Source organism: Lissotriton helveticus, chromosome 2_1 (genome assembly GCF_964261635.1).
Source record: "Lissotriton helveticus chromosome 2_1, aLisHel1.1, whole genome shotgun sequence".
Classification (NCBI taxonomy): Eukaryota; Metazoa; Chordata; class Amphibia; order Caudata; family Salamandridae; genus Lissotriton; species Lissotriton helveticus.
Window position 1 is genome coordinate 890366240 of NC_136059.1, and position 72089 is coordinate 890438328.

Genomic DNA, 72089 nt, shown 5'->3' on the forward strand with positions numbered 1-72089 from the left:
GCCAGATGAGTGACTCAAAAACAAGTTAGCAAGGAACTTGTTAACTATAGCAGCCACTTTCAACAGTCGGTCTTGGAAGCAGCGGAACCAATGAGGCTCATGCGGCTGCATTCTGCCAAAGACTTCAGGAAGATTTAAAGGATGCATTGGCTCTAATATTTAATCAACCCACTATCTCCTCAGCTTTAATAAACCTTACACGCGAAATACATGTACAACAAAAGTATCAAAAATTGGGAAGGCAAGGTCATACCTGTTGATAATGGATTACTAACACCTCACAAACCTACAGAAACACTGACCAACCAAGATGAACTGATCCAGATTGGTTGATCTCAAAACTCTAATAGTACAGCAAGGACTATGCTTTTATTGTGAAACAATCTGTCTCTTTCTTAAGGTTTGCTCAAAGCTGTCGGTAAACAGATTGGCTTCTCCCTGAGAAATTCCCAAGGGTTATTCAATGTAATAACAATATTGTTCATTACTGACAAATCTCATTACTTTTTATAAGTACTCTTGACCAGTCTAGGAGGCTTAATCACGATATTTGCCTTAGTAGACTTTTAGGACCTCCAGGTGGTTCATGGATTATACATTTTAGACAGAAGTATAGATTTCTATCACCAAGAAGACATCCCCAGAGGAAAAGCTACTAATGGCATTTTAAACTGGTCACATTTTAGAGCTGTAAATTGATCACATGAATTTTCCATTAAATTGGGAACAATGTGTCTGGGGCAACGTAATCTTCACATTGAATGGGAAGCTCTTACATTTTTTTTTTTTATTATATACCCATTGAAATCCATTTACAATACATATAGTAATTCTTACATACGGGATAAAGCAGTGCATTAGCCCTATAAAATACACACAACAGCACTTATACATAGTAATATTAGAATAAAGGGAGGAATATCATAAATATTATAAGTACTATAAATACAGTAAGTGCGTAATAAAACAATCAGATAGAAAACCGAATGGTAGCATTTCCTAATTACATACATTGAGTTGATATATACATGGTTTAGGATACTTCCCAAAGGCCGCCACTTCATATCCTACGAGAGCATCCCACGTTCTTTCTCCACCTTACAATAGGTGACCAAATTGCCCGCCCAAGTTTTCTAGTCTCCCTACTCCTGCACGCATATGATGCTGTCTATTGATTATATATCCCCAATAGGCGTGCTAGCCATATTTGAAAGGTGGGGCTATCAGCATCCTTCCATCTTGCTGCGATTATTATCCTAAAAACAGCTGTTCCAATAAATACAAAATATTTCTCTGTGGTATCCAGGTCAATACAGCTATCATACCCTAGAAGCATCAGGGTGGTGGATACGTTAATCCTGCAACCTAATAGTAGTAGTAGTAGTAGTATAAGCTTTATTCGAGATGACTTCTCATAAAAGCACAACATATAATCAAATACAATACGGATAAAACAACTAATTCATTCATCAATATGCATATACATATTCTAAAAACAGTTTGTGCAAGCTAATACGATACTAAATAATAAGAATTACACACAAATATAAAACCAAATTGCATTAAAATTACATTAATAATTACATTAATAAACCCTACCTATCGACCTCCGCCTGATTGACCAAGCCCACCCCAAATATTTAGCCACTCCAAGAACAATCGGCTCGTCTGTGGATGTACATAGGATTCTCATAGCCACTACGCTGCGTCGTGTCCCAAGATTTTTGCAAACTGGGGTTAGCCATACCCTCCTTGGTAACGAATAAGCATCACAGACAAATAAAAAATGGCCTAGACTTTCAGTAGCAGCTTTACACACTGGGCAACACATAGAGGTCAGACTCTGCCATCCTGCAGTTAGTATTTTTAAGGGAAGGGATCCAGACCTTAATTGAAAGAATAACTTCCTGTCCATTGGGGCAGTAATACTGTCCCAATAGTTTTCTACGGTAGGACAGATTTTGACTTCCAAAAAGCGACCAGCCATAGAATCAGATCTCGTGCCCCTCAGAAGGCTACTATCTACCCAATCCCAGTATTGAGACTTGAGGGTTTCTTTACTTGGGAAGACTTCCCCCTGGGGATTAGTCCAAAGATTAAAAAGGCCCAGTTTAATTAACATGGCCCTTAGATTTTTTAGCCAGTTGATCTTATGAAATTTGTCTTCCTTGATTATTGCCAGGAATCCATCTGCGTAATGCTTAATCTCTGGAGTTGTCCAAAGACGTCTCCAGTAAAGAATGGGGCGCAATCGCGCTCTATCACTAATTGATCGTCTGCCTAGGTCAAGGAGCAGTGGAATTAGGGGGGTGCTCTGAGGTACACCCGTAATTCCTCTAAGAAACCTGTTCTCTGATGTCTGTAGGGTGGATAGCTTTTCCCAGGCCCACAACTCTGCACCATATAAGGCCGCACCTAAAACCTTTGCATCATACACTATAAGGACAGGCTTAATGGGTTTAGTTTTAGATTTTCTGTGTTCCCCCCGCAGTGCCCCTGAGATTTGCTGATGTTTTAGTGCCGTTTTTTCCAGATGATGTGACCAGCCCAAGCCATCTGCTATTTGGACCCCTAGGTATGTGAATTCCCTAACTACCTCTAGCTTAGTGTTATTCAGAAATACCCTAGGGTGGGCTTTATGGCGCGGGGAAAAGACCATTAACTTCGTCTTGCCCACATTTACTTCAAGGCCGTGTTCTTTACAAAAATCATCAAATATATTTAGGGCACGCTGTAAACCTGAAGGAGTCTTTGACATAATTAGTGTATCGTCAGCGAACATCAGGATTGGGACCCTGACGCCCGCTAACGAAGGTGCATCTACACTAACATCTAACATCCTCCCCACGATCCCATTAATGAATAGTGAGAAAAGTAGAGGTGCCATTGCACAACCTTGGCGGACCCCCCTTTCTACTGGGAAGTCCGATGATGACTCGCCATTCCCACCCCACTGGACCCTGGCAAAATTACATTCATGCAATCGCATGATTAGGGTAAGGAGTTCAGCTGGTATGGCTAATTTATGTAATACCATCCATAGCTTACACCTTGGGACCAAATCAAAGGCTGCCCGCAAGTCGACAAATGCAACATACAGGCAGCCTTTGCCAAGCAATACCGTCCTCCACCTGCAAAATGGTGAAGCGAAAAAAAAACTTGGTCAATTGTGCTGGTGGCCCGCCTGAATCCTGCTTGGTAGGGGGAAAGAGCATTATTATCGTCCACCCAGTCCATAAGCTGGTTTACAACCATTTTCCCCATAACTTTTTGTATGGTTGCAATCAAGCTTATTGGCCTGTAATTAGCTGGGAGAGATCGATCTCCTTTTTTGTAGATGGGTATGATAATGGCACCTTGCCACAGCTCAGGGACCACCCCCTCCCTTGGCAATTGCGTTACCCAATAGCAAGACATACCGCTCCCACCTTTTCATGTCATGTTTAAAGACATCCGAAGGTATCCCGTCTAACCCTGATGCCCTCCCCCCTTGAACAGAGCAAATAGCTGATTCGACTTCCTTGAGAGAAAACAGATTATCGGTAGCAAAAACTGGCGATAACACCTCCCCTATCCTGTCCTTCTTTACTTCTGCATATTGTGGTCTAAAATACTCAACCCAGGCTTCTTCAGCTACATTATTATCTGGCCTATCAGGGGTACCGCCTCTACCCCACTTTATAATCTTCCAAAAAAGCCTGGAGTCCTTGCTACTGGAAGCCTCCCTTAACTCTGCCCAGTGCTCTTCGTCCCATTGTCTCTTTGCCTGGAGGATACTTATATTGTAGAATTTTCTGGCTGCACTAATCGCAGCCCTGTCTCTTTCTCTAATAGCATGGCCCAGTGCCAATCGAGCTGACCTACACTGGCGATTAAACCACCTGGCCGCTTTAGGAGGTTTATTACCTTTAATACTTCGTGGTTGCATAAAGTATGGTCTTAGGAGACAGAAAAACTTGTTGTGAATATCTGTAATTTCCCTGGAACCAGGGATTATAGGTTTTGCCGCTTCCATAGAAATAAGAGCCTTATCAACCTCAGCATTAATAGTAATCATGGATTCTTCATTTGCTAAAACAATTGGCCATTTCAACCTTCGCATATCATTGGCCATTACTGGAAATTGGTCATTTCTTATATGCATGTTTTGAGGCCCAACACTCCACCATGTGTGGGTCACACAAAGGGGATTGTGATCACTTTCCAGTCTACCCTTAATGACCATATCAAGAACCCCCTGCCAGAGTGAAAGACTACATATAACATAATCTATTCTGCTCCTACTATGACCGTTATCAAAAGTGCAAACACCCTCTTTGTCCCCCGGTGTCCTCCCGTTTAGGGCTCTTAGCCCGTGCTCCAAACACATGGCATTTAGTAGTAGTATGTCCTTCGTCCACCGCTTGACAGGATCAATACTCAAAAATGGTATTCCCCAAAGCGTATCCTCATCCTGACCTAGGGGATCATTTGTACTGTCAAGTGGTTCGAAGGTCCTATTTAAGTCCCCAGCTACTACTACTCTATTACCTAGGGACTTAGTTTCCAAGAAGGCGAACAAGGCCTCTAGAGTGGGAGAACTCCCCGAATTGGTTCCTCTTGCATAGATGTTATACAGATCAATCACATCCCACTTTTCTGAGGACCGTCTTAACATTTGAATGTCACTGAGGCCCAAATCCAACACTTCAATAGAAATGTCCAACTCCTGCTTTATCCATACTGTAAGCCCTCCCATTGGCCGACCCCTAACTCCTCTGGAGGCTGGGATTGAAAAGTTTAAATACCCACAGAGGAAAACAGGGTCACATGCCCATGTTTCTTGGAAGCAACACACGTCGAACCCATTAATAAAGTCTAACCAAGTTTGTGATTCTAACTTACTACCCAGCCCAGCAATATTCCAAGATAGGAACTTCCCAGGACTAAACCCATCCTCACATAATGCATTTGTTATAGAACATGGTTGAGGATTCATTGAGCTTTCATCATTCCCGACAAGTCTCTCACTATTCCTCGTACTACCACCATCCATATCATTATCAACATTTGCAGTTGGTGTGGGTAACTCCCCCTTTCCATCGTTAACACTTGCTTCCCCACATCCTTCCACCACATTCACGATATCATCGCCAATGTTCATGTCATCTAACGTCGCTCCAGCATTTGGATCAAGTTCATTACAATCCCCATGTTGATTCATGCTATTTCCTCCCCCACTAGTATTCATATGATTAAGGGTTTGTCAACATCCCCAGCCTAGATCTTGCCATCCAACCGGAACATTATAGTTCGGGCCAATAGGATGGTTTTGACACTGTAGCAGTGGAACAGGTGGGGAAATCCTTGGCCATGGGGGGTTAGAAGGACAATTTTGCTCATTAAGCAGACCAGTCAGAACACTAATCGGACGTGGGTAGAAGAAAGTAAGATCAACAATGTTGATTCCTCCATTGTTTATGCCCCATCCCAATCTTGTTATCCATCCTGCCACCCTTGAATCCTGAAAGTTAACCACAATGCAGTCCCCCCCCCAAACTTTTGGGAGTACAGCCTATCCAGTCTATTCTCCTCACCCCCAATATTAATCCATCAACTTCCCCTGGTAGAGGCCGGTTCACCCTTAACCAGTGCATGACCTTGTTTTTAAGCATCTGGAAGGTTTCTCTCTGTCCCATTAAAAGTGGTGGGACATTTGTAAGGACAACTACATAGGGAAAGGGGTAAGGTTCATTGGGGGTTTCTTTTGAGGTGGCTTTATCAAGGCTGGTAAGGACGGTTTGAAAGCTATAGGAGCAGGGCGAGGTGCAGGTTTACTTACTAGGGGCTGGTTACTAGTTGATGGGGCGGTTGGTGGAACAGTACCTGTACCAGAACACGCATTACCCCCTGCTCCCTCAGTAAGCAAAGGTTTTAAACTAGGCGGCATTGATTGCGCCGCAAACTGAGATAAAGTTACAATATTAGAACAATTTTTGGCAGTGCCCGGTGGAGCTAAGTCAAGAGGCTTGGGTGGTCTCTTCCCAACCGCACTGCCTGACTTAGGTGGCACTGGAGAAATAATTTGTAGCCTTCCTCCCTTATCCTGCGGTATACATTGGGTGTTGTTCTGGGGCTTACTACTTTCAACCAGCCTTGCTTGAGTTTTTATGAGTGCCTTGGTTGAGAAAAAATTATCTAGTGTTACCTGCTCAAAATGGTCTAGGCGATCGGATAGCTTACTAATTCGTTCCTCTATTGGGAGCAAAATTGACCGTAGCAGCCTTTCTAGATCAGGAAACAGGTTGCAAAGAAGTGGCAGTGTACCGGCCGTTGCCAAGCCAGTGTCTAGTGTCTAGGGTCTAGACTATCTAGTAACACAACATCCCCCTCTTGTGTACTTTCCCTACTATGGCTTACTTCAGTGACAGCCTTACTGGGGCACGTACTTTTTCTTACTTTCCTAACTTTGTGTGGGCGTTTAGCTAGATAACATTTTCTAGGTGCAGTACTCCTTTTTCTTTTTGAACCTGATTTGGGTTGGGGCAGAGAAACCGGGGCACATGATTCTGATGTACATATTATAGGGTCAATATGACTCACACAAGAAGATGTTGATTCTGCTACAATACACTGGTTCTCCTCGTTAGTGATAACATCATGACATATTTCAGCTACAAGAGGCAGATTTAAAGATGATAAGGGCGTTACCAATACAGGATAGATTTGTACTGAGCGCTTGTCTACAGGATTTTTGAGAAGCTCAATAGATAATCTACGCTCAGCACGCCTCTCTGCAAGCGTTATCTCTTTGTCGATGTCCTGGGTGGGCCGGTTAAAGTATTTGTCTAGAGGTCCAATGACTGCAGGCCCGGGCTCGTCCGGTGGGGTCATCGGAGTAATACTACTTGGAGATACAGGCATACTTTGTGATCACCAACCCTTTTACAAAACTTATAGTTTAGCACTTATCTGACACAACACTTTTCTCGATACAATATATTCCGTTAGGGACAGTGTCAGAGGGCTGGCCCAGCCCGGCCTCCCTCGGCCCCGAACGGCCACAGACGGTCCCGCCCTTGTCCCGGGCTTCTCCCGGCGCGCTCCCGCGGAGCGGTACCACTGGTCACCTTTGAACAAAGTACAACAGGTTGATAGGCGGATAGGCGGGTGGGCGGGGCCAGCGGGGAGAGCAGCCCAGGTGTATCGAATCAGGCACACAGGGACTCCTGGACGCTGAAGTCCCTGCCAGAAAGCTCGCAGCCCCGCCGGCGCTACCACGTACCCCGGGTTATTCCTGTGAGCAATTCCACATGGCCAGCAGCTTCAAGCGTAAGGAGCGCTGCGGGACCCGGGAAGCGGGTCCGGCGAGACGCTACGGAGGGCCTCGGTGCAAAGAGGCACTAAAGGACAACAGAGTTCCAGAAAGCCAGGTAGGAAGTGCAGCAAACACAAAAAAGGTCCCAGTAGGCAGGAGTCAGAGCCCACTTTTTACTCCGTTGCCGGGGGGGCGGGGCCAGCAGGGAGAGCAGCCCAGGTGTATCGAATCGGGCACGCAGGGACTCCTGGATGCTGGAGTCCCTGCCAGAAAGCTCACAGCCCCGCCGGCGCTACCACGTACCCCGGGTTATTCCTGTGAGCAATTCCACATGGCCAGCAGCTTCAAGCGTAAGGAGCGCTGCGGGACCCGCGAAGCGGGTCCGGCGAGACGCTACGGAGGGCCTAGGTGCAAAGAGGCACTAAAGGACAACAGATTTCCAGAAAGCCAGGTAGGAAGTGCAGCAAACACAAAAAAGGTCCCAGTAGGCAGGAGTCAGAGCCCACTTTTTACTCCGTTGGTGGGGGGGCGGGGCCAGCGGGGAGAGCAGCCCAGGTGTATCGAATCGGGCACGCAGGGACTCCTGGACTCTGGAGTCCCTGCCAGAAAGCTCGCAGCCCCGCCGGCGCTACCACGTACCCCGGGTTATTCCTGTGAGCAATTCCACACGGCCAGCAGCTTCAAGCGTAAGGAGCGCTGCGGGACCCGCGAAGCGGGTCCGGCGAGACGCTACGGAGGGCCTCGGTGCAAAGAGGAACTAAAGGACAACAGAGTGCCAGAAAGCCAGGTAGGAAGTGCAGCAAACACAAAAAAGGTCCCAGTAGGCAGGAGTCAGAGCCCACTTTTTACTACGTTGGTGGGGGGGCGGGGCCAGCGGGGAGAGCAGCCCAGGTGTATCAAATCGGGCACGCAGGGACTCCTGGACGCTGGAGTCCCTGCCAGAAAGCTCGCAGCCCCGCCGGCGCTACCACGTACCCCGGGTTATTCCTGTGAGCAATTCCACACGGCCAGCAGCTTCAAGCGTAAGGAGCGCTGCAGGACCCGCGAAGCGGGTCCGGCGAGACGCTACGGAGGGCCTCGGTGCAAAGAGGCACTAAAGGACAACAGAGTTCCAGAAAGCCAGGTAGGAAGTGCAGCAAACACAAAAAAGGTCCCAACCTAATAGTCCCTCCCAAAAGCTCACCACCTCATTCTTGAGAGAGAGCAGCCTGGCACAATCATAAAACATATGCATTATCTTTGCAGACCCCTCCCAACACCTTGGGCAGCTATCATCTTCTCTCTTGCCCCAGTTAAAAAGCTTGGCAGGGTTAAAATACAGGTTAAACAGAGTTTTATAATGTTGTTTCTTAAGATTGGTTGATCGGAAAATTTTGGTCGCTAGTGAGAATGCCATATCTACATCAACATCAGGATTATTCAGCTTCTCAGCCCAGTTGGTTTCAATTCTCTCTAGATCGTCTGGGACGCTTTTTAGCAGCGTACTATAAATATTTGTAATCATACATACTTTAAGATATTGCCTGAAGGAGATCCCATAATCCTGTTGCAAGGCAGAGAAAGGGCGCAGCTGGCCTGACAAGCATAGGTCACCTATTAATACTAGCTCTAGCTGTTCCCAGTGCCTTCCCATATTATCATAGAAATGGTGCGGAAAGAAATGCGATCGCCACAGAGGGGTATAGTGGCTAAATCTTGGGATCACCATAGCCTTACGCACCCTAGTCCATATATCCCAGGCACTATGCAACACCTTAAATCATACCATCTTGTAGTAACTTGGCTCCACCTTTCGTAATACCAGTCCCATATTGTCCCTCCCTAAGTTAAGTTCATATATCGTTGGAATCGTGACTTTTCTTTCCTCCTCTGTCTCTTTGCTTGTAGCCAAGCAGAATAAAATAGAAATCTGGTGTAAAAGGCTCACCCAGTGATAAAATGTACTATTAGGAAACACAAGCCTGCCCTGTGCCTGTGGGAGTGTCTGACTTTCCCATATTGCCAAATAAAATTTGAGAACATGGATTCTGGTGCTTTTAAAATTACTGCATCTATTGCGAGCGGAATAGAGCGAAACATATATAGAATTTTTGGCAGCATTTTCATTTTTAGAATGTTTCCTCGCCCGATAACAGATAGGTGCAGCCCGTTTATCCTTTTAAGATCTGTGGATATTGTTTTTATCAGAGGGTTAAAATTAGTCTTTACTATTGTGTCTATTTTCCAACTAATACAGACTCCCAAATATGTTGCATTTTCTACATGCCAAGGTTCATTCAAAGTTATATTGTCTGTACATATTACCAGTGTTTTACCTTCGTTTAGAGAATAGCCTGATGCTTGCCCATACTCTTTAGCAATAGCCGCGGCTTCCTTGATTGCATTTATCAGATTGGTAGTTAAAATGGCAATGTCATCGGCATAAGCCAAAATCTTGGTCTCAAATCCTCTAAAACAATCGATTTGATCTCCTGGCTTCTTAAAATTGTCTCTATCATAGGGTTTATGTACAGAGCAAAAAGAATAGGGGAACAAGGACCCCCTGTCTGGTTCCCCTTGATATTAGTATACTATCCAATTCTTTTCCCATCAGTTGTAGCCGGGCTCTAGGGTCTGAATACATTGCATTAATGGCCCTGATGATTCATGGGCCAAAGCCCTTTAGCGCTAATAGTCCCCACAGGAACCTCCAGACTATCCGGTCAAATGCTTTTTCGGTATCGAGGAGGATCATGGCCATCAACCCCCCATTGCAGCCTGGATATCAAAAAGTGTTTTTACCTGCCTGATGTGATCGGTTTTCCTTTTCCCAGGGATAAAGCCATGCTGCCAGGGCGAGACCAGATGGCCAATGACCCTCCCTAGCCAAATAGCCAGTATTTTAGAATATAGTTTTGTGTCCGTATTGACCAATGATATAGGCCTATATGAGGGTGGGTTATCCATCACTTTGCCTTTTTTAGGAAAGATGATAATGTCCGTCTTCTTCCAAGATTCTGGTATATGCCCACTATGTTGCACTCCCAAAAACAGATCCAGTAGTATGGGGGCTATTGCAGTTTGTAATAATTTGTGAACTTCTAGGAGAATACTATCGGGGCCAGCAGCTTTCCCTGATGGTAACTCATGTAATGCTGTTAAAACCTCCTCGACTGAGAAATCCCTGTGTAGCTCGTCCTTAGCCTGACTATCAAGTAGAGGCCCTAATTCTGCTTCTGTTATTTTTATTGAGATTTCCTGTGCTACCCCAACATCTTCCTTAATTAAGAGCTGATAGTATTCCTGAAATACTCCCAAAATATCATTGATCTCTACATGTCTGACCGTCCTTTTTATAGCGGATATTATATTCCTGACTTTTTTTCCTAGTGCTTAGAGTGAGTAGTTTCCCGAAAAAATCCCTGGTCTCGTGTAGTTCATTTTGTTGTGTCTGATACACTTCGGCCGATTTCTCCAACTATTTATTTTGGCCTTGAAGGAGATAATCCGAAGCTAGGCTTCTGCTGCTTCCTGTCCCTGAATTATTAAAGTCATATGCTCTTTTTTTGTTTAAATCTGTTTTTATTGTTTTTTGCATTCTTATGAAAGGCAACAGATGCTTGGAAAGCTGTTTTTACAGTAAAAATAGGTTGAGTTATGATACATGTGTAACCATCAATCATCAGTATGACATGCATTTCTTTTTACGTTTGTGTTAGGTGTACAGTTGATAACGTACAATTCCTTCTGTAGGAGACCAAGTATAGCTCCTGGTCTTCCACCAATGGTACACATTGTGTAGAAATACAATGGAGTATTGGTGGGACAGTTATGATGTTCTGCAAAAGTCCTTCCAGTACATTCACCTTGGGCTTCCGAACAGATGTTGTAGCAAAGAACGAAAACAACAACATTGACCAGTCTATATATACTTATCCGCTCCCTCGATCCCCCACACGCATCTACCTAGCAATTTCTAATCGGCCTAACATTTGTCCTCTCCTGTCTGTGGTGTCCACTAATGCGCAGGTATTTAGTTGACTCATATGTGTTCATGGAATATCACGGCCTCCCCTCTGGTGGTATGCGTGGCTCCCGCTACTGGCTCCCGCTCCTCACGATCTGGTCCCCCCTCAGACCCTCCTCCCTCAGCTTGCTGCAGTGCGTGGAGGAATACATCCCATTTGGTTGCTATGGGTTCTTTACGTAGCCCCAGTGTTTCTTTGCGCTGAATGGCAATTCCCCCCACTGTGGCCCATGCTAGCCCCAAGCGACGCCACGCATGTGCATGTAGTGGGTCCTTCGCTTTCCACCATTTAGTTAAAAATCGCTTAGCGACCACTATCCCCAGGTCCAGAAACCTAGATATTACCTTTGTTTGTGACAGGGGTCCTCCTGAAGTGATTCAGTAGGTATACTGTCCACTCAAATGGCAGGTCACGGCCTGTGCATGTATGTAGCAGTCTGCCTATTGTGCCAATATGTATGTATTCTACGGCAGCTCCATAGCATGTGTATCAGTTCAGCCCCTGGTTCAGCACATCGCGGAAACGTCGCATCTGTGCGGTGAAATTAACGATTGATAGTTGCAGGCGTGAGGTATGCCCTGCAAACAAAGTATAGCTGTATTTGCCTGAATCTCATATTTCTAGGTATGCGCACCGGACTCTTTAGTATCTGTGTCCATTCTTTATCCGCTAGTTGTCGCCCCAAGTCTAGCTCCCATTTACGGCGGAGTGGGTCTAAGCTGAGTGGCACCTGGGTTCAGAGAGATACTGCGAACCAGCGTATAAGGTGCCGTCCACGCCCCATGACATGTAAGTACTGTATGGTGAGGTGTGGGCTTGGCTCAGTTGTCATATCCCCCAATCTGGCAGTTAGTGTAGCTATCAGTGAGCGAAGTGTGAGGAATTGTCCCGGTGGGAACCCATCGCCCTCCACTAAAGACATATACGGTATGAGTGCCCCACCACGGTACAGGTCTCCTAATGTCTGCAAATCTACCTCTCGCCATTCCCTGAGTGAATGGGATGTAAGTACTGCGGGCCCGCAGGGAGATCCCTCTATTAAAGTCATATGCTCTTTTTCTGCTTTGGCCAGTTCAGCTAGCAGCTGCTCATTCTGCTATAAAGCGGATTGTTTCACCATTTAGGGCAGCCTTCAAGGTGTCCCAGGCTAAATTCCGGCCAGCACTATCCCTATTGATATCAAAGAATTCCTGAGCCCAATTCTTGATATGCTCAATATAGGCATTATTAAGGAGAAGCTTCTTGTCAAACATCCATTTACTACGCGCCTTACTGGGGATGTCAACCTCAATATCTAATGTCAGCGGGTTATGATCCAAAATTACTTTTGGAAGCTTTGTGATCCCCACTTTAAAAGCCAGATTAGTTGAGGTGAGAAAATAGTCAAGTCTAATGTATTTCTTGTGAGGACAAGAGTAATAAGTATACCCCGGATTGTTGGGGCTTTTAATACTCCAGATGTGGACCAGACCATGACTGCTAATAAGGGATGTCAATCCTCTGTATGCTCTGGACTTTCGCCCCTGGTACCGCTGATTACTGTGAAACTCAAGTGATATATTAAGGTCATCACAGATAACCAGAGAACAAGGCCAGGTTGACAGTTCTACCTCGAGGTCTTCAAAAATCTTGACCCATATATTGCACAGATTGTTAAGCCTATATCTAGTTTGACCACTGCCCACCTCCCTAATGTGTCTGACAATTTATGCTTAGCCTTCCCTGTAGTGTAGTTCCTTTAGTACCCTTCATGAAGGACCTTCGCTGTTTTTGGATAACATATACTGTGGGTCTGGTGTCTGGTCTGTACACCCCTGCCGAGTTGTAAGCCTATTTTTGCATAGCTAGCTCACAGTGCCACTAGAATCTCCTTTTATCAGAGAGATTAGTTGTTGGCAACCTCAAAACACAACAAACCCTGATTCCTCAAACTCGTGGAATCAATACACTACTTTTCACCCAGTCACTTATGAGTGCTCATTTTCTCTCAGAGACATACACGGAAGAAAAATTCGGGCGTGTTTACAATAAGAATTTATTGTACCGTTTTTATTCTTGTGTAAAATATATGCGCTGCTACAACTGTTACACAGTAGCAGAGATATAAGATCAGCAGTAGAGTGAATAAAAAGGAATAGTACAGTTCTACCATTTACAATAGTCATGAACAGATACATGAATATACAATGCATTTATAAAAGATAGTACGTACTCCTACGATGCCTGTCTAGATGTACCTAAGTGTACCTTCATGTGAGTAGGTGTGAAAAAGCCTAAGCCTAAGAGCCAAGAATCCCACTAGGATTTAGTCAAACACCATCACCTGAAATAGTGAGAGTGTGGGACTTCGTCCTGGACTCAAGTTGGACACCCCGCAAGGGATGGTCTGACAACTGTCAGCTGGAGCGGTTGCATGTTGAAGCCACAGCGTCTTTGGTCAATGTGTCGGCCTTGAAGTCTCGGTTCCCTCCTCCTTACTGATAGCAAGAGGTGCTGTATTTATACAGTCCATGTACATGTGTTAGCTATTGTTTAGTATGAGGATGACATTGGGGATTCAACCTTGTGCGTGGATAGGAAAGGTGAAGTATACACCCGGGTATCGTTCTCATAAATTATTCATATGCGTTAAGGATGACATCTTAGCAATATCGATTGGGAAGAACCATCCCTCAGCATGGAAGTAGGTGAAAGGTTTAGTCCATAAAAGGCGTCAGTCCTTATAAGGTGTTCAGTCCCAATAAGGCAGTATGTCCTTATTAGGAGTTATGACCTTATAAGGCTCGTTCTTGTGAAATGAAGGGGAGATGATGTAGGGAAGGTGTACGATGTTCCCTAAACCTATATTAGGGTACCAAATCGATATGAAATATAACACCCCCATAGCTGCCTTTGCAAAAATTGCAACCCCCTGAATATTGGAGCTCTGGGAAGTGCAGGCCAGCATATTATATCCCCCCATGTCAATCAGAGTCCTTTTCCCCTAGGGGATGTGCGTATTCGATCTAACAAACTCGGCTAACCTTTGCCCCTTGCTTCTGTCGTTAAAGCCACCCACATTTATTGTGCATATGTTTATCCTACCCATTTAAGCCGGATTTAAACCAGCCTGGTATGCCTTCACTTGCCTTAATCCACTCATAACATAACAATTTAGCAATAGCCTGTGTTTAATCCTTGGGTATATATATTTTAGAATCTTGCACTCCCACCACCATCCCCCCACATTTGCCCTTACTTCCCCTCCCCGCACTCCTCCCCTACTCCTCTCTCAAACCTCCCACCACCACCCTTTGAGAAGATCTCAGACCGAGGTCTGCGAGTGAGATGAGCACAGCACACATGACCAGGAGCTATAAATTAGAAACAGCCTTACATATGCTACCCTGTCATAGTTCCTACCAGTGCTATGTAATAATGTATTTGTATATATATATATTAATATTTATTTATATTTTCACTTTTATTTTCCGTGTGATTATAGTCTTATCTTATTTTGCTCCTAAATAGTGGCATATTAATCAGGTCCGTCAAAGCAGAATTAAACGTCTGTTTTTTTTCTCGGTTTTTAGGCCTTCCAGATATTTTTTTTCGTTAATTTCAGAGGAAAAAAATGGATTGCCCCCTCAATCACTTGTACTGTGCTGGATTAATTAGGTAGCCTTGTGCGTTCTTGTCTGATAAGGGCTTGATCAACTGTCTTTGCTGACAACGTTTTTCCACTGTAGCGTGACAAAAATCCCGGCGTACAAAGAAAGATACCCAACCACTGGTTCTCTTTGACTCGGGCCGGGCTGGCCTTTTCCTGACGAAGCAAAAACATCCTGAAATAAACAAGATTGGCCTGAGGCTATGCATCTTCTTTTGCTGTGTATCTTAGCTTAAAGGGGGTTTGGTGGGCCCGCTGTATTTCATGTAGCCAATTCCAGTTGGACAATTCGGGGAAGGCAGCCCTTAATAGCTCCACTATGTAGGTTTGAGTATCTGTTCCCTCCACTCCTTCAGGGACTCCAAGCACACGCAGGTTGTTTCACCTCTGCCGATTCTCATTGTCCTCCAGCTTCCACTGCATATACTATAGCGGGGACTCATGTGCTTCGGTTTGTGCTTGCGTTGATGTAAGGTCTATCTCTGCTGTAGGTATTCTAGTCTCCAGGTCTGTCATTCGCTCCCGATAGGATTACATGTTTTGGTCAATTTCCTGACCATCCCCTGCACTTTGCGCAGGGCAGACTGGGCTTTCTGACTATCCTGGTGTGTCTCCGCTCTGTGCATTTGAATCGCCTGATATATTGCCTCTAATGTTGGGGGATCCAAGTTGACTAGGCCTGCCGCCTCCCCATGTGGAGTGCCTGACATTTGAGTCATAGGTGTATAGTCCCACGTAAGATCTTTGCCACCTAAGTGTTGCGTGGCACATTTCCTTCTTGCTTTACAAGCAAATAAAGATTGGGCGCCATCACTTTCTTCAGGGTCATTGTTGCTAAGTTCAGAGGAGGAGCCAAGGCCATCCTCTGACTACTCAACCCCATCTGAGAATGAAAAAAACAGTCACTCGGTTCTCTCTCGGGGATGTCTTTATCTCCTTTATCGACCACCTCCTCCCCTTTTTGACAATCCAGTAATGCTGCCAGAGGGGGAAACCATAATCCCCACTCTAGTAGTTTCCTGATTGTTAGGGACACTGATTGATTGTGGGGCCTATTTAATGGCATTGAGGGAGCAGATTTTAGGGCCAAGGGTGTTGCATCTTCATTCTTGTTTGGGGGTCGACCGCTACCTCCCACTATGCTTGTCCCGTTGGATTCCCTGCATGCCATCAACCTACCAGGGGTTACAGTCTCGCTAATTCCCCCTATCTTGCCAGGGGTGCTCAGGATCAATGTTTGCAGCAAAGGTTTTTTTTCCGGCAGCCTATCTTTATCAGATGGAGTTTCAGACGTTCGTGTCACTCCCGATGGCTCTGGAAAGCATACCAGCCCTGGAGGCACTCTTGGATTTTGCTCCGGACTGGGTTTGCCAGGTCCTCTACGATCCGCCTCAGTTCTCAGCTGCAGCTCTCGTCCTTGCTGCAGCAGGTCAGCTACTGATGGGCCGGCCGGACGCGGCTTCCCTGTGTCTCCTCCTCTTCCTCTCTTCTCCAGGGGCTGTTCATTCTGCTGCTCCTGTGTCCGGCGTCCATTCCTGGGCGCCAACTCTTCCAGGCTCTCTGATCCTTGCTCCACTGCTACGGGTCCACTCCGTACCTAGCAGGTACCTCCAGCTTTAGGGATCTCCCCGGATCCTGCATTCTTCGGTCCCATCACAGCAGGGAGCCTATCCGATCCGCAGCAATTAGCACAAGGCGAGTGCCCCACTGCAAGTTGCTTCAAAATGCTCAGACCGATAGCGACCCATTTCACCCACACGCAGCAGCAGCGTCCTCCGGCTTCAGGGGGCATCAGTTTATTTTATTTTTTTCCTGCTTATTTGGCCCCCACAGGTCACTTAAAGTTTTTTGCCTCAGCTCTCCTTGGTCAGCGTGCTGTTAACGGCCTCCTAAGCGGCCGCCATCTTGCTTCTTGCCAGGGAAGCTATTATATTTTAATTGCCTTATTATGTTTAAGATTGCTTCCAGATTCCCACCATAGAAAAGACTCAGTGTTATCTTACTGTCCTACAAGGAGCATCCCCCTAATCAAACATGAAAGCAGTGGGTGGAGAAAATCCTATAACATAACTTAAAAGCAGTTTCTTAGATTTCTTTAGGAAAAGGTGAAGATATTCTCTTCCTTCCCAACAGGAGCTGGACTGTATTATAGACCTTATGCCACAGCAATTTGGTAACAATATGGGGGCCGGGGGGAGATGAAAAGAAAACAGCCTTCAATACACTGTATATTAAGTTTGGGTATTTAGTGATGACATCTGGCCTTTGTAATGCCCTAGCTACATTCCAACATCTTGGTAACAACATCTTTTCTACTGTCTTGGATGTATATATAAATGGTTGTCTATTTACGAGGCTTCTTAATCTACTATGATATTAGCTGAAAAGGGACCATCATCAGATCACAGTATGGATTCACCATAACAATGTATTTATCTTACTTTCATGCCATATAGACCCTTTGATTTTCTGTATACAACTATGTGATTACTTACGGGCCTGACAAAAGACATGGCAAGGTAGATACTTTCTCAGAAAATTGACAAATTGTGAATGTCCACTTCCCCTCTCCTTTCATCATTGCTGTATAAATCAAAGTTTCCTCTAGTTTCTTTGAACTAATCAGAAAAATATAGCAAGACATTGGGACTCTGTAATGGCTACAGAGGGGGCCTGACACAACATTTCAGAGAGGATTGTTGTATTGAGGGGAAACTTTATTTCTACCCACCAGGGTTGCTCAATAAACTCTCATGAAATTGTGTCATAATTCACTTAAAGCTGAGCACCGGAGTCAAAGGAAGATGTTGAAGTTGATCAGTCAATATTTTAGAGGCCCTTGTCTTATACGATTCATAAAAGAATGCATTCAAGGGAAGATTGTATGCACCCAAGTAAAGGCATCACGCATGCCTAGAGCAGGATTATTAGAGCCTCTAGCCAGGCCAATGCAGCCTTTGTGTCAGGGACTGTCTGGGACTATGTCGGGAACACAGCCAGGGACTTGGGCAAGGATTAGGAACAGGGTAGAAAATGTACACAGAAAGAGGATTATAGCACTGCCCAGGATCACATAGGACATTAGAGGGGAAAAAGGATCCAAAGGGGAAACATGTACCAGTGAACAAGATGGCTAAGACTCTAAGAATGCACAATCAAGAGGCAATTTAGCATTCAGATTAACTACACCCAGGATGGACGTGCAGACCTATATACATATATATACACACACAACATTAACAATAAAGGGACTGTGGGGTAAAGCACCCTGGAGCGCCACACAGTAAGTCTGAAGCTCAGTAAGTTCCTCACCCACAATTGCTGTTACAGATACTGACTGCAAATACCCACATATAGGATATGCATGCAAAGGCAGTGTCTGTGGTGCTGATACCTATGGTAATGTTATAAATGTAACTCGAAGACAATAGTTACACAGTACAAGTAATACCACCTAGGTTGTCAGCTGGGCCCACAGATCCTGGCGATCAAACACGAACATGCAAGGCAGTAAGTAACAGCAAGGGGGTAGAACTAACTACAGGCACAAGAGACATCGAGCTAGCAAGGAGGAGTGCTTAACAGGAAAGGAATGAATTCACAGGGTGCACTTGGCAGAAAACAAGTAAAAAGCATACAAGGTAATAGAAGCAAGTTAGCAGGAAGAGTAAGATAATGAACTAGGAACTGGAACCAAGAAAATGGGAAGAAAAGGATATAGAGAAGGGGAGGCTACAAGGGTATACTAGAATAGTGCTGGATAAGGAGTCTGAACCTTTTAAAACCTTTTGTGGAAAGCTTTTTAATTGAGCGCTACTTACTTGCGCCAAAGGCAAGCCTGTCTGCGCCCGTCCGCGCCCAGACGGGACCAGGGGCCACTCCCCCTGCCTGATCTCATCTGGCTCACAGTTATTCTCGGGACGTTCTACTTAGCCTCAGGGTACTTTGCAACACTCAGTGTATGCCATTGAGTCTGGAAGGCTCATTGCCCATCTACCAGGTGTGCAATTTCTCACTTTCCTACTACCAGCTAGGAATAACGAGGGAGCACGGAGGCTGTATGATTAAAAGCCCTGTGAGGAATAAAGATCATGTCAGTCAGGTTAACTGCCTTAGTACGAACTGCAGATCACTCCCCAAACACAAAGATGACATCTTCAATCTTCTGATCGATCAGAAGCCGGATGCGCTATTCCTTACAGAGACCTGGCTTACTGCCAGCTCTGGGTCAGATATTGCCTTAGCCCTTCCTCCAAACTATACCATAGTTAGGAAAGACCGATTGAATCAAGGAGGCGGCGGTATAGGTATTATCTTTAAAAAAAACTTGCAATGCAAATGGGAAGAAATTAGCCTGGCAAATTGTGAAGCGGGACTCTTCAAATTGGCCTTGACTCCCCAAACCACATTAACAGGAATCCTCATCTATCGTCCTCCAGGGGCGGCCGGTGATTGGGTGTCTGCCCTATCAGAATATATTGTACCTCTTTTAATGGAAGCTTCTATGTTCGCCATCATTGGGGACCTTAATTTGCATCTAGAAGATCGCAGCTGCCCTTTGATTCTTAATTTTCTGATCTTGAGGCACTTAATATTCAGTTATGGAATACCGGCCCTCCACACATAGCCAGTCATCTATTAGACCCAATTTTTGCAAATTTTGATTGTATAAAGTGTGAGCCCGCATCACCTATCACATGGTCTGACCACTTCCTCATTAAGTTTAATATCCGGGCCTCTACTAACAAAGACCCTACCAGATCTGAGGTGTGGTTCAGAAATTGGAAAAAACTCTGCATAAATGACCTCAATGAACAGTTAATTAGATCTAATCCAGGTATTGATTCTATGGAGCTTAAAAACAGAGACTACAAGGAGATCAACAGTTGGTTATCCAGCGCCACAAATACTATAGTACCTTCCACTCAAAGTAAACGCAAAGCATGTAATTCCCCGGTCCCGTGGTTTATGGAGATACTGAAAGAAGAAAAAAGCAATTGTAATAAATTAGAGAGGCAGTGGAGAAGAAGAGACTATAACTCTAGCAAAAAGGAAACCTATAAAAAAGCACTCAATGCGTACCATCTGTCCTGTAAAATAGCGAAGGGAAATGACACCAAAAACATCATTTTAGATGCACAAAATGACCCAGGCTCTCTCTTTAAAGTTCTAAAGAACTTAGCAGGAGCGTCAGCCCAACCTGAGCCCCCAACCCTGTCCACCATGCAATGCAATTCTATCGCCAATTTTTTCCAGGAAAAAATATCTACAATTTATGCAAATTTTAACCTACATGGTGATGTTACAGATTCTCCATCTCCTTCCGTTATCCCTAGTGGTGACAGCGACAAAAGGGAGTATCCCCTCAAGAATGTACTAATGGTGTGGCAACCTCTGGACACCGAGACGTTTGGGGAAGTACTAAATAGTATAAAATCAGGGTCACTTCAGGACCCTATGCCAGCTCATGTTATGAAACAGCTGGATATATCCATCCTGGAGATAATCAGATCATTGTTTAATGCCTCACTTGAGGAAGCTGTGATACCCGGAGACTGGAAACACGCCATGGTTGTACCTTTGCTAAAAAAGGCCAATGGTGACCCGGAGGTTTTTTCCAACTTCCGCCCTACATCCCTATTGCCAATTTTCTCAAAAGTACTGGAAAAGCATGTGAATAAACAGTTAGCAGATTTTGTCAATGATAATAAGCTACTACACCATTCTCAGTCAGTTTTCAGAAAGGGTCACTCTACGGAGTCTACCTTACTCGGGGTCACTGAGGTCATCCGTCATGAACTGGATAACGGTGGCACGGCGGCACTCATTCTTCTAGATTTGAGTGCCGCCTTTGACACCATCTCCCACATAACCCTGATTCAGGCACTTAAAGATATAGTGGTTTGCGGAAAGGCACTGAAGTGGCTGGAACAGTTCCTTTCACATCGGACTTTCCAGGTCTTCTCAAGAAATAATACTTCGGATGTCCTGAACTCCCCCTATGGGGTACCCTGGGCTCAATATTGAGCCTGTTGCTCTTTAATATTTATGTCACTCCGCTAGCCAAAATTGCAGAAGAAAAGGGCCTCACAATCTATTCGTACGCAGATGACATGCAATTAGTGTTCTCCCTTACTTCCACTGACAAATCAGGAATGTCTCCCCTTCGATCTGGACTTTTGAAAATGGCACATTGGCTACACTCAAAGAAGTTAAAATTAAATGGGGAGAAAACGGAGTTGGTCATCTTTGGCAATCAAAAGGACCTATGGGGCCCGATCCACTGGCCGGTAGAAATGGGTCCATCCCCGATCGCAGTACAATATGCTCGCAACCTAGGGGTAATAATTGATGATAAGTTGTCTATGCATGCCCAAACAGCCAAAACTACCTCAACGTGTTTTCTCATCCTTAAATGGTTGAGGAAAATATTGTGGCAATTGCCGGAGGGGGCTCAGAGAATAGTCCTACAGGCATTAGTAGGCTCAAGATTAGACTATGGGAATATCCTCTATTTAGGAGCCACTAAAGATACATTGAACCGACTACAAGTCATCCAAAATGCCGCAGCTAGACTGCTCCTCAATCTCCCAGGTCGTACGAGTATGTCAGCACACCTCAAGAAGTTACACTGGTTGAGGATCGCTAACAGGGTAAAATTTAATGCACTGTGCTACATGTTTAGGATTAGCAGAGGGGAAGCACCGACATATTTATGTAAACTGGCCCAAAAATACTTTCCCTCCCACACTCTTCGATCCATGTATCAGTCCAAATCTTGTTCGTAGGTCTTGTATGTACCAACACGTCTTAACAGCGTTGCTACCGCACCACAGACCAGCTACTGACGGTGCGAATGCACTCCCCATGGAGGTACCATGGATTTGAAGGTACAGGTCTCCATCATATTCAAAGAAATTTTCTTTGAGTGCTAATTTGCAGCATTCAAGAATAAAATGTCTTGGGGTATTGTGTTGCCAGTCCTCCATATAAAGAACATCCTCCAGCATCTGGATGGTTTCTTCTTGGGGCAGGCTGGTATACAGCGATTCTATATAAAGACCCACAAGGAGCATAGAGTCAGTATCAAATGTTTTGTTTGAGATCTGTAACAGTAGGTCCCGTGTATCTTTAAGATACGTTTGTGTCTTTTGTACCAATGGTTTAAGATACTCGTCTGAAAATTTCGATAGGGGTTCTAAAATCGACCCGATGCCTGAGACTATCGGTCGTCCAGGTGTGGGGGATCTGTTTTTGTGGGTTTTCGGAAGCGAGTAAAAATATGGGATCTTGGGTTCCTTTGCTTGTAAGAACTCAGCTTCTTTTTTGGATATCCACATATTAATTTCTGCTTCGTAGATCATTATTGTATGGTGTTCATTAGTCTCTTAGTGGGATCCGTTGTGATCTTTTTGTAAAATGTTGTGTCTGATAGGAGGGTGAGACATTGTTGGCTGTAACTCTGCTTACTCAGAATTACAATCCCTCCCCCCTTGTCCGCTGGTTTGATTATTATTTTCTCATTCGATTGTAGGTCCTTTAGAGCCAGGCGTTCTTGTCTACTCAGATTTTGGAAAGGTTTCTTCGTGTTCATTTCCATAATGTCTACTCCTTTTAGGAGTGCTTGTTCAAAAATGTGAAGTTCTGAAGGGACACTGCCAGCTGGAGGGTTAAACGATGACTTATTTCTGCAAAGAGTGTCTCCTTCTTGTGGTGAAGTAACGGTGTTAGAAAAGAAGGCCTTTAATTTTAGTACTCTGCAGAACTCAGCTAGTTCACACTTCAATTTAAAAGTGTCCAGCGGTGGGGTTGGTATGTATCCTAAACCTCTGTTAAAGACCTTAGTTTGATCTTCAGAAAGTACAATGTCTGTCAGGTTAACTATCAATGATTGTTCTTGCTGGTTGAGGGTTGCGCTGCTGACATACTCCTTGTTAGGATATTCCTTTGTTGATCTTGCCATGTTAAGGACTTTTTTCTGCCGCGAGGTTGATTTTGGCCTCTGGATAAAAAAGGTTGTTCCTGTTGTTGGTGGTTTTGTTGTCCTGTCATTTGCTGGTTTCCTATCGATGGTATTTGTTGCATCCCTTGACTGAAAGGATCCATCCATCCCCCAAAATGTGGGACGAAGGGTTGGTAATACGGTCCATTAAAGTTAGGATAGTACGGTCGCTGCCATCTATTGCCTCTCCTGGGGCGTTGATATCGGTAGTTGTTCCGGCCTCTTCTGGGAGTATAGTCTTCTGATCTGCTAACGAAATTGTTGGAAGAATTATTCCCAGTAGACTCATTATCCGAATTCGGGTCTGGGAAGGCATAGTCTTCCTTTGTATATGGATGCATCCGTTCTTGGCTGAACTTTTTTTAGGTCTTTTGCCAATTTTTGTAATTTACTTTGCATCAAGAATTCTTGGGTCTCTTCCATTTCTTTTGTTATTTCTTCTAGTTTCTTTTTATAAACTAGTGGATTGATGCCTTTCCTCAGTTCGTTCTCACAGGCCTGAATTTCAACTAGAAGTGCTTCCAAGAGTCTTTTTGCTGTCTTTACGATGAGTACAAGGTAATCCAGGGTACATTTCCAAGAAATGGTAGACCAATCTTTTCGAAACACAAGATCGTGTAGAAAGATTCTGGGGGCATTGTTAACCCATAAACCCCTTGGTGCTATTTTTGATCTCAGATATTCTGTCATCATGATCCCGTGTATTGCAGTTCTTATTTGTTCTCTCTTTTTTTCGGTTAGCGTGTCCCAACCATCCGTCTGGGCTATGGCCTCTGTTAAATCCGTGTTCTGTAGAAGTGGTTGTGCTGCCAGTATTTCCTCAATGTCGCTTGCATCAAAACTAAATCGAACATTGCCTTCCATTTTCCTGCTTTAAAATTTTTTGTCTCAATCGAAGATTCCCGCAGCTGCACGCTGCTTGAATATTAATTAATCAACTGGAGGGAAAAGGAAATGATTGTGTCCAATATATTTCCCAAAATAAGTATGGAGTTAATCAAAAGAAAAGAGGACACTTGTAACAATTCTAAACCAGTGGTTTGAAAATTTGGAGCGTCCTCAAAAACTCAATGTTAATCGGAACAAGCGGTATATGTGTTTCATCCGCCCCGCATTGAAGTTGTGGCAGTTATCATTGGGCGCTCCAAAACGTGCTTGGTGCCAGCCTCAACCCGAGGCACCTCTGGTATTTGATTGCAGTGTCCAGAGATTGTGGGTTACCCACACCAAAAAGGTGAAAAAATGTTGCACAAGTGTGTTAAAAAAGAGAAGATCACCCTCGTGTTTTTTATTGTGAGGTGAAGTTCACTGTATCTTAAAAATAATGTGATACTACAGCGAGATCGAGTTACTGGGTCTTTCTAGTATTCCAGTTGGCTTGTCGACATGTTTCAGCTCTTTTTGGCCCCGTAGGGTCTATAGAGCTTTCGTCAGGACTTACATACAAATACGTTTTTTCACTTACACTGTTCGTGCAGTAAACTCTGAGTGAACCTTTTCTGGTCCTCAATGTAAAAGAATTTCCTCTCCACAATCTGAAATTAGAATGGAAGAGACAAACAACATTTCAAATACATTTTATATTGTGTTTGTGGTGTGGGTTTTCATCAAGGTGGGAAATTAGCCTCCTTGTAGGTAATTAGCTACTTATTTGCGCTAATTTGATCGTTTTCGTTTTAAAGCAATGAACAGTGAATACGGCATGGGATTAAGTCGTGCAGGTATCTTTACACTGAAAAACAAAATGGGCTGTGCTTGATAACTATGTCACAAACTGCTTAAAGGTTCATTTATTTCCCATTAAAGTAAGTGTCAGTGCCCTCATATTCGCCTGGGTTGTATATGTGAGGTATGTTAATTCTCAGACTCGAAGACATTGTATGTGGCAGTGGTGGTATTCTCTTACCTTTATTGTAAGAGAATCCGTTTTCAACGGGGGTAGTGTAGCTTCTTTAAGTGCAGAGCTGGTGATAGAAAACGGGGGTGGGCATTAACAGCGTTGCTACCGCTTCTTACCGTATGCATTTGGGAACTGGGGATAGGTTTCGCCATTACCCGCGTGGTGCGTCCTTCACCGACTTGTGCTGACTCTGTCCCTGGAAGTGGGAGATTCCGAGTCTCGATCTTATTTTAAAGGGGCCGTGGCTTTGTGGGTGTAGACACTCTGTCAATATAACTTTATGTGTCTTGATTCGAATGGACAGTTGTTATATCTGCTAAGAGAAAGAGTATGTAATATACTTTGAACATAATAGCAGATTGACATTCAAATTTCGATCTACGTGACCTCGGACAACTCATGGTTATTTTTTCAGTATGTCATGATATTATGTTATTGCACGGGCACCTAAAATGTTCCGGTTATAAACAGGGTATTATTAATGTTTTTTTGCATATTAGATTATTTACAGAATTCTACTCATGAGGATGTGTATAGAAAGATAGTGATTCATCTGGCAAGTTATAACTCCAGTCCAGTTTCGGCCATGTTTGGTGGGGCATATTATTTCACGAAGTGATGCCAGGCGATATTATCATTAAGACCTTGTTGGTAAGTTTTGAGTCGATTCACCCACCTTTGTTCCTTCTCATAGAGTATCTTTTCAGGGTTCTGTGTCATATTCGTTAGCATTTCTATCACTGTCCAGTGTAGTTCAACACAGGAGTGATTCATTTCAATATAGTGAGCACAAAGTTTAGTCGTGTTCTTTTTCAGTCTTATGTTACTTCTGTGTTCCCCAATTCTTGTTTTTACCTTTCGACACGTCATACCTATGTACCTTTTCATACCCGGACAGCTTATCATGTAGATTACATGGGTTGAGTTGCAGTTAGTATGCTGCCTCTGTGTCCATAGTAGGGTTTCTGATAGTTGTAGTGTTTTAGATGCTTTTGTTGTTTTGCATGCAACACAATTTCCACATGGATAGTGTCCTGTTACGGGTACCATTGAAACATTCCTTATTTCTGTTGTTGGATTCTTGTTCGTAGGTCTTGTATGTACCAACAAGTCTTTCAGGTTTTTTGTTCTTCTGTTGGCAAACCTTGGTTTTGGCCAGTCAAATTTTCCAGTGTTCAGAAAATGCCAATTTTTGTTTACTAGTTTTTGAACTCCATAGGTAGAGGGGCAGAATGTGGTCACACAGGTAGTTAGGTTAGGTGTCTGTTCTTTTGGGTGAATCTGTAATAAACATTCTCTAGGCTGGTGACTTTCTCTTTTTTTACATTTGGAGATGGTTCTCTCAGTGTAATCTCTGTTTCTCAGTTTTTCACTCAGTTACTGGGCCTGTTTTTTGTAGTCCTCATTCTTACTGCAGTTTCTTTTCAACCGTAAGAATTGGCTGTATGAAAGGTTTTCTCTTAGTGGCTTCGGGTGGTAACTTTTGTAAGATAGAAGGCTATTTTTAGCAGTAGGCTTTGTGTAAGTTTTAGTTTGCAAAGTATTTTCTTCTACGAAAATGGTTAAATCCAAAAAATCCAATTGTGTGTTGTTGGCAGTATAGGTGAATTTCAGCCAAGGATTCAAACTGTTCAGCCAATCCATAAAGCTTTTTAAGTCCTGTTTGGTGTCCCAGATTAAGAGAATATCATCAATATATCTCTTCCAGTATAAAATACTGGAAGAGAAAGCATTTGTATCATTCAGGATATGTTGATTTTCAAATTGGCTTACATACAGACCAGCTACTGACGGTGCGAATGCACTCCCCATGGAGGTACCATGGATTTGAAGGTACAGGTCTCCATCATATTCAAAGACATTTTCTTTGAGTGCTAATTTGCAGCATTCAAGAATAAAATGTCTTGGGGTATTGTGTTGCCAGTCCTCCATATAAAGAACATCCTCCAGCATCTGGATGGTTTCTTCTTGGGGCAGGCTGGTATACAGTGATTCTATATCAAGACCCACAAGGAGCATAGAGTCAGGATCAAATGTTTTGTTTGAGATCTGTAACAGTAGGTCACGTGTATCTTTAAGATACGTTTGTGTCTTTTGTACCAATGGTTTAAGATACTCGTCTGAAAATTTCGATAGGGGTTCTAAAATCGACCCGATGCCTGAGACTATCGGTCGTCCAGGTGGGGGGGATCTGTTTTTGTGGGTTTTCGGAAGCGAGTAAAAATATGGGATCTTGGGTTCCTTTGCTTGTAAGAACTCAGCTTCTTTTTTGGATATCCACATATTAATTTCTGCTTCGTAGATCATTATTGCTATGGTGTTCATTAGTCTCTTAGTGGGATCCGTTGTGATCTTTTTGTAAAATTTTGTGTCTGATAGGAGGGTGAGACATTGTGGGCTGTAACTCTCCTTACTCAGAATTACAATCCCTCCCACCTTGTCCGCTGGTTTGATTATTATTTTCTCATTCGATTGTAGGTCCTTTAGAGCCAGGCGTTCTTTATGGGTCAACAATGCCCCCAGAATCTTTCTACACGATCTTGTGTTTCGAAAAGATTGGTCTTCCATTTCTTGGAAATGTACCCTGGATTGGGAAGCACCCCTTACATCGGATACATCGCATCGCGATGACTTTGCATCGCGGCCATTACATCGTTCCCGTCATCACATCGCATGTCATCAGGGCGCATGCAAGTACATCGCATTAGCTAATACATCGTAAACGATGACATCGAATTAGGTTCAAATGGGAAGCGCTGAAGCAGCGCATATGACAGTGACAATATGAAGCGCGGGTGAAGAATGTTTATTTAGCGCATATGAACAATGTTTATTTAATGTTTATTTCCGTAATAATATGAATATATGCATATGAAGCGTTTATTTAAGCAACAACTCACATTTGACAAATATGAAGCGCAGATGAACAATGTTTATTTAGCGCATATGAACATATGAAGCGCATATGTGAACAATGTTTATTTAATGTTTATTTCCGTCGCAGTGACACTGCAACTACAGGTGGACTAACGGAAACATAGACAGACTTTGGTGCTGACAGACACGGTTTGCGACGGCAATGATTTTTGTAATGTTTATTTAAGTATTTTATTTTACTTATGACACTGCGCCGGCAATGATTTTAGTAATGTTTATTTAAGTATGTTAATTTACTTATGACACTGCAACAACAGATTGTACTAATGGTGGTGTCAATGTTTATTTAGGTTATATTACGAAGAATGCTTCTTTTTTTACAAAACTTTGATGGCAAGTGTATTTAGCACGTACATTTAAGGGGATGGGTGGGATGGGTGGATGGATGGATGGATGGATGGATGCATGGCTGGATGGTTGGGTGGATGGGTGGGATGGGTCGGTGGGTGGGATGGGTGGATGGATGTGTGGATGGATGGATGGATGGATGCATGGCTGGATGGATGGGTGGGATGGGTGGATGGATGGATGGCTGGGTGAGTGGATGGATGGATGGATGGCTGGGTGGGATGGGTGGGTGGATGGATGGATGGATGGGTGGGTGGTTGGATGGATGGATGGATGGATGGATGGATGGATGGATGGGTGGATGGGTGGGTGGGTGGGTGGGTGGTTGGACGGGTGGGTGGATGGGTGGGTGGAAGGATGGATGGGTGGTTGGATGGGTAGGTGGATGGGTGGGTGGATGGATGGATGGGTGGGATGGGTGGATGGATGGCTGGGTGAGTGGATGGATGGATGGATGGATGGCTGGGTGAGTGGATGGATGGATGGATGGGTGGGTGGGATGGGTGGATGGATGGATGGGTGAGTGGATGGATGGATGGGTGGGTGGGATGGGTGGATGGATGGATGGATGGATGGCTGGCTGGGTGAGTGGATGGATGGATGGATGGATGGGTGGGTGGGTGGGATGGGTGGATGGATGGATGGATGCATGGCTGGATGGATGGGTGGGGTGGGTGGGATGGGTGGAACACCCCTTCCCCCGGTGTTTCCGCCGCCCCCTCCCTTCCCTCTCCCCAGCAGGCCACGGGGGAGTGAACCAGCTAAGAAATGCATCAAACAGAAAAAAAATACAATGTATTTGTATATCTGATATTTTGGGAGGGGGGCTATCTGATTGCCTTGCATTTTAGTACAGCTGTGATTTGAATCGCAAAGTTCTTTCAAGACAATTGGTGATTAAGAAAAATGAAGAACGCATTCTTGAAATTCGTGAAGCCAGACACCCCACACACTTTGTTCTGCCTCCTGGAATTTCCAAAGACTGCTGAATAACCATTTCATATTTTAGTTGATGGAGGGGGCAGTGGGAAGTGTTTTCATATATTGTCCAAAATCACATTGTCACCCCCCCCCCCTTTAGTCCCAGCTAAATAAAAAAAAAGTAACAGAGTAACGATCCCATGCATTTTCCTGTTCTTAAAATATTAAAAACAACCTGCTCATATTAAAGCGTTGCACTAAAAACGTCGAAAAGCATTGTTGTGAGACCATTTTGTGCCTCGAAACGTTGTATGATAGGCGCTGGGGCTCCTCTGTAGGATAGAAGAGAGAATGTGTGTGTCTAGGGTCCTCATTTAAATGTAACATTTAACCCCTGAAGTGCTTTTGAGAAGCTTTACCGCGTGTTATGTCATAGGTCACGTGTGTAGCGCCTGCGCCGCCTCAATGCGCTGCTGTACAAAAAAAGCACTTCAAAGAGAGGGGCAGGCATGCTTCCCAATGAGGGTGCCAGCTTACCCTGGATGCTATAAACAAAGAGGGCGTTCGATTAAAACACTGCTCCAGCACGATTAATCTAACTTTTTTCAGCGCCATTAAATCTGATTTTCCAGCACTAATCAGGAAACCCCTGATACAGTGGAGGCGGTTTTAATAAAAAAACAAGTAAAAAAAATCAGGAAACCACATTAGAGGATTAAGAAGTTCCCCACAAAATATATATTTAAATGTATGTGGCTGGAGAAAAATGTACATATTAAAAGGAGTATGATCTTTTGCGTCAAATTTGCAAGCAGAAATGCTACAGGGCAGTTTTCTCTGCTTCTGGCCCCCTTTTCTAGTGCCTGCTTTAATCGCTCACACTCATTTGGCGCTGCATAGACATTTGAATTTGGTGGAACCCGCTTTTACCAAAATTAATCTGCATTTGCTTTTTAAATACATACGATAAGTAAGGGTCGTATGCATTCGCCTGTCCTTGAATTATTAATAATGACCTGGCGATAATAAAGTGTCACAATAAAAGTGGTGAAAAGCAATATTGTGAAACCCTTTGTGCCTCGAAGCGTTCTATTATAGGCGCTTGAATGCCTATGATTACTTCGCAAAACAAAAACAAAACAAAGAGTTGGAAAAAAGGCTTATATTTAAAAACACGTTATCAATTGTGTTCTGATATAATACAGAGAGCGATCTAATAAAGCACTGTGTGGCTTGGTGTGATAAATAGAATATCAATTTTAGATGTCATTTCACAACTGGAACACACGTATATTATTGAAATGATCCCAGTCGCAATGCACGTGTCATACGTCTATGTACTGAAATATTTTCCATGTACTAATTCCAGCGCTTATTTTATTGCATGAGCTGAAAATAGTACAGAGTGCATTGCACACGTGTTACTTTAATGGCACGGTCAAACAAAATGTGTACAGGCTATAAAGCTTTCTATGACACCCCTCACCTTCACCCCTTCCATTCAACTGTAAAAAGTCTCTTCCGCGTTTTCCACAGGAAATGCCACACCTCCCTATCTTCAAATGTTCCCTATAAACAATTGTCACTCTCTCCTACTAAATCACTCCAATTTGTATGCAAGTTAAATATTTATTATATAAGAAAACTCATTTTCTATGGTTGTTAAAAAGTAAAGCGCACTTAACACCCATTAGAGGTGAAGCACTAGATACAATAAATAAATCATAATCATGAGGATTGTGCCTTTTTGAGAATGTGGTGTTTCAGGGGTGCGCAGTGGCCACCAAATATGAATTGTTGACTTGCATTACTCTGTGGGGAGTATGTTTTGGTGCCTGGAGGGTTTTTCTTTAGATGAGCTATAAAATTGATTCTAAGACAATTTAGTTTTTTTGTCCAGTTGAACAGTGCCCCTATTCTGTGTTCTAACAACTAATCGACGTAAAAAAATAAGATTTCCAAATGCCAGGGGCTCCACAAATTAATCCACGCAAGAGCTCTTCATTAATCATTCATTCATTTCTCCTATTTGGCCTGACAGGTACTACGAGACGGGCAAGGACACGAAAAACAGGGGGGGCAGAGGGCACGAGAAACGAGGGAAAGGCACAACGATTGAAACTCAGGGCAAAAGGCCACAAAAAACGAGGCAGACCGAGGACACCAAAAATGAGGGGAACAGAGAGCAGAAGGACACGAAAAAGAGGGGGAAGAGAGGACAGAAGGGCACGAGAAACGAGTCAAAGGCACAAAAAACATGGGGGGAACGATTTAAACAGAGGGCAGAAGACTTACTTATTCCAAAGTATGTCACAGGGTCACAGGCAGCGTTAACTGATTTAAAAGCAGACACTTTTGCTTTCAGCACTGATGACATTGACAAAATCTATGCCTTGATCCCCGAGGTGGCAAGTCCTCAAGGTCCTACAAGGAACAAAGAAAGTTGTTTGAAACAGCTGCTATACTTTTCAAGGAAGGAAATTAGCCAAAGGCTTCACGCCAGTACATTAATACGTTACCACCGAGCCCAGCGGATACCCAGGGGTCTCCGCATCCCGCTAAAGCCACTACTGTGCAGGAACAGCTCGAAATTTGTAGAAAGATGGTACGCCATCTTAAATAAATGCTCTTTGGATTTAATTTTACTAATCGTTGATGAATTATCACGAGCTTTGGAAGAACTGAATAAGGAGATACAACAATGTAAACAGGAACTAAGTGACATGTTATCCACAGAGGAATGGTCCAAGATATTGGATGATATCACCATTCAAATGGACAAGCATACACGAGAAATAAACGAACGGAAAATACGGAAGTACCGCAGGGATACTATAGACTACAAACTAGGGGAGGTGTACTCCTGGGCTGAGGTCTATGCCAGGAGACGGCAGAATAAACCACAAAGAGACCATACCAACACTACAACAGAGACCTCCTCTTCAGAGGAAGAATCACGTGGTGAACAAAGACGTACGAACGCAAACAAACCTTCAACCAGGGCAGAATCCTCTACCCTCTCTGCGGTTCCTTTTTTAGAGGAGGGATCGGGAGAAAGAGACGACCCAGGAGGAGCCAGGCCAAAAGAAAAGGAAAAAGAGACAGAAAGGGACATGAGGAGCACAACTTTGAACAAGAGGGTAGAGAAACCAAAGAAGAAGACAACCTCGTGATTAATATTTTCTCACATATTCTATCTGACCAAGAAACGATGGTGCTACAAAAAGGCACTTCATTTATCCCTACCAGCCACACCAACGAGTTAGAACTTGAAGTTAGTTTATTTAAGTTTATGCGCAACTTGCGTTTGAGACACTTTTTTGAGAACGTTTTACCATCACAAGACAGTGATCACACTGACCAACTCAAAGGATTAAGAGCAAGGAGCACTTTCATGGCACCTGTCAGTCATAAGTCCTTTGACACTTTTGAGAATTTGGTTAAAAATGACATCAGTTGTATCAATTATACTAGGAAAAATAAACATCTGAATTTAACTAACAAAGAATATTCTATACTGAATAATTTGGCAAAGAAAGAAGAAATAACTTATCAAACTGCCGACAAGGGGGGCGCGCTAGTCCTCATGGACACTACATTTTACAGTGAACGAGTTCAAGAACATCTTTCGGACACCAACACTTACAGTCTCATGCATTTCAATCCTACCAACCAGTACAATGAAGTATTAATGAACATACTGTCAATGGCTGAAGAAAATGGAACCATAAATCAAAAAACTAAGAAATTTCTAACCACTAACAACCCACGTATTCCAAGCATGTATATGCTTCCGAAAGTCCACAAAAGTCTAACTTCACCTCCATTCAGACCAATTGTTTCTACTCGTGGGAGTATACATGAAAATACTGGCAAACTCATTGACAGATATTTACAGCCTTTAATACAACAGTCCTGTACATATGTAAGAGACACCACGGATTTTCTGCAGAAGATCAAGGAAATCAAATTTGAGGAAGGCGACAACATCTGGCTCTGTTCCATAGACGTTAAATCCCTCTATACCAGCATTCCCCATGATTTGGGAATGGAAGCAGTAGAAGACATTTTACTACACTCTGATCTTGCCAATGATTTTCAAATCTTCATCATGCAGCTGATGCATTTCACCTTATACCAGAGTTACTTTTCGTGGAATGACCAACTGTACGCACAGCTGTCCGGGACATCCATGGGCAACTGTGCGGCACCTGTGTACGCTAACGCATTCATGCAATACTTTGAGAACAACCATATTTTGAACCAGACTCCATGGATTATGCATGCCAAAATGTTTCTGAGATATATAGACGACATTCTCGTCATATGGCAAGGAGACCATGAGTCTCTATCATCAGCACTAACAAACTTGAACAACATCAATGACCGTATTCAGTTCACTCATGAAGTGGACCAACAAACTATCACATTCCTGGATGTCAGACTAACGAGAGTTGGTGATCATTTGGAAACCAACCTGTACAGAAAAGGAACAGATAAGAACAACATCCTTCACTACAATTCCTATCACCAGAGACCATTGAAGAATCACCTTCCTTTCTCACAGCTCCTTCGAGTCAAACGGATCGTATCCGACAAATTTGAATACGAAACACAAGCAGAAAATATGATAAAACGTTTCGAAACAAGAGGGTATCCTAGAAACATCTTGACCAAAGCTAAAGAACGATGCGACAGTCTAACACGACAGGACACACTTGTTATTAAACAGAAAAGTGATACCAAAAGACCAGTGGTCGTATCCAAATACTCAGAAGCATCAAGAACATACAAGGCTTTAATACTGAAACATTGGCCGATTATCAGCAGGGAACAAGATTTCAATGGCATCTTTGATGAACAACCTTTATTTGCCTACAAAAGAGGTAAGAATCTTAAAGAAATCATCAAAAATCCTAGATACTCTTCAGAAACCACATACAGAGGCAACCAACCTTGTCTAAACTGTAAAAACTGTAACAACATGATCAAAGGTTCTGTGCTTAAACATCCACTGAAGGGTACTGACATCAAACTTAGATTAAATGCAACATGTGACACGGAGAATGTGATATACATCATCAAATGTCCTTGTGGATTGATATATACAGGAAAGACCTCCAGAAAATTGAAACTGAGAGTGAATGAACATAAGAGCAATATAAGAACAGTGAACCTGAAATCCAACCTCGCTGCACACTTTAAAGACAGCAGACATAACATTAGCCAACTGCGATTCGCTGCTGTGGAAGTGGTCAGTAAACGGGATGGCAGAGACAACAATGACTTTTTACTACAGCGTGAAAATCATTGGATAAAATTTCTCCAGTCCATGAAGCCGTCCGGTCTTAATGATCGGATGGAATTTACATGCTACTTGTAGAGCACCTTAAAGGACAATGATACTTGCTGACATGTTTATTTTATTCATTTCACTGCATTCTAATGTACTGTTTTTATGTTTTAGTCTTTTTATGCTTTTCAACACAGGTTCTTATTACGATTATCTTTGTATGTCTTAGAACTTATTTTTCCATCCTATAAACACATTGCATGTTTAGCGCTCTATGCGATTGACTAACTTTCATGGGTTATCACGTTCATCCTCCAACACCATTACAAGATGGCCGCCACATGCATAGTCCGCTTTGCATGTCTCTGGTTCTACTTTATACATTTCCGTTTTCACGTAAAATTTGGTTTGCATGCACCGGCGAAGGACGCATGAGTGGGACGCGGGCTCTCACTGCACTTTTCTTGTAAGTTTTTGAAATTTCTTGATTTGCACGTTTATATCACTTTTGGATATTGTTTTTACAGACACCGGGCACAGGGCATGAACGTGGTTGAATCTTTGGTGTATAGTTAGAACGTTATTCATAATGACACGGGGCTCGTTAGAGTCGCTTGACAAACTGCCGAGCACTAGGGTTTTCACGGATTAACGGGAATAAGAACGTTGGACAATTTAATATCGCGATTTTATTTAACGCTATTACCGCAATGTTTCAGCATTGTATATTTAGTCTATTCATTTTTGCACCATTATGCATTTAACTATCTGGACTGAACCTCGGGGCACAATACTTAGATTGAATTATTGTTTTTCTAGGATTCCCCTGACGAAGGACCATTGGTCCGAAATGCATCGGGAAATTGTGAAAATATGTACATATGATGATGGATTTAACATATAAAACATTGGTATGAAATCCTACAACGAATGACATTCAAATCATGTGAATTAAACATGAACAACATTTGATGCAACTTTGGTTTAAAGTGAACATTTTTGATATCGATAGGTTGTGCTCAAGGAGCTGGCACTTATCCTAAGTACCACTGACCATACATTGATTACCACACCTTCTTGTCAGGGGGTGATATCTTTGAGGCACACCACAGCTATTCAACGCGTATACAAGGAGGAGTGCGTGACCCACACCACGATTATGATTATTCCAAAGTATGTCACAGGGTCACAGGCACAAATAGCTGCAGACGCGGTGGGCAATACTATATATACCCCCACCCCCCCCCCCCCCCACAAACCCATTGGCCGAATTTTCTTTTTTTAACTGTAGGCTAACACATCGCGTTGTCATGTCGCGCGATGTTAAATCGCCGATGTGACACGCGATCCAATGAAATTGCCGCATTTGCGCGCAAATGCTTGCGACGAAATAATGGCCGGTGTAACGGCCGAAGCGATGTAGTGGCCGCGATCTAAAGTGCCGCGATGCCATTGCGCGCGATGGTTCGTCATACAACCCCCTGGATTACCTTGTACTCATCGTAAAGACAGCAAAAAGACTCTCGGAAGCAATTCTAGTTGAAATTCAGGCCTGTGAGAATGAACTGAGGAAAGGCATCAATCCACTAGTTTATAATAAGAAACTAGAAGAAATAACAAAAGAAATGGAAGAGACCCAAGAATTCTTGATGCAAAGTAAATTACAAAAATTGGCAAAAGACCTAAAAAAGTTCAGCCAAGAACGGATGCATCCATATACAAAGGAAGTCTATGCCTTCCCAGACCCGAATTCGGATAATGAGTCTACTGGGAATAATTCTTCCAACAATTCCGTTAGCAGCTCAGAAGACTATACTCCCAGAAGAGGCCGGAACAACTACCGATATCAACGCCCCAGGAGAGGCAATAGATGGCAGCGACCGTACTATCCTAACTTTAATGGACCGTATTACCAACCCTTCGTCCCACATTTTGGGGGATGGATGAATCCTTTCAGCCAAGGGATGCAACAAATACCATCAATAGGAAACCAGCAAATGACAGGACAACAAAACCACCAACAACAGGAACAACCTTTTTTATCCAGAGTACAAAATCAACCTCGCGGCAGAAAAAAGTCCTTAACATGGCAAGATCAACAAAGGAATATCCTAACAAGGAGTATGTCAGCAGCGCAACCCTCAACCAGCAAGAACAATCATTGATAGTTAACCTGACAGACATTGTACTTTCTGAAGATCAAACTAAGGTCCTTAACAGAGGTTTAGGATACGTACCAACCCCACCGCTGGACACTTTTAAATTGAAGTGTGAACTAGCTGAGTTCTGCAGAGTACTAAAATTAAAGGCCTTCTTTTCTAACACCGTAACTTCACCACAAGAAGGAGACACACTTTGCAGAAATAAGTCATCGTTTAACCCTCCAGCTGGCAGTGTCCCTTCAGAACTTCACACTTTTGAACAAGCAATCCTAAAAGGAGTAGACATTATGGAAATGAACACAAAGAAACCTTTCCAAAATCTGAGTAGACAAGAACGCCTGGCTCTAAAGGACCTACAATCGAATGAGAAAATAATAATCAAACCAGCGGACAAGGGTGGAGGGATTGTAATTCTGAGTAAGGAGAGTTACAGCCAACAATGTGTCACCCTCCTATCAGACACAAAATTTTACAAAAAGATCACAACGGATCCCACTAAGAGACTAATGAACACCATAGCAATAATGATCTACGAAGCAGAAATTAATATGTGGATATCCAAAAAAGAAGCTGAGTTCTTACAAGCAAAGGAACCCAAGATCCCATATTTTTACTCGCTTCCGAAAACCCACAAAAACAGATCCCCCCCACCTGGACGACCGATAGTCTCAGGCATCGGGTCGATTTTAGAACCCCTATCGAAATTTTCAGACGAGTATCTTAAACCATTGGTACAAAAGACACAAACGTATCTTAAAGATACACGTGACCTACTGTTACAGATCTCAAACAAAACATTTGATCTTGACTCTATGCTCCTTGTGGGTCTTGATATAGAATCGCTGTATACCAGCCTGCCCCAAGAAGAAACTATCCAGATGCTGGAGGATGTTCTTTATATGGAGGACTGGCAACACAATACCCCAAGACATTTTATTCTTGAATGCTGCAAATTAGCACTCAAAGAAAATGTCTTTGAATATGATGGAGACCTGTACCTTCAAATCCATGGTACCTCCATGGGGAGTGCATTCGCACCGTCAGTAGCTGGTCTGTATGTAAGCCAATTTGAAAATCAACATATCCTGAATGATACAAACGCTTTCTCTTCCAGTATTTTATACTGGAAGAGATATATTGATGATATTCTCTTAATCTGGGACACCAAACAGGACCTAAAAAGCTTTATGGATTGGCTGAACAGTTTGAATCCTTGGCTGAAATTCACCTATACTGCCAACAACACACAATTGGATTTTTTGGATTTAACCATTTTCGTAGAAGAAAATACTTTGCAAACTAAAACTTACACAAAGCCTACTGCTAAAAATAGCCTTCTATCTTACAAAAGTTACCCCCGAAGCCACTAAGAGAAAACCTTCTGTGGTAAATAAATAAATAATACCTCTATTTTTGACTAGATATAACAATAACAGATAGCTCAATAAATAAGAGTCAAGATTCGAGGTAGTAGGAGTTTGCAGGTTTAATACAGCATAAAGGACAGGAACAGGACAACCTGCACGGGCAAGATCTGGGATGGCTAGCCAACAGGGGGGCCCCGACAGCTGTCGGGCAGGATCTGGAATGAGCGCGCTAGCTTTTAATAACAATACACAAGTATATATACTAAAACAATTGCATTACAGTACATACAATAGGCGGAACAGTGGGTGGGGCCTGTAACAGTCGCGAGAGATAAGGCAGAAAGGAGGTGTAACAAGAGGCGCGAACAGGGCGTATACATAGACATGTGATGTAAACGTAACGGAATATGTCACAAATGGGGCGGAAACATGGAGGGGGCTACCTAAGGAGCCGGGACCTCTAACCTAGTGGTGCGCGCAAGCTGGCAATGACGTGTTACTAGGGAGAAGCTGGGGGCTATGACTTCTGAGCTAGAAGGAGAGACGAAAGTCTGGAGAGTCAGAGCGACATGTACCTAAACACTATCTAGTATCTGATGTTTAGAGAACATGTTGATAGAATCCAAAAGTTATCAGGGCAAAGGCTAACAGACACTAAGACTGGTGCATGCATTATTCTACATGTAGTGTGTGTTGAGGAATATTAAATGACCATAAATACAGTATTTCTCTTACATGGAGACGTAAAGGCTAGACGATGACTGAAACTATTGATGCGATTCAGTAGCTTAGGAATGCAGAGAAGGAGAGCTGGACTGATAACTAGAATCATAACATACTCTTGGCAGACTGGCAGGCAGAGCCAGGCCGAGCCGGGCACTGTGAGGCAGGAAGTAAGTGAAGGGTCAGGGATACAGGTGGGGGCTGTATCGCTCCTCGGGGAGGGTTCAGGAGACTGGAGCTGAATCTGAGTCCGGGCCCTTTTGAGGCCTAGAAACGGGGATTTTATAATGAAATAACGTGCACACTGAGAAACGTGGCAACGTAGCTTTACATAGGCCTAATACTCGTAGCTTTCACGAGAACTGGAAACTGGCATACTAGAGATGGACACAACTGTAATTGCGTCTTTAATCGATCATGGGGAATACATATACATATTAATCGTGCACATATAACATAACATGGGGAACACGTAGGGACACAGAACATGGCAAAATTTACTTTTCCACATTCCCTCCTTGTCACTACGTTTCCATCAGGAAACATCAATATTCATGATACCATCTATCATTTCATACAGTATCATTTGCTCGTCTCGAATTGTCTTGGAACGGGATCTAGGACGGGACTTGGGACTAGGAATACAAGAGGTAGCACAAATGCCGCAAATCGCAGGGCCACATTGTATACAGAGGCAGCAACTGAATATGATCGCTACTGCAATACCTAGAAATGACAATATTTTCCATCCCCAGGCAGAAATAATACTCCAAAACCAACCGGACCATGTCCAGGTGCCTGGATTCTGGTGTAACTGATGGGCAATTTTATGAAGTCTGGTTATAGCTGAATAAACAGACGGCGCGTTATTAGGAATGAAAATGCAGCAACTAGATCCGATGACTCTACATGCTCCTCCTCTATCGGCCAGTATGACGTCAAGAACGAGACTATTTTGGAGCACGACAAATCTCATAGCAGATTGCTCTTCGGTTAAGTTACCTAGAGCAGAGGCAGTCTCATTTACTACTGCTTCAAGAGTTCTTGTTAATCTACGGATTAACTTACTATTCTGGATAGGTCCTATAAAGAAAAAGAATCCTTTATTGAAATCTGTATACTGTTCTAGAGCAGTTTCAGTTTGATCGACAATCGGGGACTCGATCTCCCTTCTATGTCTAATGTGTACTAGATGTGTGTTTCTATGATAATCAGATGGGGCTAGGAAAACTGGTGGCAGTAGGAAGGCAATGTAACAGGTTCCATCCCAATCGAGGGGCAGACGAACATATGCGGTCTGACCACAAACAAAATAAGAATGACGTGAAGCTTTAAAAATAGATTTCCCACTGTCACTATACTTGACAATAGTAGTACAATCACTATGTCCTACATGTACGGAACCATTATTTCTGACACATAATTCGCCTTTGACTGGTAATACTGAAATAGCAGGTAAGTCTGGAGTAGGATCAGACTGAACATTCAGAACCATGAAATTCGAAGAATAATTACCCAAATTATAAACTTCATTTTCTAGATCTAACCCTGTTCTGTGGGGAAGACCTTGCTTGTCTGGAAAACATGTACTGTTCAGAAGGGACATATCAGTTGAGGATGACGTTAACGTGGACCATGCTCCACATGAACCATTTTGTGAAAACGGATAAGGAAAGAGTGGCAGAACTCCCTTCGGTGTCTGGAAAGGGGGGAGTCGACCACACACCCAACAATTAGTGGCATTGCTGGTCTGGTGTGAATAATGCAACATACGGATAAATGTATTGTTGCGCATAGCAAGACGATAGGATAGTTCGTGAGGAGGCAGATCACTAAATGTGTGCTCTACTGTAGCATTAGAAAACATATTTACATGAGAAATTGGAAAACATAAATGAAATGCATAACTCGTGCAGGTAACCATTAAGCTTAAAAACAATATAAAACTTAGAAAAACGATACATCGGATTGAGCTTTGACTAACTCTCTCACTATGGGGGTCTATCTCATACATGTCAGATACCGGTCTAACCGTTTCACCTAGGGGAGGACTTAGACAATTAAACTGGCTGACTTATTTTACTAGACCGTAGCTTACTTTTATACTCCTGCTGCGGAGTTTTCTCTAACAGGGAGGGCTTGATATCAATGTCATTTGCGGGACAGTCCTTAAGAATAGTATCTTGGCAGTCTTTAAAATCTTGACAATCCTTGGAAATGTTCTTGGAAACAGTTTTTAGTCCGTGAAATTTCTTGACGTGTGACAGGTGCACCCACCCCTTCCTGCCTTCCAACTTGACGGCAGTACGGGTGGTTAGAAGGACTAACTTCGGCTCCTTCCAGCGAGGCTCCAGCGGACTTGAACGATCAAAATTGCGGACGAGGACCAGGGTGCCGGGAAGGATCTCGTGTGGCTTGACTTCAGTATTGTCGGGAAATGCAGCGGCAACCTGTGAACGACAAGAGTGTAGGGCAGACATCAAGGAAGCTAGGTAATCTGTCAGCATATTACTGGAAACATCTGTAATACTTCGGGGTCTAGGTGTACCCCACATATTCGGGGGCGGCCGAATACGACCTCATAAGGGGACAGACCTGATCTGGAGTGTGCGACCATGCGCATATAAAACAAAGCGACTGGCAGAGCAACTAACCAGTCTACACCTTTTTCTTGACAGACTTTGGCAATACGTATTTTCAAGGTTTGATTATGTCTCTCTACGAGACCGGCTGCTTCTGGATGGCGTACACAATGGAACTTCCACTGGTACCCTAACAAAAGGGAAACGTGCTTCATTAGTTCAGATGAGAATGGCTAGCCGTTATCAGAATACACGACCCTAGGGAGTCCATAACGGGGGAAGAATTCACGAACCAACTGCTTGGCAGTGGTTGCGGCTGTGTAATCTGGGACTGGATATGCTTCTGTCCACCTGGACAAAGCGCATACAACTACAAGGACATACTTGAAACCTCGACATCGCTCCATCTGAATATAATCCATCTGGAGGACTTCAAAAGGGTGGTCAGGAGGTTGGAATCCACCTTGTTCCACCGGGACACTTTTACCTGGATTGAATTGACAACATATCATACAAGTACGGACTTTCTGCTTGGCTGCAGCTCGTAAATGCTTGTTAAACCAAATGTTCTGGATACTGTCTAACATGGCTTTTTCTCCTAAGTGTGCAGGACTATGTGCGGTATTAATAATGACTTGAACCATTGAGTCGGGGAGAAACCATGTGGCTCTACCCTTCGTCAACCATCCCTGATCTGTCTGGACCCCTCCTTGTTCGGACCATTTCTTAATTTCCTCGGGGGTAGCATGTAACTGGATATCTATGACATCTTGAGTAGGGTCCTTAACTGTCATACAAGTAGTCTGTTCTAGAGTGGATGTCGGTGTCTTGTTAACTGATATGTCTGGTGTCTGTGCTGTAAGCTTGGCTGTTCGATCTGCTAGATCATTACCTTGGGAAATAATGTCTGTAACTTTCGTATGTGCCTTGCACTTCATGATAGCGATAGATGTCGGTAAATGTATTGCATCTAACAGAGCTTGAATGAGGAGACCATGCTGAATCTTGGTTCCATGAGAAGTCATGAAACCTCTCTCCTGCCAGAGCACTCCGAAGTCGTGTACGACTCCGAATGCGTAGCGTGAATCTGTGTAAATATTAACTTTCAGGTTCTTGGCACGTATGCAGGCTTGTGTCAGAGCAACTAGCTCTGCTGCCTGAGCAGACAGGGTGTCAATACGGTGTGTTTCAATAACTTCAGTGTCAGTAGTCACTGCATACGCGGCTACTAGTTCTCCTGTACTCGTTCTCATACATGAACCATCCACATAAAGTGTCAGGTCGGGGTCTGGTAATGGAATATCTGTCAGGTCTTGTCTCGGCTTAGTCATAGTGTTAACTACTTCCACACAGTCATGTGTGGCAGGATTTGAAGTAACTGACGGTAACAGTGTAGCAGGATTTAGAACGTTGCAGCGTCTGATTTCTATGTGTGGCTGGAACAGTGTCAGTTCATAACCTGTTAAACGTGCAATTGTCAGGTGCTGAGTCTGTGTTCGGTTTAAAAGAACTTCCACGGAGTGTGGAACTTGTACTGTCAAGGAATGTCCTAATACTATGGAATCACTTTGTCTGATAGCTAGTGCTGTGGCTGCAACTGACTTGAGGCACGCAGGCAGAGCCTGGGCTACAGGATCTAATGTGCTCGAAAAATAAGCACAGGGCTTGTATTGTCCTGCTTGATCTTGTGTAAGAACAGATAATGCTGTACCATCACGTTCTGTGACAAAAAGTGTAAAAGGCTTATTGTAGTTCGGTGTAGCTAGGACAGGAGCTTGGCATAAGGCTTTCTTTAACTCATTGAAACTAAGTGTATGTTCAGATGTCCAAGGGAGGACAGTCGATACGGCTGCCTCCTGTGTCGTTAACTGTATCAGTGGCTTGGCTAGAAATGCATACTGAGGAATCCATTGTCTGCAATAAGAAGTAAGGCCGATAAAAGCACGTACCTCCTTCTGTGTCTTGGGCTGTGGAAGACTCGCTATTAACTGGATACGGTCAGGTGTCAACTGCCTACCCCACTTGGACAGTAAGTGGCCTAAGTAGATCACTTGCTGGACACAGAATTGAAGCTTTGAAGGAGACACCTTGTGCCCCATCTCGGCTAGGAAATACAGGACTGTAAGCGATGCTCGCTCGCAAGCATGTTCAGAACGGGCTGTGATCAGTAGATCATCGACATACTGGAGCAGGGCAGTGTCAGTTGGCATGTGAATGTTGTCTAGTTGTCTCTTAAGTGCTTGACTGTAAATGCTAGGACTTTCTGTGAAACCTTGAGGAGCTCGTGTGAATTTATAGCTCCTTCCATTTAAACAAAAACCGAAAAGGTACTGGCTGTCTGGATGAATGGGGACACTGAAAAATGCGTTCTTGAGGTCGATTACTGTAAAAAATATTGCCTCAGAATCAATGGCTGTCAATAGAGATGAGATATCTGGAACAACTGGGTACTGAGGAATGATACATTTATTGAGTTCTCGAAGGTCAATCACTAATCGATATACTGGGGGTGCATTTGGATCAGTACGTTTCATGACTGGAATGATAGGAGAATTACATACATTGGAGTCAGTTTCTACAACTACTCCTTGAGCAATGAGCTCGTCAATAATTTTGGATAAGGCTGCTACAGCCTCAGGTGGCAATCTGTACTGTCTGATTCGTGGTAACACTACACCTTGCTTGAGAGTCACACGATGGGGTGTGATTTGCATAAAACCAACATCAGTTGGACCTTGCGCCCATAGATGCTGCGGAACATTAGACAATCTCGGATCAAAATCTCGTAAAACATAGTGACCCTTGAAGTCACGTAAAAACAAACGTATTCCCTCTGGGGAACAGCAAATAACTGCACCTAATTCTTTCAGTGTCTTAATACCTAACACATTTTCTGGACAGGACTTCGTAAGCAGTAGATCAGTAGTTCGGGACAATGGACCAACTTCAAGAGTAACTGGCTTTGATATCTCGTTTACAATAGGCTTTCCTGAAAATCCAAGGGAAACATTTCTAGAGCCTGAGAGCGGAGCCCCTGGAACCTCGTCGTGACTAATAGTCGTCCTACTTGCCCCTGTATCAATCAAAAACTTTCTGTCTTTCCCCAATACTTGACTGTGAACATAGGGACCTTCTTGATCTACAGGAATCTCGATGAGAGGCAAGCCTACCTCCCTCTCTAGGCTGTTTCATGAATACGCTTGATACTCTGGATACTCTGTCTGTGCATACTGGTACATCTGCTGTGTAACATGCTGTGTTGCAGCGATGGGCTGCGGTGCTGGAACTGTCTGTTGTGCATTCTGTGGCTGAGAAGTCTGTGAAACTTGTTCTTGTCTAGGCGGACGTGGTCTTTCTTTAGTTTTACCAGTGGCTATGTTGTGTTTCAGAACTGCACACTCGTTTATAAAATGACCTGGCTGTTTACAATAATTGCATGTCCCTTTAACGGGAGCTGCAGGATGACTGGCTTGATTCGGACCCCTCTTCTGACTGTCTTGAGGAACAGATTGTGCAACTAGTACTTTCATTTTCGTGTCTTTCATACGTCTTCTCTCGTGTTCTTGCTCTTCTCTGATTCTATTCTGGTGATACTGGAGCATCTGTAACATCTGGGACGGAGTACTAGCTTGCCAAGTACTTTCGACTTTCAAAACTCGATTTTTAACTTGTGGACTTGAATTCTCGACTAATTTAGTAACAAAAAGATGAGGGTATGACTCGCTACTCGTCTTCAAACCACTGTTTATTATAAAGCATTTCTCAAATCTAGAATAAAAATCACTAGTATCTTCGTCTTGTTTCTGTTTACAGGCTGAGATTGCATCCCAGTCTTCCTTTTTAGTGGCTAATAATCTAGGCAAAACTTGTATTAATAATTCTGGTAATTCTTTACATTTGTCTCCAAGACCGGTACCTGGTACTCGTATCTTATCTTCAGCTTCTAGAGCTGTCCAATCGATCTTTTTCTCTCCCACCTCCCAATCCTTTTCCTTGAGTTTTTCGTATACCCCTGCGGGCAACAGGACTTTTAACATTTTAATAATATCTGGATACGTGTATTCTCCCATACGGAGCATGTCTTTTAATTCTCGGTGGAACCCTGCTGGATCTTTGTCGTGACAGGGAATTAATTTCTTCATTTCTAAGAGTTCCATCTTGGTAACTGGGTTGTAAACAAATACTCGTTGCATTTCACCATCTGGTGTCCTAACTGGGTGTACTTCTCGTAACGGATGCTGTCTATCTATGTAAAACGGTTTACTTTCTGGAGGTGAGCCATGAACAAAATGCGGGTTCAAAAACGTTCTATATTTGTGGCGCTGTTCTAGAATGACACTAATTAAATCGGTACCTAAACCTTTCCATCTATACTGGAGTAACTCGTTCAGGACATCATGTAACGGACCTGGATCAGAATGTTGACCCTCATACAGCGTAATGAGGTGCTGGATCATATACATACCCACCAGTCGCTGCTCGGCTGGGGGCAGTTTCAGAAACATTTGTGCCACTATTTCGTCTGGAAAAGTGGTAGAATCAGTAATCCATCGGACTGCTGATCGGGCTAGTTCTTGTTCATGCATGGTACTTAATTCACTATAACCGATTCGTGATTTCAGAATTTGATCGGTAGCTTGAAATACTTGTTCTAGAGAACCTTGTTCTGGTGCTGGAAGATGAACAGTTTTCTTGTGTTCTAGGCGTAAATGTCAGTCTGGAATTCTAGATTTACCTACATACGCTATTCTGGCGGTATTCTCGTCGTCTACCTCTTCAGTAGAAGAGTCATTTTCTTTCTCGCTTACTTGTGCTTCTTTGCGTTGTTCGTGTAACCTTATTATTTCTTTACGTATTTTCTTGTACATACTCTCTATACTATTGAGTGTCTTGTGCTTACCCTCGGCTATATTATCACTCCACTTTGTCAGAATTCTCATTTCGGTCGGATCTTTAGTCGGGGAATCTTGTTCCCGTATTAAACAATTGATCAGAAACTTTAATAACATGAACTGGATCTCAGCTTTCCTGAGGGACATGACTTCACCAATACTTTCTGGATCGTCTCCTGTACGAATGAAACAATACATTCTGTCTAGATCTTCTTTCATATTCGGTAGGGTGACCAAATACTCGGACACCTGCCTTATACGTACGGAATATATAACCATACTATCCTCGCCTGGGACTGGATCATAACAGCATTCAGTAAGAAGTCGCCTGATTTCTGCAATGGACTTATATTTGGGCGTACGCTGTAACGCACGTTCATGTAACTCGACTGCTCCTAAACGTCTATTCGGCGGCGGGGTACCAGGAGGACCTCCGCCCGCGGCCCCTATACTGGAATCGTCGACTGATACTCTTCGTGCTGGCAGAGTGACTGATGTGGCGGGAATTTGTACTACGGGCTGGACCGGGGGTACCGTAGCAGGTACTGCAACAGGTGCCCCGGTGACTGGAGGAGCAGGATTTACATTATTTACAGGAGCTGGTGGAACAGGATTTGCATATTCTGGGACTGTGTCGTCCAAATAGGACGAGAGAAAAATATCAGCTGCGGTCGGTTTGTGACGTAACTTGGTCGGAACTAAGGGTGGCGGAAAATTACTGGATGCCTCCGGGGTTGCTTTTGGCAAGCCCTCGGCAAGAAGAGGATACATACCCTTAATGAGGGCATTCCTCTGTCTGTCTGACTGTTCGGTTTTAACTCGTTCACCTATTTCGATTAATTCCCTTTCTTGGGCTCTTTCTAAGGATTCTCTACTTAATTCTGACTTTCTGATTTCTTTTTCGGTTCTTTTATGAGATTCTTTGCGCCATAACTCGATGGCATCTTTCTGTGACTGTCTGGCTTTCTTTTTCCATAATACTTCTTCTACTCGCATGATGCACTCGGCATCCCATGTACCCGATACGGGCCATCTGTACTTTTCTTCTAACTGTTTGGTGTACTCCACCCATAAATCTAGATATAATATGGCACTTATGCCATGCTTCTGATACATAAAATGACCTGGACTGTCCCTAGGCGGGACAGGAACTGCTTCTTCTAACAGACCTTTTCTAGTTTTTAACTGACGTAACTTGGAAAACAATGGCATGACTGGGCTGGAGTCTAGACACAATACAATACACAATGAACACGATGATTACTAAACAACACATTCATACCACGACATTGAAATACATGAATGACATTTAGGATAACAGTTCGGACAAAACACTACCTGGAATACTGAAAACAGAATACATGAATTTCTCGAGAACAGAACGGACTAGAACAGAAACTAGATCCACTGCTAAAACAGTACGAAACTTACCGGTCTCATAAAGAGACACGTCAGGACCCGCATCCACCTAAGTGGACACTTCGTGTTGGATCTGCATACCCAAACCCACGGACCAGAGACAAATTAATTGACCCTGTCTAGATACTACCCCAGCAATGGTACTCACCGGGCAGCAAGAACGGAAGGCCTCGGACTGGACTGGACTGCTACGACGCCGGACGGACGAACTTCGGACTTCTGTTACGGGTGGGCCTCCGGATACCTCGGACCTTGGACTCTCGGCTTGGGCTCTGGTCGGGACTCGCCGCGTTCCTCCACCGCCTCGTCTGGATGCTGGACCGCAACCTCCGTCTCCTCCGTGGGCCTGAGGGATACTTGAAGCAGAAATATCTGCACGTGCACGGTATGGTTCCGTCACGGCTGCAGAGGATCAGGGGGCTTGCGTGGCTTCTCCGGCGCGTGGGGAAAGGGCAAGTCCCTGTTCGGGCGCCATTATGTGGTAAATAAATAAATAATACCTCTATTTTTGACTAGATATAACAATAACAGATAGCTCAATAAATAAGAGTCAAGATTCGAGGTAGTAGGAGTTTGCAGGTTTAATACAGCATAAAGGACAGGAACAGGACAACCTGCACGGGCAAGATCTGGGATGGCTAGCCAACAGGGGGGCCCCGACAGCTGTCGGGCAGGATCTGGAATGAGCGCGCTAGCCTTTAATAACAATACACAAGTATATATACTAAAACAATTGCATTACAGTACATACAATAGGCGGAACAGTGGGTGGGGCCTGTAACAGTCGCGAGAGATAAGGCAGAAAGGAGGTGTAACAAGAGGCGTGAACAGGGCGTATACATAGACATGTGATGTACACGTAACGGAATATGTCACAAATGGGGCGGAAACATGGAGGGGGCTACCTAAGGAGCCGGGACCTCTAACCTAGTGGTGCGCGCAAGCTGGCAATGACGTGTTACTAGGGAGAAGCTGGGGGCTATGACTTCTGAGCTAGAAGGAGAGACGAAAGTCTGGAGAGTCAGAGCGACATGTACCTAAACACTATCTAGTATCTGATGTTTAGAGAACATGTTGATAGAATCCAAAAGTTATCAGGGCAAAGGCTAACAGACACTAAGACTGGTGCATGCATTATTCTACATGTAGTGTGTGTTGAGGAATATTAAATGACCATAAATACAGTATTTCTCTTACATGGAGACGTAAAGGCTAGACGATGACTGAAACTATTGATGCGATTCAGTAGCTTAGGAATGCAGAGAAGGAGAGCTGGACTGATAACTAGAATCATAACATACTCTTGGCAGACTGGCAGGCAGAGCCAGGCCGAGCCGGGCACTGTGAGGCAGGAAGTAAGTGAAGGGTCAGGGATACAGGTGGGGGCTGTATCGCTCCTCGGGGAGGGTTCAGGAGACTGGAGCTGAATCTGAGTCCGGGCCCTTTTGAGGCCTAGAAACGGGGATTTTATAATGAAATAACGTGCACACTGAGAAACGTGGCAACGTAGCTTTACATAGGCCTAATACTCGTAGCTTTCACGAGAACTGGAAACTGGCATACTAGAGATGGACACAACTGTAATTGCGTCTTTAATCGATCATGGGGAATACATATGCATATTAATCGTGCACATATAACATAACATGGGGAACACGTAGGGACACAGAACATGGCAAAATTTACTTTTCCACACTTCCATACAGCCAATTCTTACGGTTGAAAAGAAACTGCAGTAAGAATGAGGACTACAAAAAACAGGCCCAGGAACTGAGTGAAAAACTGAGAAACAGAGATTACACTGAGAGAACCATCTCCAAATGCAAAAAAAGAGAAAGTCACCAGCCTAGAGAATGTATATTACAGATTCACCCAAAAGAACAGACACCTAACCTAACTACCTGTGTGACCACATTCTGCCCCTCTACCTATGGAGTTCAAAAACTAGTAAACAAAAATTGTCATTTTCTGAACACTGGAAAATTTGACTGGCCAAAACCAAGGTTTGCCAACAGATGAACAAAAAACCTGAAAGACGTGTTGGTACATACAAGACCTACGAACAAGAATCCAACAACAGAAATAAGGAATGTATCAATGGTACCCGTAACAGGACACTATCCATGTGGAAATGGTGTTGCATGCAAAACAACAAAAGCATCTAAAACACTACAACTATCAGAAACGCTACTATGGACACAGAGGCAGCATACTAACTACAACTCAACCCATGTAATCTACATGATAAGCTGTCCCTGTATGAAAAAGTACATAGGTATGACGTGTCGAAAGGTAAAAACAAGAATTGGGGAACACAGAAGTAACATAAGACTGAAAAAGAACACGACTAAACTTTGTGCTCACTATATTGAAATGAATCACTCCTGTGATGAACTACACTGGACAGTGATAGAAATGCTAACGAACATGCCACAGAACCCTGAAAAGATACTCTATGAGAAGGAACAAAGGTGGGTGAATCGACTCAAAACTTACCAACAAGGTCTTAATGATAATATCGCCTGGCATCACTTCGTGAAATAATATGCCCCACCAAACATGGCCGAAACTGCACTGGAGTTATAACTTGCCAGATGAATCACTATCTTTCTATACACATCCTCATGAGTAGAATTCTGTAAATAATCTAATATGCAAAATAACATGAATAATACCCTGTTTATAATCGGAACATTTTAGGTGCCCGTGCAATAACATAATATCATGACATACTGAAAAAATAACCATGAGTTGTCCGAGGGCACGTAGATCGAAATTTGAATGTCAATCTGCTATTATGTTCAAAGTATATTACATACTCTTTCTCTTAGCAGATATAACAACTGTCCGTTCGAATCAAGACACATAAAGTTATATTGACAGAGTGTCTACACCCACAAAGCCACGGCCCCTTTAAAATAAGATCGAGACTCGGAATCTCCCACTTCCAGGGACAGAGTCAGCACAAGTCGGTGAAGGACGCACCACGCAGGTAATGGCGAAACCTATCCCCAGTTCCCAAATGCATACGGTAAGAAGCGGTAGCAACGCTGTTAATGCCCCCGCGTTTTCTATCACCAGCTCTGCGCTTAAAGAAGCTACACTACCCCCGTTGAAGACGGAGTCTCTTACAATAAAGGTAAGAGAATACCGCCACTGCCACATACAATGGCTTCGAGTCTGAGAATTAACATACCTCACATATACAACCCAGGCGAATATGAGGGCACTGACACTTACTTTAATGGGAAATAAATGAACCTTTAAGCAGTTTGTGACATAGTTATCAAGCACAGCCCATTTTGTTTTTCAGTGATACCTGCACGACTTAATCCCATGCCGTATTCACTGTTCATTGCTTTAAAAGGAAAACGATCAAATTAGCACGAATAAGTAGCTAATTACCTACAAGGAGGTTAATTTCCCACCTTGATGAAAACCCACACCACAAACACAATATAAAATTTATTTGAAATGTTGTTTGTCTCTTCCATTCTAATTTCAGATTGTGGAGAGGAAATTCGTTTACATTGAGGACCAGAAAAGGTTCACTCAGAGTATACTGCACGAACAGTGTAAGTGAAAAAACGTATTTGTATGTAAGTCCTGACGAAAGCTCTATAGACCCTACGGGGCCAAAAAGAGCTGAAACATGTCGACAAGCCAACTGGAATACTAGAGAGACCCAGTAACTCGATCTCGCTGTAGTATCACATTATTTTTAAGATACAGTGAACTTCACCTCACAATAAAAAACACGAGGGTGATCTTCTCTTTTTTAACACACTTGTGCAACATTTTTTCACCTTTTTGGTGTGGGTAACCCACAATCTCTGGACACTGCAATCAAATACCAGAGGTGCCTCGGGTTGAGGCTGGCACCAAGCACGTTTTGGAGCGCCCAATGATAACTGCCACAACTTCAATGCGGGGCGGATGAAACACATATACCGCTTGTTCCGATTAACATTGAGTTTTTGAGGACGCTCCAAATTTTCAAACCACTGGTTTAGAATTGTTACAAGTGCCCTCTTTTCTTTTGATTAACTCCATACTTATTTTGGGAAATAAATTGGACACAATCATTAACTTTTCCCTCCAGTTGATTAATTAATAAAGTGCTAGTTAAGTATCAAGGGAAACTACTGCAGCTCAGGAACAAGGAATGCGAAGGCTCAGGAGTCAAAGTAGCACTGCAGGCATTGCTAATCCAGGAACAAGGACAACAGCAGCAGCTCAGGAACAAGGGTATCAAAAATTCAGGAAACACTGGAAACAAGGATATCAAAAGCTCACAAAACACAAGAAACAAGGGTCGGTCTCATCGGTACAAAGCTACAATGACCAACCTTGAACTGAAGGAAGCTGGGGCTTAAAAAAGCTCACAGTAATCACATGCATCAGATGTGAGCAGGCTAGTAGCAATCAGGCACAGATGAGTTGAATTCCTCCACCCATCCTTGGCCTGCAGGAGTGGAAACGAAGAAGTGAGCAGGGGATTCTAAGTAATGGAGTTGCAGGCATGAACTGGCAAGCTTCCACAAAACCCGACATGAATTGGGAATGGATGGCCATTTCCAAGTAGAGGCCAAATGGCTGAAAGTCAGTATGTACAAGAAGGGGAGGGTCTGGAAGCTTATTAGAACACTGGAGAGTCCCACAGTTCAGCCCCCTGGTGGTAGACTTAAGAGTGCAGGGAGCGAGTCGTGACAGTTGCACAGGAGTTCAATGGAGGGCTTCATGGAGTCACCACCATCTAATGGGAGTGCAGCACTGTTGGTAGTGGTGGATTACTTCACTAAATGGGACAGTACATTCCTGTAAGAAATTACTCAATGCAGTAGAACAATTAGTTATCTTGACAGTGTAAATCTTACCTCTACACGGTATTCTGGTAACCATCACCATTGAGAGAGGAACCAAATTCATGACTCTGTTGGAAAAAACTGATGAAAACAGTGTGTAACATACACTTTAAATCTACCAGCTATTACCTTTACACTGATTGATAAACGTAGTACCTGATAATTTGATAGAGCTATATCTGATGTGCTTTGTATAGGCCTTCTGAAAGTCTGGTATTGATTGATTGCACTAACAGTGTTTCCTTAAGATACCTCTCTATGCTTTTCTTAATTAGGATCTCCTTTCCTCCACTATTATGTATTTCATTCCCTGCTGTGGTGTCAAGCCTGAATGAAGGGCAGTGGTTCCAAGTAGAATTGCATGTTTATCAGCTTTCAATAGTTAAAGTACATGCACATCAAGCAGACAGTGTGAGGGGGAAAGGGTGCACAAGAGATACACATGTTACAAACATCTGCTTCTTAGGTTCAGTGAGGTGGCAGCAGGTTCGGTTCAGTACCAATTATCAGGAACAAATAAGGGAAAGGAGACAATAGTCGCTGAAGGAAATTTGAAGCATTGCTTACTGAACTCCATGCAGAATGTTCCATAATGAATCCCACACCAGCCAGGATACAGGCAAGGAACCTCAAGACACAAGTTGAGCCAGTAACTGGAGGATGTAAGGAACAAGAACAAGCAAATGGCAATAACCCTGTTTAAACTTGCTAAACAAGAGGAAAACAGGAATGGCGAAAAAGAAGAGAAGAGAATTGTAAAGAGTGTTACAGCGGCCAACCAATCAAATCGGGAAGCAAACCTACTACCAATCCTGAAAGTTGTCAGGCAACTTCTGTGCATTAACTTTGAGCTTAAATACTCCCATTACATATATTGTTCCAGAAGCCGTGAGCTCCAGAAGTGAGCACACATATGGGTTGGTGGGCTAGATGTTGCTCCAAACTTCCATAGTCCAGCCTGCCTCATAGACCTTCTCTGGTTTCTTGCAGGTGCCTCAGAGAATTGTGTTCCCCAATAATGTCTATTAATGCCCTATTCTGAAACATTAGTGTGACCCTGCTTTGCACTTCTGACATGTGGTCCAACAAAAAAACGACCTCCGTGGCTCCCTCAGTGACAGTCCTACAACAAATCCATACCACCCAAATGACTGTACATCAACATCTACAAACATTTTGTAGATCATCACCAGAGTAAAGTACCTTTGTACCTTTGTACCTTTGTACCATAAGGGGACATACTTTGGCTATCTACTAAACACTTAACACTTCTGGGGTTCCCTCCCAATGGTATAACTCATTTTGCAGATATTTCTTCTATATTACGGAAGGTGGGCATTTGAGTGGTGGGGCTTCAACTGCTCTCACAGTGACACATTCACCCTGCATTTCATGCATGCTGTGTTAAGACTACTAATCTGAACTTTTAAAGCACATTTCCTCCATCCTTCATAAACATATCTCCAGAATGCAAGGCATATGCAACAGTAAACTCGTGTATACATCAAACAAAATTACAACAACAGGTCACTTGGAGGTTGTATGATATACCTGAGAGATCATAGGAATCAGCAGGTTTTGTCCATGCTCCCAGACTATTGAGCAACTGTAAAGGGAATTTCCTTGGAAACTTGTTCCAGGCAGGAGAGTAATTTTTCACTTTGTACTGCAACAGAATGCTTGTGAGTGCCCTTTTGTAGTCTTTGTGGAATTGAGAATAGCAGTCAATCACCATGCAGGTGAACACAATAGGTGTGATATCACTTTGGATGGTGCAGGTGAGATAGAGTGAAGTTGAACTACTGTAGAAGAGAGGGATGTAGCAAGAATATTTTTAAAACCTCCAGCAGAGCAACATTTAGATTTTCTTATTTTCAGTGAATTTACTCTACCCTGAAAGAGGGTACACTTGATGCTGGACTTCAATGCAATGTGTTTGTGCACGTGTCCTGCATTTTCTGAATAGAAAATTGGTTCTGGTCATTGAGACAGACAGAACTCACAGAAGTTCAAAATATGGAAAATATAGAAAAGTGAAATAGTGAGAGTCTGCATTTTCTATGAGGTAATTTAACTCCATCTCGTATATGCAAACCCAGAGGCTACACAATACATTATCTGCCAAACTGGTCTTCACTTCCTTCCTCTGGGCTTGAATGGTGTGAGTGACCTATACTTAAAACATAAACAGTAAAGAAGCACTTTTGCAGAAGACAAGGGCTATCAGTGGAAGCACCAATGTGCATACTTTTCTACTCTCAGACTACATTTCAAGAAGATGCATGGACAGATAGTGGATGCAACATACATACACCTGTCCATTATAATGTTGTAACACATTGTGTCCAAAATATGTGTGCAAGTATATCGTCCTACTTGACCATCAGAAGAAAATGTGAGTTTGTTCACAGCAACATTGCTACTGAGAAGAGATTTAGAGTGAAAGCACCAGCAAGCACTCACAATCTCACAGTAGACTGAGTAGCAGCAGAGCCATATAGCAATGAGTGGTATGATAGCTGATGCACAAGCAGTAAGATACTCTATTGTGGTTAATTCAAAGGTATTTACCAAATGGGGATCACAATTATATTTGAACTGATACTGATTCCAATTTTCAACCAGTTTTTTCCCAGTCTGATAACAAACAGTGACCAGTGATTTTCCAAGAAACACAAGAAGGTATGACCCACTCACCAGGTGTGGGAAAGTGGTTTACTGGTTGAGGTGGGTGAAACCCTGCACAAGCAGCAACCACAATTCTTGTCAGAGTAAAACACAAGCAAATGTCAAATTAACCTGTGCTTAACTCTCTGGTAGTTTGGCACAAACACAGTCAGGCTTAGCTTTGAGGCAATGTGTAAAGTGTTTATGCAACACTTTAAACAGTAATGAAGTGAAACCACAACACAAGAAGTATTCTGCACAAAATAGAGTGATATTTAATACATTATTTGAAACCAATATGACAAACATTCAGTCAGGATAACTAGAGATATGCAATTTCAAATATTTCAAAGAATTAAGGTAAGTATAGCAACTAAAAGCACAAAGCGCCACTCACAGTTATCCGGTCGTGCATGACTTGGTGAAAGACACAAGTTCAGGTGGAAGAGCATCACTGATGGTTTCCGCTGTATCCTGAAGATCCTGTAGGGCATTGTGGAAAGTTGTTGCTGGAGATTTTCGTTAGTTGTCATCGGGGGCTGTCGATGCTGTAGCACAAAGTACCTGCAAACACAGCAATGATGGACAGAATGTGTATCAATGTCACACATTCACCCCAGTCCAAAGATCTGGGCCCAAATCCATCGTTTTTCCACTCCACACCACCCTGGGTTAGACAATGGCGATATGCAAATCAGCGCTGACCCTGTGCCCCATGGGAACAGTCCAGTCCGAACTACAAAAGCCATGTCCTTCCCAGAACGGAAACAAGCATCCGAGGACCGGCCCGGTTTCGAGGTAACACCTCTCTTCAGCCCCGCTAGCTTGATTCCAGTGGTGTGGAGTGCCTGGGACTCACGTCTGAGCATCCCCAGTACACTTAGAGCGGTAACTGCAAACACAACAATGATGGACAGAATGTGGATCAATGTCACACATTCACCCCAGTCCAAAGATCTGGGCCCAAATCCATCGTTTTTCCACTCCACACTGGGTTAGACAATGGCGATATGCAAATCAGCGCTGACCCTGTGCCCCATGGGAACAGTCCAGTCCGAACTACAAAAGCCATGTCCTTCCCAGAACGGAAACAAGCATCGAGGACCGGCCCGGTTTCGAGGTAACACCTCTCTTCAGCCCGGCTAGCTTGATTCCAGTGGTGTGGAGTGCCTGGGACTCACGTCTGAGCATCCCCAGTACACTTAGAGCGGTAACTGCAAACACAACAATGATGGACAGAATGTGGATCAATGTCACACATTCACCCCAGTCCAAAGATCTGGGCCCAAATCCATCGTTTTTCCACTCCACACCACCCTAGGTTAGACAATGGCGATATGCAAATCAGCGCTGACCCTGTGCCCCATGGGAACAGTCCAGTCCGAACTACAAAAGCCATGTCCTTCCCAGAACGGAAACAAGCATCCGAGGACCGGCCCGGTTTCGAGGTAACACCTCTCTTCAGCCCGGCTAGCTTGATTCCAGTGGTGTGGCGTGCCTGGGACTCACGTCTGAGCATCCCCAGTACACTTAGAGCGGTAACTGCAAACACAACAATGATGGACAGAATGTGGATCAATGTCACACATTCACCCCAGTCCAAGGATCTGGGCCCAAATCCATCGTTTTTCCACTCCACACCACCCTGGGTTAGACAATGGCGATATGCAAATCAGCGCTGACCCTGTGCCCCATGGGAACAGTCCAGTCCGAACTACAAAAGCCATGTCCTTCCCAGAACGGAAACAAGCATCCGAGGACCGGCCCGGCTCAGATGTGAGCCCCAGGCACTCCACACCACTGGAATCAAGCTAGCCGGGCTGATGAGAGGTGTTACCTCGAAACCGGGCCGGTCCTCGGATGCTTGTTTCCGTTCTGGGAAGGACATGGCTTTTGTAGTTCGGACTGGACTGTTCCCATGGGGCACAGGGTCAGCGCTGATTTGCATATCGCCATTGTCTAACCCAGGGTGGTGTGGAGTGGAAAAACGATGGATTTGGGCCCAGATCTTTGGACTGGGGTGAATGTGTGACATTGATCCACATTCTGTCCATCATTGTTGTGTTTGCAGGTACCGCTCTAAGTGTACTGGGGATGCTCAGACGTGAGTCCCAGGCACTCCACACCACTGGAATCAAGCTAGCCGGGCTGATGAGAGGTGTAACCTCGAAACCGGGCCGGTCCTCGGATGCTTGTTTCCGTTCTGGGAAGGACATGGCTTTTGTAGTTCGGACTGGACTGTTCCCATGGGGCACAGGGTCAGCGCTGATTTGCATATCGCCATTGTCTAACCCAGGGTGGTGTGGAGTGGAAAAACGATGGATTTGGGCCCAGATCTTTGGACTGGGGTGAATGTGTGACATTGATCCACATTCTGTCCATCATTGTTGTGTTTGCAGGTACCGCTCTAAGTGTACTGGGGATGCTCAGACGTGAGTCCCAGGCACTCCACACCACTGGAATCAAGCTAGCCGGGCTGATGAGAGGTGTTACCTCGAAACCGGGCCGGTCCTCGGATGCTTGTTTCCGTTCTGGGAAGGACATGGCTTTTGTAGTTCGGACTGGACTGTTCCCATGGGGCACAGGGTCAGCGCTGATTTGCATATCGCCATCGTCTAACCCAGGGTGGTGTGGAGTGGAAAAACGATGGATTTGGGCCCAGATCTTTGGACTGGGGTGAATGTGTGACATTGATCCACATTCTGTCCATCATTGTGGTGTTTGCAGGTACCGCTCTAAGTGTACTGGGGATGCTCAGACGTGAGTCCCAGGCACTCCACACCACTGGAATCAAGCTAGCCGGGCTGATGAGAGGTGTTACCTCGAAACCGGGCCGGTCCTCGGATGCTTGTTTCCGTTCTGGGAAGGACATGGCTTTTGTAGTTCGGACTGGACTGTTCCCATGGGGCACAGGGTCAGCGCTGATTTGCATATCGCCATTGTCTAACCCAGGGTGGTGTGGAGTGGAAAAACGATGGATTTGGGCCCAGATCTTTGGACTGGGGTGAATGTGTGACATTGATCCACATTCTGTCCATCATTGTTGTGTTTGCAGGTAGCACAAAGTACAGCTCTCATGTTGCCAGTCAGTGCTGGCTGTTGGAGCTTCACATTGGTGGATGGCAAGATCTTGACCAGTCGTGATCCTACCAGAAGCGGTCGCTCCCCCACGCAGCTCCCCAACCCGACTGCAGTGGTATCGTAGCGCCTCACATTTGATATCTGCCTTCCTCGCTCTTCATATTAATCATTGCTGCCAATTGAGTATTTATTTAATTAACTTTGCCTCGTACACACGCATTTGTGACTGTCTGCTGGCGGGCGAAGTCAATTACCGAAACGCTACAATTTACAAGCGCGCAGTGAAAGGAATCGCATTGTGCCTTTAATTATTTTTATTTCACTGTATGATTGCATAGCTTGTTTTGATAGGTATTGCCCCAATCCAGTTTCGTTTCTTGCCTGCTGCCATCTTGAAGTTAGTTGTTGTGACTCCCTGCCCGGACCTACACCCCGCCCTCTGCCTCCCAGCTGACCCTCCCTCCCACAGACTCATCTGGCCCTACCCTCCGGCATCTCCTCTGTGACCGTCCTGATCCTACCAGAAGCGGTCGCTCCCCCACGCAGCTCCCCAACCCGACTGCAGTGGTATCGTAGCGCCTCACATTTGATATCTGCCTTCCTCGCTCTTCATATTAATCATTGCTGCCAATTGAGTATTTATTTATTTAACTTTGCCTCGTACACACGCATTTGTGACTGTCTGCTGGCGGGGGAAGTCAATTACCGAAACGCTACAATTTACAAGCGCGCAGTGAAAGGAATCGCATTGTGCCTTTAATTAATTTTATTTCACTGTATGATTGCATAGCGTGTTTTGATAGGTATTGCCCCAATCCAGTTTCGTTTCTTGCCTGCTGCCATCTTGAAGTTAGTTGTTGTGACTCCCTGCCCGGACCTACACCCCGCCCTCTGCCTCCCAGCTGACCCTCCCTCGCCCCCGCCTCCCCCACCATCCATATATGTCAGATGCATTTTCACGCAGCGTTCACGCGCAGCGGTCGCGCCCCATGCGCGCCGAAGGCGCGCCAAAGGTAAGCCCGTCTACGCCCGTCCGCGCCTGGACCGCGCCCAGTGCCAGACCCCCTGGCCCCCGCAAACCGCACTCCTCCCGCATATCGTATGACGCCGCCACCCTCCTAGCCCTTAACCCCGGACACACACCACGATGCTACGAAGCTGCCCCAGGACGTACCCACGGTCCATTCGCCTGCCACTCATGTAAGTTCACCTGCATCAAGACCCACACCAAATCCACTTCCTCAAAACACAGCTCCGACTCTAACCACCTGAAGTGCATCCTGCTGAACACCCGCTCGGTCCACAGACACGCCACTGAACACTGGGACCTACTCGACACTGCGTCACCGGACGTCGCCTTCCTTACAGAAACCTGGATGAACGCATCATCAGCACCCGACATCGCCATAGCCATCCCGGACGCTTACAAGATCATCCGAAAAGACCGCACCAATCAAACAGGAGGAGGCATCGCCATCGTCCACAAGAACACCATCAAAATCACGACCAGTTCCGACTATATCCTTGCAACTGCCGAACACCTCCACTTCCAGATCCACACCGACCCTAGGACCACACTTAGAGGCACCCTCATCTACAGGCCTCCAGGAACCCGTAAACAATTCAGCGATGACATCACTGACTTCATCAGCCCACATGCCCTCGCCTCCGAGAACTACATTCTACTGGGAGACCTCAACTTCCACCTGGAAAACAAAAACGACAGAAACACCACCACCCTTCTGGACAACCTGGCCAATCTCGGACTCAAACAACTTGTTGACTCCCCCACCCATGTTGCCGGACATACGCTCGACCCTATCTTCACCTCCTGCAAACCCATCTCCTTTGATCACACCACAGCTCTCCATTGGACGGACCACAGTTGTGTTCACTTCAACTACAAAACCACCTCGACCCACAGCCCCCCACAACCTATTCTGCGAAGAATCTGGAACAAAATCACCACCGACCAACTCCTCACATCACTCAACAAAAACCCTCCCACCCTCTCATTGGACCCAAACCAAGCTGCCACCAAACTCAAGCAATGGATCACTCACAGCGCTGACGAATTAGCACCCATGAAAAACCACCAGATCAAATCAGGTAACAAAAAGGCTCCCTGGTTCAATGATGACCTTAAGAAATCCAAGAAGCAATGCCGTACTCTAGAGAAAACATGGAGAAAAAACCCAACCACCGACAACATGACCACCTTCAAGGCAGCCACCCGCAAACACCACCAACTGATTCGAGCCACCAAGAAATCAGCATTCAAGGATCGACTCGACAACAACGCCCATAACAGCAAGGAACTTTTCAACATCGTCAAAGAATTCACCAACCCCATAGCAGCCTCAAACGACATTACTCCCTCCCAAGACCTCTGCAACTCGTTATCCTCCTTCTTCTACAACAAAATTGCCGACATTTACAACAGCTTCGAGAACATTCCCTACGAACAATCCTCTCCACCCCCCTTAGAACCCACACCGCCATCCAACATCCTCTGCGCCTGGAACCCAATCACCACTGAAGACACCATCCGCCTAATGAACTCAATCCACTCTGGCTCACCAACCGACCCCTGTCCCCACCACATCTTCAACAAAGCAGACTCCATCATCGCACCCCATCTCCGTGATGTCATCAATTGTTCATTCAACTCTGCCACCTTCCCAGAAAGCTGGAAACACGCCGAACTCAGAGCCCTCCTGAAGAAACCCACAGCAGACCCCTCTGAACTTAAAAACTACCGCCCCATATCCCTCCTCCCATTCCCTGCCAAAGTCATTGAGAAAGCCGTCAACAGCCAGCTCGCCGCCTTCCTTGAATCCAACAATTCACTCGACCCCTCACAGTCTGGCTTCCGTGCCAAACACAGCACCGAAACCGCCCTCATCGCAGCAACAGACGACATCCGAACACTACTGGACAACGGAGAAACAGTAGCCCTCATTCTACTCGACCTCTCCGCCGCTTTCGACACAGTCTGTCACAGCACCCTTATACAACGCCTCAGCAACATCGGCATACAAGGAAAAGCCTTGGATTGGATCATCTTGTTCCTCGCTGGGAGAACTCAAAGAGTCCGACTTCCCCCATTCAAATCAGAGGCCACTGAAGTCATCTGCGGCGTACCACAAGGATCATCACTCAGTCCCACCCTCTTCAACGTTTACATGAGCCCACTCGCATCCATCGCGCGCCAACACAACCTTAACATCATCTCCTACGCTGACGACACCCAGTTAATCCTTTCCCTCACCAAACACCCTAACACCGCCAAAACCAATCTCCATGAAGGCATGAAAGAAGTAGCCGAATGGATGAAACACAGCCGCCTAAAACTTAACTCAGACAAAACGGAGGTGCTCATCCTAGGATCTTCCCCCTCTGCCTGGGACGACTCATGGTGGCCCTCAGCTCTGGGCACAGCTCCCATTCCCACAGACCACGCACGTAACCTTGGCTTCATCCTAGACTCCTCACTCTCGATGTCCAGACAAGTCAACGCAGTCTCATCCTCCTGCTTCAACGTACTTCGTATGCTTAAAAAAATCTTCCGTTGGATCCCCTCCGAGACCAGAAAGACTGTCACCCACGCACTGGTCACGATTCGACTGGACTATGGAAACACACTATACGCCGGAATCACAGCCAAATTACAGAAAAAACTCCAGCGCATCCAAAACGCATCAGCGAGACTCATTTTGGACATCCCTCGCCAAGATCACATTACCGGACACCTGAAAGACCTCCACTGGCTTCCCGTCAACTAGAGAATAACGTTCCGTCTCCTCACCCACGCACACAAGGCCCTTTACAAACTAGGACCCGAATGCCTCAACACCCGACTGTCCTTCTACACACCCACCCGCCAACTAAGATCCTCCAACCAAGCCCTCGCCGCAGTCGCGCGTATCCGAAGATCCACCATGGGAGGTAAATCCTTCTCCTACTTAGCGGCCAAGACCTGGAACTCACTCCCCACTCACCTCTGCCTTACACAGAACCACATCTCCTTCAGAAAAGAACTTAAAACCTGGCTATTCGACAAAAAATGAACCCCCCCCTCCCCAAGCGCCTTGAGACCCTCTGGGTGAGTAGTGCGCTATATAAATCCCTGAACTTGAACTTGAACTTGAACCAGTTTGTGGTCTCAAAGTGCCCACAACTTCAGTATTTTTCCTTTTCTTGAATGGGGAGCTCAATTGATGCCACACCTAGTGTCCAGGACCTATGGGACACCTCTTGGGTCTCAGGAACTCACTCCAGCAGAGAATAGTGTGGCACAGGTAGGTCCAGCTGCAGCTCCAGGCATCAGATCAGCTGAGCAGAAGATGAGAGGCCTCTGGAACTTGCAGTGATCCTGTAGCTCAGAACAGGCGTTCAGTCAGCTGACACTTGGAGTCACTTCTGCCTGGGATGAATGGTACAGAACCAGTTTTCCTTATGAGCAAGTAGAAGTAAGCAGGGAAGAAGAATAGCAGGGTAGTAGCCTTCTGGAAGTAATAATAATAATAATAATAATCCACATTTGTAAAGCGCACAATCACCCGTAAGGGTCTCTAGGCGCTGGGGGCCGTCGGGAAGATTAAGCAAGCTATTGCCCAGAGTCACATGGTGCTGGGCTAACCTGCCGCCGGAGCCGGGGATCGAACCCTGATCCCCAGATTCCAGCGTCAGTCGCCCTGGCCGTGGCGCCACACCTCTCCCACCAGTAGAGCAGCACCCCGGTCTTTCTGTAGTATCCACAGGTCCAGAGGTGTACTGAAGTGTTGGGTCTGAGGGTGCAAAATGTATACTTGGTGCCAGGTTTAAAGTAGGAGAAGGTTCTGAAGGTTTACAGCACCAGCAGTGTTTAGAATTTCCACATCTCTGCCCTGGCCCCAACTTGTCTAGAGACACAAAAGAATAATGTCGAACCCTTTGTGATTGTACCCAAACAGAGCCTTTGTGATGTGCAAGTGTTGTTGGTAACTACTCCTCCCCTCATCAAGTCAGAGATGGCCAATCCTGCCAACACCTATTGTCCTTTGCTTCTCTGTCTGGGAGCAATACACAAAGACCAACTGCCAACTACACCTAGTCATTTAATCAAGGATACAGACAGCAGATACCAAATGGTTGGGATAAGAAAATGCTAACTTTGTAAAAGTATTTACAACAAGGGGTGGTGAGGGACAGAGTCTCTGAATTAAGCAGAATACTCTCACCCAGTCAAGAGATCAGGGCTAGATCCAACACCGTTTTTTAGCTCATTGCACCATCCCAGTTTCAGAACCTGGCTGTATGCAAATTAGTCTGTTCCTGTCCCAGTGCATGATGGGAACAGGGCAAACCAAACTACAAAAGCAAATTCTTATACTGGGAAGAAAACAAGCTTCCGGGGACCGGTTTCTGGCATTACAGCCGTCTTCGGCCCGGCTTGCTTGAATCCTGATGGTGCAATGAGCAAGGGACTCATGTCTGAGTATACCCTTCCACGCTTAGGGTGGACAAAATTATTTACAACAAGGGGTGGTGAGGGACAGAGTCTCTGAATTCAGCAGAATTCTCTCACCCAGTCAAGAGATCAGGGCTAGATTCAACACCGTTTTTTAGCTCATTGCACCATCCCAGTTTCAGAACCTGGCTGTATGCAAATTAGTCTGTTCCTGTCCCAGTGCATGATGGGAACAGGGCAAACCAAACTACAAAAGCCAATTCTTATACTGGGAAGGAAACAAGCTTCCGGGGACCGGTTTCTGGCATTACAGCCGTATTCGGCCCGGCTTGCTTGAATCCTGATGGTGCAATGAGCAAGGGACTCATGTCTGAGTATACCCTTCCACGCTTAGGGTAGCATCCCAGTGTAAGAATTGGCTTTTGTAGTCTGGTCTGCCCTGTTCCCATGATGCACTGGGCCAGGGACAGACTAAAATTTGCATACAGCCAGGTTCTGAAACTGGGATGGTGCAATGAGCTAAAAAACGGTGTTGGATCTAGCCCTGATCTCTTGACTGGGTGAGAGTACTCTGCTTAATTCAGAGACTCTGTCCATCACCACCCCTTGTTGTTAATAATTTTGTCCACCCTAAGCGTGGAAGGGTATGCTCAGATGTGAGTCCCTTGCTCATTGCACCATCAGGATTCAAGCAAGCCGGGCCGAAGACGGCTGAAATGCCAGAAACCGGTCCCCGGAAGCTTGTTTTCTTCCCAGTGTAAGAATTGGCTTTTGTAGTCTGGTCTGCCCTGTTCCCATGATGCACTGGGCCAGGGACAGACTAATTTGCATACAGCCAGGTTCTGAAACTGGGATGGTGCAATGAGCTAAAAAACGGTGTTGGATCTAGCCCTGATCTCTTGACTGGGTGAGAGTACTCTGCTTAATTCAGAGACTCTGTCCATCACCACCCCTTGTTGTTAATAATTTTGTCCACCCTAAGCGTGGAAGGGTATGCTCAGATGTGAGTCCCTTGCTCATTGCACCATCAGGATTCAAGCAAGCCGGGCCGAAGACGGCTGAAATGCCAGAAACCGGTCCCCGGAAGCTTGTTTCCTTCCCAGTGTAAGAATAGGCTTTTGTAGTCTGGTCTGCCCTGTTCCCATGATGCACTGGGCCAGGGACAGACTAATTTGCATACAGCCAGGTTCTGAAACTGGGATGGTGCAATGAGCTAAAAAACGGTGTTGGATCTAGCCCTGATCTCTTGACTGGGTGAGAGTACTCTGCCTAATTCAGAGACTCTGTCCATCACCACCCCTTGTTGTTAATAACTTTGTAAAAGTGGCATTTTCATAATTGTTACTTAAAATTCGACTTTACCGTTAAAGAGGGGTTTCAATAACAATTGTTATGGCACTAAACTTGAGATTCCTACCTGCCTACAACTGAAAGTTATGACGTATTAAGTGTAATAAGTCAACACAATATTATCCTATGGGAGAGGCAAACCTTGCAGTAGTGAAATATGAATTTAGGAGTCTTTCACTACCAGGACATGTAAAACTTAAAAGTACATGTCCAACTTTTTAAATACACTGCACTATGCCCTATAGCTGTTTAGGGCCTACTCTAAGGGTGACCTAAATTAATTTAAAATGGAAGGTTTAGGCCACGTCCATATGGCAATTTAAAATTGCACACACAGGCACAATATGTGCTTCAGGATAAATAGTTGCATTTAATTTGCAGGCCGTTAGTGCATATAGTGCCACTTTACTAGTAACTTACCTGTAAATGAAATGTGCCAATTGGGGATAAGCCAATCTCACCATTTTTTAAGGGGAGCGCAGAAGCACTTTAGCAGTGGGAGCAGTTGAAAGTGCACAGTGTACTAAGGCCAACATAAATGAGATCAGAAAAAATGGAGGAATAAAGAAAATAGTTTGGGGACAGACTACCTACCCTAAGGCTGACAGGTCTAACAAAAGTTATCACTTATTCAATGTAAGAAGGTAACCCAATGTTATTCTACATGAGAGATAGACCTTGCAGTCATCAAAATCTAATTTAAAGTTTTCACTACCTGGACATTTAAAAGATTACATTACATGTCCATCATTTTAAATACACTACCCTCTGCCCTCTGGTATATTTAGGGTCTGCCTTAAGGGTGAGGTATATGTAATAAAGAGAAAGGTTTAGGCCTGGCAAAAGGTTTATTTTGCAGGACGAAATGACAGTTTATAACTGCACACATGCTTCAATTGCAGGCATGAGTTATGTTTAAAAGGGCTTCTTAAGTGGGTGGCACAATAACTGCTGCATGTCCACTTGCAGCATTTAATTTCCAGGTCTTACATACTTGAGGTACAATTTTATTTGGAACTTACAAGTGAAATTAGATGTGTCAATTGGTGGTAAGCCAAGCTTATCATGTTTAAATGAGAGAGACAAGCACTTTGTCATTGGTTAGCAGTGGTAAAGTATGCAGAGTTCTAAACGCCAACAAAAATGGGTTCCGAAAACAGGAGGGTAAAGACTAAAATTTTAGGGATGACCTGCAGAGAGAGTCAAGTCCAACAGCAAGGGCCCAATTATGATGCCGTAGGAAATGGCTTCGACCCTCAGTCAGAGCCGTTCCTATGGCATCATAATTGGCTGTTCGGATTCCTTTCCGACCAACTCATTTTGATGGGGTCAGTCAGAAAGGAATCTGTACCGGATTTTTGAATGGCCTCAGTCGGGCTCAGCGAGCCCATCTGCTATTCAGAAAGCCTCCAGTAATCCCTTGGGCAGCTCTTTTCACCCCAGGGATTACAATGGAACATTCTAATTGCCTTTCTGTGCCAGCCTTCCCAACACAGAAAGGCTGTAGCAATCTGACTTTGGGGGCCCCCAGCAAGGCCTCCACGGGTGCTGGGCCTCATGATTGCAGCATAGGGGGGACCTATGGTGCCCTCCTGTTGATCCATGCAGCCTGTGGAATGAACTGCTCCTCAGCTGCACCTCAGCTCTTTACAATGTGAGGATGCATTCAGGTAGGAATGCATGCTCCAATTTTAAAGAATAGGAATGCGACCAAACAGTGTTCGGTCGCAACCTAATTGTTGGGTTGGGATAACCAACAGGAGGTCCCAGTTCCCAAATGATGTCGGACAGACTCAGGTCCGTCTGACATTGTAATCGGGCACTATGTGTTGACACAAATTCATAGCGCCAACAGGGACCGAATGTACATTGAAACTAAGGTTGATTTATTTAACAAGTTCTTACCCCTTCCAGAAACAAGCAGTGACTTGTGACATTGCAAGTAACACAAGAAGGTATGCCCAGTCACCGAGTGTTACAAAAAGAATTCACAGTACACCTACCATCTATAGCAGTGGTGGCTGTTTGTTCATGTACAGACACATTTAGGTTTCTTCCATTGAACTGTCAACGAGAAACTTGAAAACAATAACCAATAAAATCATATCAAAGGGAATATATTAACATCAGGCTAGTGATGCTCAAATGTTCATTACTTACTATAAAAGTTGAGCGTTTTTTGCTACCTTCATTTACCTCCATTGCTAGGATAGTAGATACTTTGAGGCATATTTACATAAAAATGATTGAGCTTGGCATTAGCCTTCTTAGCTTAACTCCACGCTCTGCTGCTTCTGAAAAGTAGGGCTGCACAGTATTTACAACAATATGGTGCAGCCCTGCTCTTCCCCTTGTGCTAGCGCTAATTTCAGCTGCCTAGCGCCAAAGCAGACACCCTTGTACCATAGAGTAAGGGTGCCTGCATTGTGGGGAATGATTGTTTATGTGCAGAAAGGTGTCCCTTCCTATATATAAACAATTGTGCAAGGTGTTTTGCTGTTTTTATGACTCCCCTACAATGCAATCAATCAATCAGTCATTTGTTAAGTGCACTACATACTCACAAGGGTCTCAAGGCGCTGAGGGGTGAGGAGGGGCCGCTACTGATCGAACAGCCAGGTCTTCAGTATCCTCCTGAAGGTCAGCAGATCTTGGGTCTGTCGTAGGCTCAGTGGGAGGGTGTTCCATGTCTTGGTGGCAAGGTGGGAGAAGGATCTCCCGCCAGTGGTTGTTCTGTGGACCTGCGGGATGGTGGCGAGTAAGAGGTCGGCGGAGCGGACTGGCGGTTGGGGGTGTAGAAGGAGAGCCGTCTGTTGAGGTAGGCTGGGCCGGTCTTGTGGAGTGCCTTGTGTGCGTGGATGAGGAGCTTGAAGGATATCCTCTTGTTGACGGGGAGCCAGTGCAGGTTTCTCAGGTGGGAAGTGATGTGGCCGTGTCGTGGTATATTGAAGATCAGCCGTGCCGAGGCGTTTTGGATGCGCTGTAGTCGATTGATGAGCTTGGTCCGGGCTCCCGCGTAGAGGGCGTTTCGTAGAACGAGTCTGCTGCTGACGAGGGCCTGGGTGACTGTCTTTCTTGTATCTGTGGGGATCCATCTGTAGATCTTGCAGAGCATGCGGAGGGTGTTGAAGCAGGAGGAGGAGACGGCGTTGACTTGCTTGGTCATTGAGAGCGTTGAGTCGAGGATGATTCCCAGGTTGCGTGTGTGGTCAGTGGGGGTCGGGGCTGCCCCCAGTGCCATTGGCCACCAGGATGAGGACCTTCGTCTTGTCCGAGTTCAAATTCAGACAGCTGATCTCCATCCAGTCGGCGACGGCCTTCATTCCTTCATGGAGGTTGGCTTTGGCGGTGATGGGGTCCTTGGTGAGGGAACCGATCAGTTGAGTGTCGTCAGCGTAGGAGATTATGATGAGGTCATGCTGTTGGGCGACGTGTGCGAGCGGGGCAATGTAAATGTTTAACAGTGTCGGGCAAAGGGAGGATCCCTGGGGTACACCGCAGGTGATCTCGGAGGCTTTGGAACAGAACAGGGAGGCGGACGCTCTGGGTTCTGCTGGAGAGGAAGGAGGTGGTCCATTTCAGTGCCTTGTCTCAGATCCCTGCGGCATGGAGGCGTGCGTGTAGTGTCCGTTGGCAGACGGTGTTGAAGGAGGTGAAGAGGTCTAGGAGGATGATTGCTGCGGTCTCCCTGTTGTCTAGCAGGGTCTTGATGTCGTCGGTGGCGGCGTTGAGGGCGGTCTCAGTGCTGTGGTTGCTACGGAACCCTGACTGGGAAGGGTCCAGGATTCTGTTCTCTTCGAGGTATCGGGATAGCTGTCTGTTGACGATTTTCTCGATGACCTTGGCCGGGAAGGGGAGCAGAGAGATGGGCCGGAAGTTCTTGAGGTCTCTTGGGTCTGCCTTGGGTTTTTTGAGTAGGGCGTTACTCTCGGCGTGTTTCCAGCTCCCTGGGAAGGTCGCTGTCTTGAGGGAGAGATTGATGATGTTGCGCAGGTGGGGTGCGATGGAGCTGCTCGCTTTGTTGAAGACATGGTGTGGGAATGGGTCTGACGGAGAGCCCGGGTGGATTGTGCTGATGGTGTTGATGGTGTCATCGACGCACATGCTGGTCCAGGCTAGCAAGGGGACGTGGTTGATGGTGTGCGGAGGGTCTGTTGTGTTGCCGTCTGTTGAGGCTGTCTGGGTGTTGAAGCTGTCGTGGATGTCTGCTATCTTGTGGTGGAAGTAGGTGGCGAGGAAGTCGCACAGGGCTTGTGACAGCGGGATGTCGCTGGTGTTGGAGCTGGGGTTGGAGAGTTCCTTCACGATGTTGAAGAGCTCATTGCTGACGTGTGCATTGTTGTCGAGGCGGTCTTTGAAGGAGGTCTTCTTGGCAGCCCTGATGAGGTGGTGGGGATTCCTGACGGCGTCCTTGTGTGCTGCGTGGCTGTCCGTAGTTTGTTCACTGTGCCATTTCTTCCCTAATTTCCGGCAGGCTTGCTTGGAGGCTAGGAGTTCTGGGGTGAACCAGCTGGCCCTCTTGCTGGTGTCTCTGTGGTTTTTTTTTTCAGCGGGCGAGGGTGTTGGCGCAGTCCTCGATCCAGCGTCTGAGGTTGTGGCAGCGTTGTCGGTGTTGGAGGGTTTATTGCAGCATACATACATAAAAACAGCAAAAACAAGAAGAAATAAAGCATTGCTCCTTATTGAGCCCTGTTAGGACCGGGTTTTCCCTGGCCTTAATTTTGGCACTACCCCATATTTACACCACTCTAGTATATATCGGGCAGCATCAAAATCAATGGGTGTTGCGGCAGAAAGCCCACTGCCCACCCCTTTTACACTAAGCATAGCGTGAAATGGTGCCATATTTACAAGGCATCGTTAAGCCACATTAAGTGGCACAGCCTTGTAAATACGACAAAGCAGGTATCGCCACCACATTGTCAAGAAAAGTGACGTTCTGGTGGCGATAACGTCTAGTAAATATACCCCTTTGTATCTGTATTATGCTTTCTCCTGTTTTTTACTCAGAAGCGGTTTCCAGAATTGAAAACTCGCAAACTGCTGTTGTCTTGAACATATTTAAAAAGAAGCCATACTGCCTTTAATTCAAATACATTGTTTCACTGTTTCTATTTTGACATTTGAAATAATTGGAAACCCATCTATTTAGAAAGGGTTTACATCATGCAAACAAACGACAGACTGCTTTCAACAAAGTTATCATCATTAACTTGATGACCTGTTAATGTGGGCGCTCCAAATAACTAAAAAAAAGATTACAGTATACTTTCTATCTGTAGCAGAAGTGTCTACTTGTTCGTGTACAGCCGAATTAAAGTTTCTTCAATTCTGTTGCTAACCAGCAACCTTGAAAACAGCAACAATTCATATCAAATGGAATATTTTAATAGGAGGCTGTGTAATGCTCCGCTGTTCATTAGCTGTTCATTAGTTACTATAAATGTTGAGTTATCTTTTTGTAGTAAAACTTCAAGACAACAGTCGAAGCAGGTACGGCTGGGATCTGCATCAACGGGAGTGTTTTTTTTTTCTCCCCCCATGTCTTCATTTATCACATTTACTGGGATAGTAGACCATTTGTATCTGTAATATGCTTTCTTTTCTTTGTTACTTAGAAACTGTTTTCAGGTCAAATAGCACCATTCCTGGGTTGCCGGGAAAATTGCTGTAATATCCAGAAATGAAAAGTCGTAAATTGCTTTTGTCCTGAACATCCTTAAAACGGAGCCATACTGCCTTTGTTCCAAATACATTGTTTCACTGTTGCTATGTTTAAAGGTGAAATGATAGGAAAACCATCTGTTTAGAAAGAGTTTGCATCACACAGGCAAAAGATAGACTGCTGACAACAAAGTTATCATAATTAACTGGATGACCTGTTATTGTGTGCGCTCCAAATGACTTAGGGGCTTATTTACAAGCCCCTTGAGCCACCCGTACGTCATTTTTTCCATGTTAACAATGACGCAAAAGTGGCTCAAGAGGCTTGTAAATAAGCCACTTAGGGCCAGATGTACGACCATTTTTCCATTCGCAAAATAGTTTGCGAACCCGTTTGCGCATGCAAAAGTAGCATGGAGAATGTACAAACCCTATTTTGTGAATCACAATTTTTTGTGGCTCGTAAAATAGGCTTTTGTGACTTGCTGCTAGAAATGGGCATTCCCTTCCTAATAGAGAGTGCAACCCTATGAAAGAATGTTTCGTGTCCGCAATTGCGGGCGCAAAACACTGGCAAAATACCACCCTCTTCAAGAGGGTGGTAATGGGGTCGCAAAAGGGAAGGGGTCCTCAGGGGACCCCTTCCCCTTTGCAACACAGGGGAAAATATTTTTTACCTCTGGACTAGTTTTGTTTACAGGCTTGTCTTGTGGTTCCCGTCAGGTATCCTGGTCTGACAGTGGCTCGTCATAGCAACATCCACTGAAGAAACTGGTAAAATGACACTCTCTTGCTTTCGTAAAAACCACTCTGGTCAGTACTCATATATTGGCCCTATAGTTAGTTAAATTATATAGCATTCTTCCAAAAGCACAGTTGTCCTTTGCCATACAACCTGTCATGAATCCATTCCGTCAGTGAGGTCAGGTCCAGTGTGTCTCACTCCTTTTCTCGGTTTTCAATGATTCCTACTAAAGGTGTGTTATTGACCTTTCTCACCTATGTAGTGCTCGGACACTGCAGACATTTTCAACATGTTTGCTTACCAGAACCTGATACCATGCAAGAGTAATTGTATGTGCACATAGGGGGATTTAAATTTGTAAATGAATGCTGCTAGAATTGTAAAAATATTCACTTAAATCAGCAGCGCCGATTAATGCAAGACAAAAAACACTTTTAGTACATCGCAGAACAACATTCCAATATGTAGCTCCAGATCTACAACGTGGTATATGGCTCTGACCTCTCTGTCCATGCATATACAAGCACTGTGATATTTTAAATGACTTGTTCACTGGGAATATAATATCAAAACCCACAAAATCTTTAAAACAGGCAAAGATATTCCCTCTAGTCCCTCATTGCTCTAGTTCCTGGTGGACTGCCTTCAACTTCCTCGCTCACAACATCCGACTGCTTCTCAAGGTCACAACCTACCATGACAACCTAGTGAGCAACACCCTACTGAGCACAGACACAAATTTTCACTGCCTCTTGCTCTTACTTGA